Source organism: Apium graveolens, chromosome 7 (genome assembly GCF_009905375.1).
Source record: "Apium graveolens cultivar Ventura chromosome 7, ASM990537v1, whole genome shotgun sequence".
NCBI lineage: Eukaryota > Viridiplantae > Streptophyta > Magnoliopsida > Apiales > Apiaceae > Apium > Apium graveolens.
Window position 1 is genome coordinate 158061924 of NC_133653.1, and position 72089 is coordinate 158134012.

The 72089-nt window shown below is 35.6% G+C and overlaps 1 pseudogene; it reads right to left on the bottom strand.

Moving 5' to 3' along the window:
• Window positions 1–22699: 22699 nt before the first annotated feature.
• LOC141674156 (transcription factor bHLH76-like) lies at window positions 22700–49898 on the bottom strand (annotated as a pseudogene).
• Window positions 49899–72089: the final 22191 nt, after the last annotated feature.

The following is a 72089-nucleotide window of genomic DNA, read 5'->3' on the forward strand; positions in this document are numbered from 1 at the left end:
ATTTGGTATCACTTTAATGGAATTATAACAAGAGAATTCAAGTTCACTAATGAGGTTCACTTTAGGGAATTTGGTAGAGAGTTTAATATTCACGGTCTATTGGATAAGGAATGTTTTGAAGGTAAGGTACTAACAAGGTTAAGGGTTATTAACAGTAGTATTTGAATTGGTTAATGACATGGTGATTATCACAACTAAGAATTCATGAAAAAGTATGTATACTTGCAACAATTATAAGAATAAGGAGGTAAGTGACTTGCCTTCCAATAGTTCTAAGATTATTCGATCTTGACGGCATGAATCTTCCCCTTCGCTTCGAAACCTACACATTATATTAACTTCATTACTATTCACCTTTTAACACCTCATAAACCTATAACCTCCTAGACTCACTATTAGCTTTATCATAACTATTATTACACAAGAACTTATGATTATAAGAATACACATAACTTAATCATATGCAATTCAAGTAATCCACATAGTCACATAATCACATAATGGCATGGCATATAATACTAGTTATTTATACTATTATATCACCTAAATACCCAAGAACATAAACAAATAACACATAAGAACTATTATTGACCTTAACTTAGATAATGTGCAACACTCGGACTCTTCACCACAAATTCCCAATTACAATGAACACCACTAAGGTTTCCTAATGCCACTCAAAAGGGTGCTCTCGGGTTTCTTGATGGAAATGGGATGTCTCCACCTTGGGCCTTCACTCCAAACCACTTCCTAAAGGTTGATAAGACTCTAAAATAACTTCTAAAGTTGGTGAGACTCAGGGGCCTCACTCCTATAGGCTTACAATAATCAATACTCACACAAAGGTTTCCTGCTAGCACCAGTTTGCACTACCCGCGCTCATTAGCAGAAATCTTAACTTCTACATTGGGCCTTCTAACAAAACCAAATCCCATGGATTATTAAGACCTAAACCTAACTCTCAAACTTATTTTCAGGCCAAGGCCTCACCTGGGCCTCTCTAGGCCTCTTCTCAAAGTTGACATTGCCCAGCCTCCCTCGAATTCACTCTACTCTGTTTTAACTCACACTAAAATTCACTTTTATCACTCAATTTTTAATTCTAATGGTTTTTTAAGCTTCCTAAGAATGTATCACACTTATCTAAGCCAAGGCCCCGTGAAGGCCTAACCTATGGCATGGTTATAATCGACCAAAGTTCAAGTTTACGCAATCCTGCCCTATTCTGAGCTACTCTGGGATATGTGCGTGTGCACCTACCTAAATGCATGTTTTTCATTAAATCAAAGCCACTGGACTCAAGTACAACTCAAATCCTAACTTCAGTAAACTCAGGCCTAGGAAGGCCTTACCAAAACTCACCTAAAACAGCCAATACTTATGGTAAAAAAATCTGCTACAAAGTGCCTGGTGTACCTCCTTCCACCTTAACTCCCATTTCAACACCAAAACCAACATGCAAGCCAACAAATCTATCCTACAGTGTACACAACCCTATTAAATATCATTTTATGGAAAAATACGAGCATAAACCTAGCCATATGAGTCATTTACCGAAGCAAAATAGAAAGCATAGCAGAGCAGATTTTACTTATGCAAATTTAAGCAAATTTTCGAACCAAAAATACATGGTATCAACTTGATGGCTACTATATTTGATCATGACTTATCAAGGCACATAGCATACTAGCATTTCAGAGTAAAAAATCATGTCATGCATTGCACAAAAACTCAAATTTAAATCACATAACACATTTGTCCGAAATATCACTTATATCATGACATGCAAGTACTAATTCCTACTTTTATCATAAAAATCATAACATGCAAGGATAGAAACTTTGTAAAAATACATTTTAAAAGATCATAAGTTCTTTAAAAGCCACATGCAAAGTCTCTTTATTTTTTGAAAACAAACAAAACTATCACACAAATAACAAAATCCATTCGGCTCCTTGGGAGTCATTGCCGAATGCTTGAGGCCAAGATCATGGCTTGAAAATAGAAGCAAAACACTTCATCAAGACCATCTCTTCCTCAAGTTTTATGAGCCACATTAGGTTCAACTATAGATTCACAAGAATCAAACATAAACCCTTGGCTTTAGTGTCACATGTAACTAAGAAACTAACCTCAAATGAAGATGTAGCACTAAGTGTAAATGCCCCTTGCTTAGATGAGTTGAAAGGTGTTAAGAAAATGAAGAAATGAGGAAGAAAAATGATAGGGATGTTGAGGGTTTAAGTGCGGCCGAGAGGGGGTAGGAAGAAGAGAGAGTGGAGTGATGTGCTAGTGGAAAAGAAATTATTTGAGATGAGTGTTTTACTTAGTTTTTGTCTCACCAAATGGTAGTCGAGTTTGAGTTTACTATTTTATCCTTCATCCACTAATAGCAAGATTTTGCATGCAAGGTTTTATTGGTTATTTTTTTGGTCAAATGGAGTTAGTGAAGGGTGAAAGGACGGTCTTACCCTTGATCTCTATTTGGGTGGAATTTGCATGGAAAGGCACACTTGTAATTCAATAACTAATAAAAGTTTAATTAAAAAAATGGTTTTTAATAATTAAAATACAAATCCATAATACGATAAATACAATGAGATTTTAGAAGTTTAATAAAATTGTTTTCAAAAATTTCAAATAAATTAACACATTAAGTCATGTAAAATATAGTTAACACATTAAAAATCACACAAGCAATTGCAAATAAATTGACTCTACTCCACAATATTAGAATATAATTTATCGCATAATCGTAACTTATTCAAATATCACTAAATCGCGAGAATCCCAATTATTACTTAATCGAGTAGCCGCAACTATTCGAATAATATCAAATTACAATAATTATTTAATCGCGTAACAAAAATCTTACTCTTATACGAAAGCTATACAGTTAAAAATATTCCAGCAACATTCGCAATGCCATCCAACAAAATTATACACAATATATAACGAGTCCGCATAATTACCATTATATCACTGAATATTTATGAATATCTACATTGCACTTATAAAATAGTTCAAATATTTACTGGTTGTCACAAAACGAAAGCCCTCAGAAAAATGATCCGATTCCATTAAAAATAGTTATAAATATTAATTTCTTTCGGAAGTGAGTCGGGTTACGGTATTTATTTGATTACAGACCTAATTATTTGTAAATATGAGTCTAATAAATCACATAAAATTAGGAAACGAGTTAGATATTATTTGTTAATACGAATATAGATCTGATTTCAATTCTAAAAATATTTATAAGTCTAAATTAATTATGTGCCTTATGTACTATGTGATTTATGTGAGTACTTGAGTCCTAAATGCTAATTAATGTAGATACGAGTCATATAGAGTCGTATGGGTACACGATAAGGGCTACGTGGTCTCAGTCTGAGATACGATTACGATGTCAGTCAACTAAACGAGTATCTTTCTTTGATAGAGACAACACCAACAAGGCGGATCAAGCCAGAGATAGAGAACTGTGAACTACCCGGAGCAGAGCATGTACCAGGCAAGTTTTTCCCCTATTCTAAGTTCAGAATAATGAATTGCTTTCAACTTTCCATGACAGCTATACCCTAATAATTCTTGTTCACAAACACTGATACACAATTGTTGTTCCTTTATTCCTATTTCATTTCGATTCCTGATTTATCCTAATTAATTGAATGCTCTATCCATATTCCAATAGTTATATACACATATATACATATATACTGATATATTCCGATATTGGGATACATCGAAATTATACCGATTGTTCTGGATGCTAAGCTATGGACTGGATGGTTACGATACAGGCCGGGTATGAACCGGACCCTTGATTATTAGGCCATAGTGCCTGGGTACCCTATATGTTGGTGGGTCTATGCAGTTGGGTATAGATCTGCGCTATATCCTGATTGATCAGTAGATTATAGTGCATATGTTGGTTTTTGTGTCCAGTCTAATTCATTTGGTAATCGCTGATAGTGGCCTTTATTATTTCCCTGCAGAATCATGTGGTTACAGGAGCAAACAGATTACCGGTTCATTTATCTTTATTTCCTTACATTATATACACATATATGTTGCAGACTTGTTGAGAAATTATGGCTCACCCTTATTATTATTGTTATTCACCTTATTTTTAAGTTAAAGTCGAGAATGAAACCCATCCATAACCCGAGTAGTCAAGAAGCGGGTCAGACGACGGGACCCTCTGGCACCAAGGGTGCTAATTCCAATTCTAGAAGAGAGTTTTGAGATGCCCGAGCAGGTGTAGCTGGAGCAGTTATAGATATTGTTTAAATAAAAGAAACTTAGTTTAAAATTTATGTAGATGACTAGTTTGCAATAAAGAAGGTTTGTAAGATAGTTTATTTGGGTTGTTGTAATAAGTTGGTAAGTTGTTCTTGTTTTCACACCTTAACCTTTAAAGATCCTGAGTTGTAGTATCAATGGGTAATTATATATTTATATTATTATTATACATGTAATAACCCCAAAATTTTTGGACTTTTTATAACTCTTATGAATAGTGATTTTGCTGATTATGCTGATTAAGGAAATTTTCCATGCAACACTATGTATGAGTTCTTTTATTGATATTCTGAGATCTTATTAGTACTCCATAAAATATATGAGTGTATGTAAAGATCGTCAAAATCCAAATTCGAACACTTTGTTTTTTTCCCGAAAATTCACCATATACGGAAAGAATTGAGTATAAGGTAACATGGTTAAAAGGATTTAAATTCAAGGATTATAAGAGAGGATAATAAAAGAATATAAAATATTTAGAAAGGTTTAGGGGAACCCAAGTAATAAGATCCCGGGTATGATCCCTCAAACGATAAACGAGAACGAAAGTTAAGCGAACTGTATAACAGATAAGTGGTCATTAGCCAACTAATTAAGGGTTAATCAAAGAGGTTAGTGGATGATGATGTCATCACACCAAAAGGAGGAGACATGTGTTAAAAAGATGACACAACCATGGTGGCAAAAGCATGACAAGGAGTTTTGATTTGTTGGTTGATTTATAGCCAAGTAAAAGTTACCATGGTAAATCTAAAAAGTAGCCAAACCATAAAAAGAATTAATCAACTAATTCAGTTCACAAAAGCTCTCGCCCCCCCCCCATTTCAAGAAGAAGAAAATCCAAAATTCAAAATCCAATCCTTGTTATTTTGTAAGGTAATTATCCAAGGTCCCTTATGATTAGTTATGGCCATTCTAGTAGTTTAAGCTCCCAATTCCTTCACAATATTTTTCACTAAATCATTGAAGAAGAGAGTAAATAGTGTTTTCAAGAATTTTAAGTTGTTTGATCTTGTGTTTTTGGTTAGATTTAGCTTTGGTAAGGACTTTCAAGGGCTATTTCAAGGTTCTTAGTTAAATCTACTCACAAAGGAAGGTAAAACCTCATACCCTAAGCTTTACTTTGAGTATTTAGTAGTGGTTTTGATTAATGTAGTTCATGAGAAGCATGATTCTTGTATGTTTAGAGTTTGGTTGGATTTGTAATGATTTTGAGTTATAAATCTTGGTTATTGGTTAATGAACCTTAAGTATAGTTAGTAGCTCTTGTTTGTGATTGAATGATTTGCAAAAATCATGAGGTTATGGACTGATGTAGTAAGTTTTGGATGAAGTTTGGTTGTATTGGTGGTTATGAGTTGATTTGTGGTTGATTGGAGTAGTTTAAACTTTGGTAATCGCGTAAACATAGCCGTCGTAATGCCCGTTTTCATTCAACTGCTTGTTTCAATGTTCGGGACAGAAAGATAACTGACTAATCTGTAATTTTGCCATTTTTAGTTATATCGTATCGTAAGCTTCATTTTGATAAGTGGTTCGCTTGAATCCGATGTATATTTTAGGAGAAACGACCGTTTTAAGTAACAGCGTTTCGCGAACGAACCATTACCCCTCCCCTTACTTTGAAACCTTGATTAAAGCCCTTAAATGACTAATTGGAGTAAGAAACAATTATGTAAGGTTAATTGGTCGGTTGGTAGAGTATTTGCGAAAGAGTCGCCTTAAAATTCATAAAGGTTAATTTATTAAAAATGGTAGAGCCGATGGTAGTCGAGCGACTTATGTGAATCGTTAAGCTCAAAAGCGAACGTTAGGGTCCAATTGGTTAAAGTCTAGTTTCTTAAGCGACCTTGATTTAATTCCAACTTATATGTTGATTATAGGTTACCAGACTTGCCCCGGGCCTTTTACCACCCCAGTCGCTCACACAAGTTTTCTACCTGTATAACTGTTGTTGTGATGTATATATGTATATGCATTATCTTGTGATATATGCATGACTGTTATTAGCAAATCTTGCAATATATTGGAGCATGTTGATATGATATATATGCATGCCTGTTTCGTAATCTTGATATCTCATTGTTAATTCAAATGTTATAAGCTGCATAATACCTATGCTATAGATAAGCAGTAGTTGCGTATACCCTTAATATAGGGGATCCGAAGGTGAACATTTTTCTAAACCGGGATTTGATGTTCCCGAGTATAATATATATATATATATTTTTATATATATATATATAGTTTTCTATAACTATAAAGTGAATAAGGTATATTCGATGATTTTGAATAACAATTAAACTTATTTTCGATTATTCAAATAAGGATCGTACTTTCATATAAGTATATCTTTTGTTATTTATTATTCATTTCAAGTATGAGTTTTAAAACTTCTAGTTCAATTATTTTTATAAATATTATCCTTTATGTGAATATTATTTAAATAATAATATTCATATATTTTTTAATATACCAGGACGATTTATTTTATTAAATCGTCATTACTCTAAACATCCTTTAAAATGTTTTCGAGTCTTCAAAATGATTTTAAAAGTTAGAGCGGATCCCAAAACTCGTTTTTAAATTTAAGATCTCCCTTTCGAAGGGGACTGGAATAGTCGCTCAAAAATCTAAGGGATCCGGCTCTGTGGTGTATTTTATATTCGCAACGAGGTTGCTGTTTTGAGAAAACAATTTGATTACTTGCCCAATGTTCGGGAAGTATGTCCATCTAATTGAGTCGGCATAAGCGACAGGCCGGAGTACGGTCTATGAAGGTGTAAGAGGTTGGGCGACAGTCCATCCACGCATGAGTGGCTGGGTAACGGTTTAGCGCGAGGTCCTAATGCGGCCAGGGTGATGACCGGCGAGGAATTCATCCATCTATAGTAGAAAAGGTTACTTTTTGGTATCTTTGCCTGATCAGCAAGATATCAGGTTTATGCCAAAATTCTCTTCTTTCCAAATTCATTGGATGTTACAACTCTGTTTATACTTTTCATGATAGAGGTTTTTAGGGAAAGTATGAGAGATATATATAGGTATATATATATCGGGAAATAAATGAAGTATCTAGTAACTTTATTTCTTTTAAATGATATTTGAAAGTTTGAATCTATTCAAGTCTTATCTTGTAGTCTCATCTTTGTGACGAACTTCGAAAACTTATTATACTTTGAATAGTGGTAGTTCAAGTAGTTTTCTAAAATGATATAAGTATAGTGAAGTATTTGGTAACTTCATCTTCCTTTAAGCTTATATCCATTAATTAATTATCTTACACTTGATAAAGATTTCCAGTAATTATCTTGCGAGCTGTAATGCTCACTCTTGCTTCATTTCTTCATCACACAACAATAGTTAGGAAGGATGGCCAGACTCAAGCATATCCAGCGCAAGAGCGTGGGAAGCGTCCCACATCTTCCCGTTGATATCATAGCTGCTATAAATGCAGAGGTAGATCTATCTGTAGACCAGGCATTCTACTTCTGGGAATCAATTATGTATAATTATAACTTATGACAGATAATGGCAATTAACTGTAAACTTATTAAGTAATTATTTTAGGTTGTAATAACTTTTAATTTATGAATTCAAGGATTTGTACTTATTTCAATTTCATCTCTGAGACTATAACGTGTTGTGGTGTGTGTTATTGTGGGGTCGCGACATGTTTTAATTAAGTTAAGTGATATTTATGGAAAGAAACACCGTGACGACCCGGATTCCCGACCCCGGATGAGATCCCAATATCAGAGCTAAGCAATAAACCTCAGAGATGATGCGACGATATAATAGTAAAATCACAAAGATAATAAAAACTCTTGCCAAGTTCATAGTCGGACTACTTAAAGTAGCGCTGACAGTTAAAACCCTTACGGGAATTCTTAAAGTATCATGATAGTAACTTAGCTCGTTTAATTTGTAGGCGCATGAGATAGAGGACCCAGAGATATTCGAGCGTGAGCATGATGAGGCACTACTAGATGCCGAGGATCAGGAGGAGCCTGAGGAGGACCCCTACGAGGAGTCAGAGACAGAGGTTATTGCTATTTCAGATAAGGAGGACCCGAATGAGATCCCAATAGCTGAGGAGCATGCCGGAGCTATCGTGGAGTATACTGGTACCCCCTTACCCTCACTCCCCGTGGTCAGAGCTCCTACCCCTCCACCACTATCTTGGAGCCCCTATGATGACAGCTCTGAGACCCACACTTCCGAGCCCAGGCAGACCGATGAGGCATCCCTAGTGGATCCAGATTCACCACCTGTCGACCCTGCCCATAGGCAGTCTTTGTTAGCTCACGACTATGTTTAGGATGTTCAGAGGACTCGAGTGGCTGTTGCTGAGGCCCGACTGGATGAGGCCAGGAGAGAGTTAGATGCAGAGAGAGCTGGTAGGCGTGCATGGGCTCATGAGGCTAGAGCTGCCATACCCCCATCTCTGAGGAGAGAGCTGACTGGGATAGAGCTTATCGCCCGTGCGAGACTCTGATCACTTCATGGAGACATACATGGCAGGATATCCGGGAGGCAGGTTGATTACATTTTCCATCATGCGATGGAGAGAGTGTGGGTGTTGACCCGCTACGGTGATTGATTGAGGACCAGTGATGTGGTAGTCTAGTCGTCTAGTTAGTCGAGGCCATAGTAAGAGCCAGTTTTCCGGGATAGTTGACTTGTATATAGTATCCCTTTCTCTGACTAGACAGATAGACTCATGTATTTTACTTTTGGGCAGATGACTATAGCACTATTGTACTTTTGACCAGATTGAACTATGTATTTCTCGCATTATGTATATATTTGTTTCCTTTTAGTCCAGTTCCTTAGTGACGAGATCATTTCCTGTGATTAGAACTGTCATAATATAATAAAATTGCGAGATACGTTCTCCCCATTATAGAAACTGTGCAAGGCACAATCTTAAGTATGATTGTGACCTAACGTTGAATTTTCCAAAATATTATCAGTATCATGCCGCCAAGAAGGATTGAAACTAGGGCGAATCCTGGATTTGAGGACCAGGGAAACCATAACCAGGATGGTAGGAACCAAGAACACAGTAAAGGGGAAGATGAGGATTATGTTGAACAGGATGACTCCCAGTATAAAGAGGAGGAGGAAACATTTGATGTTGAAGGATTTGAAACAGAGGCTGAAGAAGGAGAAGCTGAGGTTGAGCAACGGGTACCAAACCCAGGCATGGATCTCATGGGGCAGTTCATGCAACTACTAAGGTAGAACCTGGAACGTCAACCAAACCCACCCCCACAAGGAAATAACAATGTTGTGGAAAACTCTTTCACGACTTTTAAGTCCCTTAAGCCCCCTGAGTTCCACGGGTCATCCGACCCAGTTGAGGCAAGGTCATGACTGAAGGAAATGGAGAAATCCTTTGAGATTCTGAGTACCGATGAGGCACAGAAGAAGGGAGAGGCCAACTACTGGTGGGAGGCCAAGAAAAACATCGAGACAGATGCTATCATAACCTGGGAGAGGTTCAGTCAATTGTTTTTGGGAAAATATTTCCCGAGGTTTATGGAGAACCAGATGGAGCTCAAGTTCTTGGAGCTAAAGTAGAATAACTTATATGTAGAAGAGTCTGAAGCAAAATTTACTGAGTTATCAAGGTTTGTGCCGGAGTTTGTGAATACTGAGGAAAAGAAGGCTAGGAGGTTTCAGCAGGGACTGAAACCTTGGATTCAGAATAGGGTGGCAATCCTTGAGCTTACAGACTATGCCACTCTGGTGCAAAAAGCAACAATTGCAGAAGCCGGAAGTGAACATATAGAGAAGGAAAGAGAGAAAAATGAATAAAGAGGAAAAACATGAGCATGGGCGGAGGTTCCACACGAGGGAGCTTCCCAACTAGATTTAATCGAGGAGCAGTGTCCCTACCGGGAAAAAGTAGTGGGTTTAAGCGGCCCATGAGTGTGAATGTGAGCCAGAACGGCCAGAAGTCAGGAATGTCCTATTCCAACCAGTCTCGACCCCCATTGTCAGCCTGTAACACTTGTGGAAGGATGCATTCCGGGGAGTGTAAAGGAAAGCCAGTAACCTACTTTAAGTGTGGTCGAGAGGGTCACTATTCTAACAAGTATACTTCGCAACCCCCTAGTGTCAACCCGACCATCCTCTGTTATCAGTGTGGAAGACCAGGCCACATGAGGAGGAAATGCCCAGGGAACAAACCAGCAGCCTCAGGAGCAAGCAGAGCTGCTTCTAATAAGAGATCTACTGCGAGGACTTTCAACATGACAGTTCAAAATGCTATGAAAGACTCAGATATGATAGCAGGTACCCTTTCTCTAAATTCAGTCAATGCAAATATTTTGTTTGATTTAGGAGCAACTAAATCTTTTATATCGAGGGACTTTGTGTTTAAATTAAGACTTAAGACTGAACCCTTGGTAGAACCCTTACTAAAAGAAATAGCCAACCATGAAGTTATCCCTGTTAACTAGATTCACCCCGCCTGTGAGTTAGGAAAATGGGAACAATCTTTTAGTATTGATCTAATTCCTTTTAAATTAGTGGAATTTGATGTACTTTTAGGAATGGACTGGCTATCTAGCAATGATGCTCAGATAGACTGTAAGGGGAAGAAAGTTATGTTGAATATCCCAGGGAAGAAAGGAGTCATATTTAGAGGGAAGAGGCAAACGCATAAATTTTTGACCATGGCCAAGGCCAATAAGATGCTACGAAAAGGAAATGAGGCTTACCTAGCCTATGTGGTGGACACACAGAAGGAGGTGCCCAACTTGCAAGACATTCCGGTAGTCAACGAATTTGAAGATGTATTCCCACAAGACCTTCCGGGATTACCACCCGATAGAGTGATTGATTTGCTATTGAGTTGGCCCCAGGGACGGCGCCAGTTTCAAAGGCACCATACCGGTTAGCCCCATTAGAAATGAAGGAATTGGCTACCCAATTATAGGAACTTTTGAATAAGGGTATAATAAGACCCAGTTTGTCTCCGTGGGGAGCACCGGTATTATTTGTTAAGAAGAAAGATGGGAGCATGAGGCTGTGCATCGACTACCGAGAGTTGAACAAGCTAACCATGAAGAAAAGGTACCCGTTACCCAGAATAGATGATCTGTTCGACCAGCTAAAGGATGTTGTTTACTTTTCCAAGATTTACCTGAGAACTGGATATCATCAACTAAAGATTAAACCCGAAGATATTCCAAAGACTGCGTTTCGTACCAAGTATGAGCATTATGAGTTCTTGGTAATGTCCTATGGATTAACCAACGCCCGAGTGGCTTTCATGGATTTAATGAATAGAGTATTCAAGAAGTACCTGGACAAGTGTGTGATAGTTTTTTTCGATGATATTTTAGTCAACTCAAGGACCGAGGCAGAACATGCAGAGCATTTGAGGATAACTCTAGGAATACTCAGAGAAGAATAGTTGTTTACCAAATTCTCGAAGTGTGAATTCTGGCAGAATGAAGTACAGTTTTTAGGACATGTGATCAATAAGGAAGAAGTATTGGTCGACCCCTCCAAGATAGAGGCGGTCTCAAATTGGGAAAGGTCAACCACACCCACAGAGGTAAGGAGTTTCATAGGATTGGTCGGCTACTATCGTAAATTTGTACAGGATTTTGCGAAGATCGCAGCCCCTTTGACACAACTTACTCGTAAGACAGAGAAGTTTGAATGCACAGAGAAATGCGAGAACAGTTTTCAAGAATTGAAGAAAAGATTGGTAACGGCCCCGGTGTTGGCGTTGCCAAACGGAAAAGGAGATTTTGTAATATATAGTGACGCGTCGCACAAAGGATTAGGGTGCGTGCTTATGAAGCATGGTAAAGTGATCACGTATGTGTTGAGACAACTGAAGGAATATAGGATTAGATATCCTACTCATGACCTTGAGCTCGCGGCTATAGTTTTTGCATTAAAGATTTGGAGGCACTACTTGTATGGAGAGAAGTGCGAGATTTTCACAGACCATAAGAGCCTCAAGTACATATTCACGCAAAAAGAGCTCAACATGCGTTAGATAAGATGGTTAGAGCTAATCAAGGTCTATGATTGTGAGATTCTCTATCATCCAGGGAAAGCCAATGTGGTGGCTGACGCCCTTAGTAGGAAGGAAAGATTCAAAATGATAATGTCTTCGGAGGAATTGATAAGGGGTTTCGAGAAAATGGAAATAGAAGTAAAGGTAACCGGAGCTGGAACCGAAAAGCTGTTTGAGATCGCGATGCAGCCCGAGTTATTGGAAAAGATTATATTGTGCCAAGAAAAAGTAATGAATGAAAGCAGAGAGTCAATGAGTGGAGAAGAGATCCATACTGAGAGAGATGATAAGGGGATACTGAGCTATTCCTACAGGTTTTGGGTTCCGAGTGTTCAAGAGCTTAAAGACGAGATTTTGGATAAAAGTCATAGTTCAAGGTATTCCATTCACCCGGGGAGCACCAAGGTGTATAGGGATTTGAAGGAATATTACTGGTGGCCCAACATGAAGAGGGATGTAGCAGAATGGGTAAGCAAATGTTTGACTTGCCAAGGAGTAAAGGCGGAGCACCAGAGACCCAGTGGACTCTTACGACCCCTGGAGATTCCCGAATGGAAATGGGAACAGATAGCCATGGATTTTGTTGTAGGCTTACCAAGGACGAAAGCCAATCACGATGCCATATGGGTAATCATAGACCGACTAACAAAGTCAGCTAACTTCATTCCTATCAATGAGAGATACACAGTCGATAGATTGGTGGACATTTACCTTAGGGAAATAGTGATGCGACACGGAGTCCCCGCGTCCATTGTCTCAAACCGAGACCCCGGATTCAACTCCAAATTTTGGAGGAGCTTTTAAGAATGTGTGGGAACCAAAGTAAACATGAGTACCGCTTACCATCCCCAAACGGACCGGCAAAGTGAAAGGATTATCCAGACACTAGAGGATATATTGAGAGTCTGTACAATAGACTTTAAAGGAAGTTGGATGATCATTTGCCGTTTATCGAGTTTTCTTATAAAAATAGCTTTCATGCCAGTATCGGAATGCCGCCTTACGGGGCCCTGTACGAAAGAAGGTGTCGATCTCCCTTATACTGGGATGAGGTGGGAGAGCGAAAGATGCTCAGATCCGAAGTGGTCCAAAGGACCAAAGACATAGTGGATCTAATCAGAGGACGTCTTGTAGCAGCCCAAGACCGACAGAAAAGGTATGCAGACTTAGCTCGAAAGGACAAGGAGTATGAAGTAGGGGACATAGTACTGCTAAAAGTATCCCCTTGGAAAGGATTGTTGAGGTTCGGAAAGAAAGGAAAACTAAGCCCAAGATACATTGGACCTTTTGAGATACTAAGACAGAATGGGAAGTTAGCTTACGAGCTAGCCCTACCCCCGAACCTACAACAAGTCATAATGTGTTCCATGTGTCAATGCTAAGGAAGTATCATCGGGATGCCAGGCACATAGTGGAATACGAGCATGTGGACATACAACCAGACCTGACTTACGTAGAGCAACCAGTGAAGATCATGGATAAAAAGGAGCAGGTGCTTCGGAACAAAGTGATCAAGCTAGTCAGAGTGCTATGGCATAATCATAATATGGAGGAGTCGACTTGGGAATTAGAGAGCGCAATGCTAGAAAGGTACCCCCATTTATTTTCTATCTGATTCCGGGACAGAATCCTTTTAAGAAGGGGAGACTGTAATAACCCCAAAAATTTTGGACTATTTGTAACCCTTATGAATATTGATTTTGCTGATTTTGCTGATTAAGGAAATTTTTTATGCCATACTATGTAGGAGTTCTTTAATTGATATTCTGAGATCTTTTTAGTACTTCATAAAGTATATGAGTGTATGTAAAGATCGTCAGAATCCAAATTCGAACACTTTGTTTTTTTCCCGAAAATTCACCAGATACCGAAAGAATTGACTATAAGGTAACATGGTTAAAAGGATTTATATTCAAGGATTATAAGAGTGGATAATAAATGGAATATAAAATATTGAGAAAGGTTTAGGGGAACCCAAATAATAAGATCCCGGGTATGATCCCTCAAACGATAAACGAGAACGAAGGTTAAGCGAACCGTATAAAAGATAAGCGGTCATTAGCCAAGTAATTAAGGGTTAATCAAAGAGGTTAGTTGATGATGATGTCATCACACCATAAGGAGGAGACATGTGTTAAAAATATGACACAAGAATGGTGATATAAGCATGACAAGGAGTTTTGATTTGTTGGTTGATTTATAGCCAAGTAAAAGTTACCATGGTAAATCTAAAAAGTAGCAAAGCCATAAAAAGAATTAATGTACTAATTCATTTCACAAAACAGCAAATTGACTTCTTGTTCTCAAGAACAAAGCTCTGCCCCCCCCCCCCATTTCAAGAAGAAGAAAATCCAAAACTCAAGATCCAAGCCTTGTTATTTTGTAAGGTAATTATCCAAGGTCCCTTATGATTAGTTATGGCTATCCTAGGAGTTTAAGCTCCCAATTCCTTCACAATATTTTTTAATAAATCATTGAAGAAGTGAGTGAATAGTGTTTTAAAGAATTTTAAATTGTTTGATCTTGTGTTTTTTGTTAGATTTAGCTTTGGTAAGGACTTTCAAGGGCTATTTCAAGCTTCTTAGTTACTTCTACTCACCAAGGAAGGTAAAACCTCATACCCTAGGCTTTACTTTGAGTATTTATGAGTGGTTTTGATTAATATTGTTCATGAGAAGCATGATTCTTGTATGTTTAGAGTTTGGTTGGATTTGTAATGATTTTGAGTTATAAATCTTGGTTATTGGTTAATGAACCTTAAGTATAGTTAGTAGCTCTTGTTTGTGATTGAATCAGTTGGAAAAATGATGAGGTTATGGACTTATGTAGTAAGGTTTGGATGAATTTTGGTTGTATTGGTGGTTATGAGTTGATTTGTGGTTGATTGGAGTAGTTTAAACTTTGGTAATCGCGTAAACATAGCCGTCATAATGCTCGTTTTTATTCAACTGCTTGTTTTAGTGTTTGGGACAGAAAGCTAACTGACTAATCCATAACTTTTCCATTTTTAGTTAGATAGTGTCGTAAGCTTCGTTTTGATATGTGGTTTGCTTGAATCCGATGTACGGTTTAGGAGAAATGACCGTTTTAAGTAACAGTGTTTCACGAACTAACCATTACCCCTCGCCTTACTTTGAAACCTTGATTAAAGCCCTTAAATGACTAATTGGAGTACGAAACAATTATGTAAGTTTAACTGGTCAGTTGGTAGAGTATTCGCGGAAGAGTCACCTAAAGATTCATAACGGTTAATTTATTAAAAATGGTGGAGCCGAGGGTACTCGATCGACTTATGTGAATCGTTAAGTGCAAAAGCGAACGTTAGGGTCCAATTGGTTAAAGTCTAGTTTCTTAAGCGACCGTGATTTAATTCCAACTTATATATTGTTTATAGGTTACCAGACTCGCCCCAGGCCTTTTACGACCCTCAGTCGTTCAAGCAAGTTTTCTACCCGTATAACTGTGGTTGTGATGTATATATGTATATGCATTATCTTGTGATAAGTGTATGACTGTTATTAGCAAATCTTGCGATATATTGGAGCATGTTGATATGATATTTATGCATGCGTGTTTCATAATCTTGATATCTCATTGTTAATTCAAATGCTTATAAGCTGCATAATACCTATGCTAGAGATAAGCAGTAGTTGCGTATACCCTTAGTATAGGGGACCCGAAGGTAAACATTTTTCTAAATCGGGAGTCGATGTTCCCGAGTAAAATATATATACATATATATATAGTTTTCTATAACTATTAATCGAATAAGGTATATTCGATGGTTTTGAATAATCATCAAACTTATTTTCGATTATTCAAATAAGGATCGTACTTTCGTATAAGTATATCTTTTGTTATTTATTATTCGTTTCAAGTATGAGTTTTAAAACTTCTACTTTAATTATTTTTATAAATATTATCCTTTATGAGAATATTATTTAAATAATAATATTCAGATATTTTCTAATATATCGGGACTGATTTATTTTATTAAATCGTCATTACTTTAAACATCCTTTAAAATGTTTTCGAGTCTTCAAAATGATTTTAAAAGTTAGAGTGGATCCCAAAACTCGTTTTCAAATTTAAGATCTCCCTTTCGAAGGGGACTTGAATACTCGCTCAAAAATCTAAGGGATCCGGCTCTGTGGTGTATTTTATATTCGCAACGAGGTTGCTGTTTTGAGAAAATAATTTGATTACTTGCCCAATATTTGGGAAGTAAGTCCATCTAATTGAGTCGGCATAAGCGACAGGCCGTGGTACGGTCTATGAAGGTGTAAGAGGCTGGGTGACAGTCCATCCACGTGTGAATGGCCGGATAACGGTCTAGCGCGAGGTCCTAATGCGACCAGGGTGATGACCGGCGAAGAATTTATCCATCTACAGTAGAAAAGGTTACTTATTGGTATCTTTGCCTGATCAGCAATATATCGGGTTTATGCCAAAATTCTCTTCTTTCCAAATTCATTGGATGTTACAACTCTGTTTATACTTTTCATGGCAGAGGTTTTCTGGGAAAGTATGAGAGATATATATAGGTATATATATATCGGGAAATAAATGAAGTATCTCATAAGTTCATTTCTTTTAAATGATATTTCAAAGATTGAATCTATTCAAGTCTTATCTTGTAGTCTCATCTATGTGAGGAACTTCGAAAACTTATTATACTTTGAACAATGGTAGTTCAAGTAGTTTTCTAAAATGATATAAGTATAGTGAAGTATTTGGTAACTTCATCTTCCTGTAAGCTTATATCCAGTAAGTAATTATCTTATACTTGATAAAGATTTGCAGTAAGTTATCTGTGACGGCCTCAACCCCGGGGTCAGGAGTTGACGTCACTAACAATAATAATAACAATCATAACTCAGTCCAACTCATTAATAATACATAACTACGACCCCTTTACCAAGACCTTTCCTAGGTTTAAGTATGACTTAGGTTACTCAATTAACATAACCCAAATTACCTTACACAATCCTGAACACTAAATTAATGCAGCAATTCAACAGACCTCATCTGGTCTGAACACAACTACCTCAGAGGAACCTGACACGAAAGGAGCTGGAACTCTGCCCTGACTACCGCGCAAGAATCTCCTAGGCATCTGCAATACATATAAAATATTCTGCAAGGGTGAGCAATTGTCTGCTTAGCAGCACCACTATATGAATAACAAGTAAAACAGTTTAAAGTAAAGCAGTTATAGGAATAGAATTCATAACTCGTTAGAAACATGTAAAACAGGTATAAACTAGATATCAAAACTAGCATGCTCTATCAAAACAACATAGTAGTGTGTTGTGTAAATACTAGAGTCCAATATTAGCATGCTAATCACTTTTATAAAACCGCTGTATCAACTACTTATACCCTTACAGGAATCACAAATCCAAATCAGATACGTAGAGGATATGTGAAGACAGCTGATCAAGCTATCAACACCAGACGGCTCTAACTGCCATCCCATTTACCTGTTCCGGAACTCAGAGACTAGCTAGGTCTCTGTCCTGCTGGACTAATCGGTTTTATATTGCGCGCAACTGAATTAGCCTCTTACGCCACCTCAATAGGCCTACTCTGGCCCCAATGTATCCCATATCTGACCGTTTTATCCAGTTTTTAAAACATTTGTAACTATCTCATTTCAAAATCATTTATTTTACCAGCACACATATAAAATCCAGTTCACAATTCATTTCATTCGAGATAGGTACCTTTCGAAGTTACTTTTCCCCAAAACAATTTGAAAACAGTGATTTTTAACTACAGGGGATACGTAACTTAAAACGTTTCTGTCCCATTACAAGAATAAAACATTTAGCTATTCATATGTACTGAACGATAAAAGAATGGTTAGGGGTACTTGCCTTGCAAAGCTTTACGACTATCACTGATTGATTTTGATAGACTTGAACGTTCGACTCTCATGGAAAAATAACTTTCTCACTAGAAGACATCTCTGCTTCGCAGCAATCTATCTCAAGATAGTATCCAAGACTCTCAGGGTTCTTCGCTTGGGAACCTCGAGGCACTTGCCGGATGATCACTAGATTATCTTAGTTCGATATCAATTCTTGAGTCCTTCGACTAGAACCTACAGGTCGAAATACCCTACGTTAGACGTCCAGGTATACTTGACATATCCTCGATACCAATTCTACCCAACGATATTCAAACCCGACTCGTAATTATGTATATTATAATAACACACGCAACAAGTAGGGTTCATAATCTCAAAAATCGGTTCGGTGTTCGTTTTCAGAAAATACATACACTAGTTATTTTGTGAAATTAGGGTTATTGGTTTGTCAAAACAATTTATCACTACATACAATCAGGTTCCGCACAAAGTATATGTATATACTTATTTATACTCGCTCGACGTTCCGATAATTACAGAGTATGTCCCGAATTTTTGAATTTATTTTCCAAAAATTCGGGCAGCACCTCCTCTGTTTATCGGCCTCCCCGTCGAACAACTCGACGTCAAATCAAAAACAAACAACCCACAATTAATCCAAATACAATTCCCAACCTCCGCTTCAACCCAATCATAACCATCAAAATTCCACACATTTCTAAGTGTCAACTTAATTACAATTATTAATTATTATTCATATTTTATATTTATTTATTTTAAAATATTAGGACTAAGATAACGATCATCACAGTCCACCGTCGGCTCACCGAGGCTCATCTCCGACGGTAGAGAAAATTCTCGGGTGCCCGTATTCGTCGGGTTCCATCACAAATTTTCACCGATAATTATTAATTTATCACACACATTTCAATTAATATCACTAAATATTCAATAAAATTTCTGCAGAGAATTTTTAAAATCCAACATAATACATGCACAACAGGGCAACAACACGCGCAAAACAAATAAATATGTAAACGCGGTCGCCTCGCCGGACGGAGCCGGCGGCAACCGGAAAGTAGGAAAATCAGGAAGCATGGACAAGGATCCCAGACAATCATGGAAGGAACAGAACCAACAACAAATTGTAACATGTCTATATACACGCATATATATAGATGCGATTCAACAAGAACCAAGAGCCACCAGAAAGAAAACGGCGATGGTGGCCGTAAAAGCAGAAACTGGCGGCACACTTACCGTGAACAAAGGCGATGGAGACGGAAGAACAGGAGATACAGGGAAACATAAAAGAAGAATGGAAGAGAAGAGGTTAGGGAGAAGAGAGAGACCGAGATAGAAGAGCAAAGAGATGAAAGATTTCAATGTTTATCCCAGAATTAAAACTAACACCATCTCTATTTCCAAACACGAGCCGCGTGTCTAATCATTAGGACACGTGTCTCGTTATCCTCGTTTACAAGCCCGATTACGAGCTATTATAGTCTTTCTAACGCGTAGGGTTACAAAATTTTTATTGATCGAAATAATATCGAAATATTATTAAAATTCTCTAAATATTCTGAAACTAATAAAACATAATTTCCATAATTTATAGAATGTTTTTGAATCACACGGCATACCCGAAATTTACGATTAACGAACAGAGTTGCACTTAACATAATTTCAAGAAATTACGAAAACATTCTTAAAATATTATAATTATCCCGAAGTTAATAAAAACATAAATTTTAAAATTATAAAAAAATAATTTCTAAAACGTAATTATACCCGCTTTTATCAATTAAACGAATCAATGCGTGGGTGAAATTAATCTCAAAAATCCCCAAAATAATTTTAAAATTCCCGGAATATTCCCAACTTGAATAAATATGAGTTCCATATTTTTTGAAGAATTCGGGAATTAAATACAGATTTTACAAATAATACAATCAGAAAATCATACAGGGTTAAATAATTGATGAAATATTGATTTCTAAATTTTATAAAATCCAAAAATAAATATTGAAATTATAAAGTCATAAAAACAATTTTAGAGACAGTCCACATATTTACAAAAATAAACTTGTATTAAATCCATTTTTAAAAGTGAAAACAATTCAATACAAGTCCATAATTAATTACACGAACCACCCTGGACACCATAATTCACACACATAGATAATAATAAAACAACACATAGTGGTCAAAGCCAAAACACATATTTTATTTATTTAATCACTCAATAATTACACATTTAGATATTAAAAATATACGATTAGTTATATCCTTCCCCCCTTAAAAAGATTTTGTCCTCAGAATCTGATCTAACCAAACAAGTGAGGATAATTGTCAAGCATATCTGACTCTATCTCTCAAGTAAACTCTTCGACTCAAGGATTTATTCAAAGCATACTCAATATGGATATAAACTCTTCCCTATGGACTCGCTCTTAACGATCCATGATTAGGATCGATCACTTCACGTAGAATAAATTTGGATAAGAGCCCATTGGCTCCCAATCAACGACTTGGTTCAAATCACAAAAACATATTACTTTAACATTGACGTATATAACATATTATATATATATATATATTACGACTGCGGCGGTGATACCAACTTATAGAGAACTTTACCTATATTTCTTTTTACCTCGAATGGTTCAATACAGTTAGGATTCTACTTGTCCCTTATATTCAAACTTAACCAATCTCTTTCAAGGTAAAAAATTTCCTACACTCCGATCCTCATTCCATATATTCATATCCTTTCGATGCAAATCCGCTTTCTCTCTTTGTATATCTCGAGTTATTTCAACTCTTTCCCGAGTACACCACCACACTCCTGATGTACTAAATTAATTCAGGACTTAACAATATCTCTACTCCCACTTTTTCTCAATAGAGGGAGGACTCACGCTTATGTCCACACATCACTTCGTAAAGCAGTATTCTCTTATTAACAGGGTAGCTATTATCATAGAAATCTCAATCCAGGGTAGGTGATTACCGCAGTTCACTTTTTAAACCCATCATATATGTACTCTCCATATATCTTATACTGTCCGAATCATCTTCTCACTTAGACCCTCTGTCTAAGGATGATAGGTAATACTGATTTTTAATTTAATTTCCAACATCCGATCGCTTCTTACTCATTTCCATCAATTAAGGCTGGGAAATAATCTTATATACTAACTTCTCATCACCTTCAGATACTCAACTTCAATTCCCACAGTTTCCAGTGACTTTACTAATTCCTTAGCAAACTTAACCACATTTAATCATTTTTCTCTTCACGAGACATAAAATACTACACAGGCTTTTCTTAGATGGTTGTTAGTGAAATACTCAAAATCTTTTATTATTTTCAACCAAAATTCATACTTTAAAACTTAGAGTATAATTGTTTCCCTTCTAATCTTCATAGAGAAATCCTGGGGGCGTTCTTCACAGACTTTCTTAATCCTTAGACAGCTGAGGATGTTATCAATAAATACAACTACACCATCCAAGTAGTCCTTATACATCATGTCCATAATTCCTTATAGTTAGCTGATACACTTATTATTCCACATATTATCACCATAACTTGCAACATTCATAACCCACTCTCATCGCAATCTTTGATGTGTCCTCAGGCTGGATCTTCAGTCAATCTCCGAGAAACAATACACTCCTTGCATTAAGTCACATAAATAATTAATTCTTAATAGGGGTTATTTATTCGTATTCGTCATTTTGTTAAACTCCCGATAATCAGTACACAATCTCATAATTTCATTCCTCTTTCCCAGCAACATCACTAGTGCACCCCAGAGAATTATATCTGGTATGCTCACTTTCCTTTCAAATAAATTTTACCGTTATTAAACTATTTATTTCGTTCCACTGGCCTCCAAAGACTCCATGGCATTTATTTATTACCCAAAATTCCTCCACCTTAAGTATTCTTCTCTTCGTATCTTTACAGATGGTGGATCTACCTTATATCCTTAGCTTATTACTTCTTTTCTCGCATGATTGGAAGAATTCCATATTTTGCTTCTGCATCCAGAAACATACCTTACTATTGGCTTCTGTACACTTTATACTTCGCTTTTTCTAAAACCACTCCTTGCCATAATACAGGACAACCAACTCAATCCTACAATCACAACAAACCCTTCTAGCTTGGAGGGTGTTAGATCAATTACAACTACGTCCAACTTCTAAACGCTTAATTTTTTGGTTCTTTTGAAAGTTCTATCTCTAACTGAGCTGGATGTTGGCCCTTGGGATGTAGTATCTTGAATAACCGTTTTACAACTCCTTGCAATATTGCCACTCTCTCCACAATTGCAATACATAACTCCTGGATTTTCTGGATTACATTCCGATGCATAATGACCCTTATGTCCACGCTTGAAACATCGCACATTTTTCTTGCACGCACCACTGCGTCTCCTTTCACAGGACTTGAAATCCACTGCTCACTTGACTAACTTGATTGGAGTAGAAGCAACTGAAGTAAAATTAGACCTAGCCTGAGAGAAACTCTGTCTCCGGAATCTCTTACTCCTACTTCGGCCAAACTGATTCTGCAATTCTTGACTAAATTCTTCTTGATCTGCCTTGTCCCTAGCACCACCAGACTTCCTTTTCTTAACATTCTCTTCCTTAACAGCCAACTTCTGGTCACCTTCTATTACCAGGGCGGCCTAAACCATAGAGGAGTATGTCTTGCGTTGTAATATCACAACTCCTATGTGAATTTCAGGCTTTAACCCTTGTTGAAACCTCCTTACTTTCTGAATCTCCGTACTTACATACTCAGGAACTAATCGGGCCAATTCTGTAAACTTGGCCTCAAATTCCAACACACTTCTTTCACCTTGTTTCAGTTCTAGAAACTCAATTTTCATTTAACTCCGCACACGATCTGGGAAATACCTTTCCATAAACAACTCAGTAAACCTAGCCCATGAAACAGGGCCTTCTGCTTCTAATGCTCTGGTTAACTCCCACCAGTAATTCGCTCCATTTTTAAGAAATAGCTTACATAATCCGTCTTAAGATTATCACTTATTGAACGAGGTTAAAAACTTCCTCCATTTCTTTTAACCATGTTCCAATGGCTCCTGGATTAGGTTCACCTTTAAACTCAGAGGGGTTATCATTCTAAAAAAATTTGAAATAAACACTTGGGTTCATTCCTTGCTGTTGCTGCTACAACAGTGGTTACCGCTGATGAACTTGTTAGATTAACCGCAACTGTTGTTGTTACTGCTGGCGCAAAAAATCTAGAATTTCATTTATAGCTGGACCCTTCGCAAAATTACTACTATTTTCTTTAGACTGGGTAGCTTTCTTAGGTGGTATCTTCCTGAGATATATAAATGAGTTTATTCAAAACATAACAAAATGTTTAACAAAAGACCACCGTTTAAACGATGCACCTGTATTAGGAAAATGCTACCCAATAAAATACCCATGTCCTTAATATCAGGGTCCATTTACCAAAAAAATCTAGATTAATAGCACTAGCAACCATAACAACATTGACAATAGCAGAATCAATAACAGTTCAGGGAACTAAAATACAAAGAAACTAAATACCATAACATAGCTCCTCGACACAACAGCAACTGACCAACTTCCCGCCACTACTTAATTACCACATTAACACCAATCTAATATACTACAAGACTTATCTGGCTATATCAACCACTAATTACATAGAACAAGCTGGTAAATCAGGTCAACTTAAGGAACGCTAAACTCTTCCAGGCACCCTAGTCCAAATTTCAATCGACCTTTTCTCCAGGGATGATTTCTTATCACCCTCAAGTGATTCATCAATCACTGAATTACCCTTCCTTCCCAAGGTGACTTCTTATCTCCTACCATTCACCTATCTTTCATAGGGTTAAATTTTCTAAAACTGCAACCTTCAATATCGAATCATGAATCCTCTCTACTATTATCATTTCTAGCCATCCGATGTAGATCTTCTATTTCCTCCAGACAGTCAACTCTCGTTTACTTTCAATGACCAGGACTGTCTACTTCCAAAAGCCATTGACAATTTGTTTCTTCGGGACTTCAAATGAAATTTCAAAATCAAAGAATAAATAATACAGGGAGGACAAGAGAAGAAAACATAGGTATGACTGAGAGCAACCATACAAGTACACAAGATGGCCAGTCTTAGTACCATACGGTCACAACACATAATTCAGTGGCATCCCACCAGACCCTTTTGCCACACAGACAAATGGTCAATTCATATGCATTGTTTTCCCCAATCAACCGATAGAATCAACGAGAAAAAAGGCAATGTTTAAATAGATAATTCACAAATAGGGAGGGAAAAAAATCCGATTTATAATAGGATCAACAGAATCCTAAATGGCTCACTTTACAGGAAAAGTGGCAACTTATAGAATAGGAAATAATTACCGTGGAAACAGAATAGGTCTCAAGAAAGAAGTATAAGGGTTCAAGATATACAGCACAGTACTGTTATGGATAAAAAACTAAGGTTATTATTTGCTGTATTTATTACTAAGATTCGAGAGCTCAAGGCCTTTAATGGCTGCTCTCGTGTTTCGTGGCTCGATCTGCCTTTACGAGATGCCTACGTATCTCTGTGAATTAGAGAATCAAGCCAAAAAATGTAGTTCTGATCTGTGGGGTGAGGCCCCTTATATAGATGTGGGAGTCCTTGAATTGGACTTGGTATAGGAGACTTGGTGGGCAAGTCTCATAATTAGAATGGACTTTGGAGTCCTAGATAGTAGGAAATTGATTCCTTATCCTTTTAGATCCCCTTGAGGATAATCTATAAGGATTTATATCCTTATCGGGACTCTTCTCAATAGCTGACTTTTACCTTATTAATTAATTACGAAATTAATTAATAATCAGGTCTTTTGGGCCTTCTTTATTCCACCAGACCTGATCTGGTCTATCAGGCTTAACCTTTCCGGTCTGAGTATCATATATCTTTTTATTGGGCCTAGCAGCCCACACCTTGTAGTATTTAATCATAATTTATTTATTCCTATCATTTGCCCCCCAACTTTTGGGAAACATTGATTAGGTTTCGCAGAAGTTAAGTCTGTTTATTCCCTTACAGGGTTTCGTTTTTGCGTAAAGTGTGGAGCGACCTACACATTTACAATGATTCTTCTTTTTACTCTGGAATTATCTTAATTCCAGGAAATTTTCCCTAATTTCCGGGATTTTCCCTAATTTTCTGGGATTTTTTCTTTAATTTCTGGATTTTTCCCTAATTTTCTGGGATTTTTCCTTTAATTTCTGGATTTTCCCTAATTTTCTGGGATTTATCCTTAATTTTCTGGATTTTTCCCTAATTTCCCGGGACTTATCCTTAATTTTCTGGATTTTTCCCTAATTTCCCGGGACTTATCCTTAATTTTCTGGCTTAAAATCGATCAGAATGCATTCAAAATCGATCAGGATGCAGAAAAAATCGATCAGGATGCAGCCAAAATCGATCAGGATGCAGCTAAAATCGATCAGGATCCTGATCGAATTAGCTCAGGATCTTACACTCTGGTCGACAGGATTCCTGATCGATTTCGATCAGGATTCTGACCGAATTGGCCTTCAAACTGACACCCTAGTCGATTGTTACACGGGCTTAATCGACCAGGATTCCTGATCGATTTCGATCAGGACTCTGATCGAATTAAGTGGCTCTCGACCATTCTGATCGAATGGAATATCGATCAGGACTCTCTTCTGTGTCGATCAGGACTCTGATCGATCTTAGGGGATTTCTTCCCTCCTGTTCGAATAAGATATCGATCAGGACTCTCTTCTGTGTCGATCAGGACTCTGATCGATCCTAGGGGATTTCTTCCCTCCTGTTCGAATAAGATATTGATCAGGATCCTCTTTTGCATCGATCAGGACTCTGATCGAACCATTTTAAGATTCTGGTCGATTTTTGACCTTTTAAATTCCACAGGAGCTTCTAGATTGTTCCTGATACTTCTTTTAGATGGGCCTCTAGGTTGGGCCTGGCTAAATGGGCCTAAAAATGCCTCGTATTCCGAGCTTTTCGCCTATATAAGTGTAGTGTGGAGTGAGAATCCTCACTTCACTTCCCACTTCTCATTTTCTCTCACAATTTTCTCTAGAGTTCTCCCTTTGAGAAGGCGATTTCCGGCGACCAAAGCCACCACAGCTCCACCATTCTCAAGTATTTCTGGGTTTCAAGCCTTCAGCCGAAGCATATCAATGGCGGACCATGACCTGGCTCGTTTGCAGAAGATGAATGTCTCTAAGAGAGATACAAACATTCAAATTCAATCTCCATATACTTCCCTCATTGATATGATTAACTCGAGAGGTGATGAATATCCTTCTCTATCTGAGTTAGATTCGTATAATCATGGTAACACTTTTCATGAGTTAGATGGTAGGATAGAGTCTATGAACACCCTGTATAGACTTCCACCCCACCTTAGGATCACTCCAGCCGCCCCTAGGGATAGGACTTGTAATTGGGAGGGGGATACCCTGTTCATTTATCGAGGAGCCCTGACCGCAGGTCTTAGGTTCCCATTCCACGAATTTATTCCTCGTTTACTAGCCGATGTACAAATCAACCCTTGTCAACTCCCTCCTAACTCCTGGAGGAACATTATCCGTTTCATGGTCCTTTATCTCAGGAATAGCTTCCCTCTTTCCGTAGCTGTCTTTAGGAAAGTTTTCCAATTCTATAATAGTTCCATGAGTCAGCCGGGCTGGGTTTTAATTCGCCAACGGCCCAAAATTCCCCATATCTTTGATAGTAACTCTATAGTCGAGAACAACCCTAAATGGAGGGATGAGTTTGTCAGGCTGACCTGGGCTGGGGGTGATTGGGCCACACTCTTCCGTAGGCCATTTTGCAAAGTATCAGATGGTAGTCCTGGTAGCATCAGATTAACTGATGAGGAGGAGGTGGCCTATCAAGCCTTAATTTCAGATGATGGGAAAACAGACACCTGGACTCTTTTAGAGGAGTTTTCCTTGAAGAAAGTTGGTCTCTCCCAGGCCAGTGATAAGGGTAAATTTATACCTGCGTAATTATTTTTCCTTCTCTTTAATCGCACTTTTTCTTTTTTTCTGGATTTTAATATTCCTTCTACTTTTCCTTTCAGCTTGTGAGGCTATTAATAATGTCAATAGGCCCAAGGAGGGGGAATCTGGCCGCCAGAAGAGGGCCAAGTTAAACAGGGACCCCAGGAGCAAACCTGACGGTCCTTCTTTCCTTAAGCCCCACGTCCCGGTGGTCGAGCTGGGGGACGATGTGGATCCTCCACTTAAGGCACATTCCTTCAGGCCTAACTGGGGCTTCAGGAGGAGCGATACGGTGGTTGGATCCACCAAACATGCCAAGGATTGGTCGTACCATTCCATCACTCCCCACGATTTCACTGACATTGTTACGGGGAGTGATATCGAGACTATTGAGCTTCTGGGTTCTCAAGCCCAAGCTGCGGTAATTTTCTTTTTTCTTCTCTTCCTTTTGTGAATTTCAACTTTTCTTGTATCCCAATGAATTTGTGCTAACTCATACATATTTCTTTGTAGAGTAATACCTATTTCTAGGCGGCCCTACATCAGGCTAGATCCTGGAAGGGTAACTCTGATGATTTCGAGAAGGAGATGAAGAAGTGGGAGGAGAGAGCCAAGGTCCTGGAGAAGAAGTTGGACACGAAGAAGGAGGAGCTGGATAAGGCTCATTCCGAGCTGGTGAAACTTAGGAGCGATAAGGAAACGCTCATTGATGACTACATGGGTTCTGACAAGTTTAAGAACCTCATGGAGATTCATGATGAGGGTCTTTATTCCCTACAGTTCACTCAGGGATGGGATGCGGCCGTGAAGGCGGTTTCTGAGAAGTACCCGGGCTTAGTCGACCCTAAGGACTTTATAAGTCCTTAGCAGGCTGAGTCAGAGGACAGCATAGACGCCCTCTTCAACTCCCCTCAGCCAGATGATCGCATCTTGGATCCTAACACTGCTTCTCCTCCCGCTTCTCCTGCGAAGGACGCTGAAGGCGCTGATAAGGAGAAAGAGAATGAAGGCTCCCGCATGGAGGAGTAGTTTTTCTATTATGTAATTTTATCCTTAACTTATGTCTGGACATTTGTTTGTATTAAAACTTATTACCCTCCGGGGCTATTTTATATGCTACTTTCCTTATTTGCATTCTCTCCTTCATTTTTCCGATACTTTAATATTCAAACTTGGCTTAATGGGCCACACAAGTATTATCACAACTCAAACATCCATAGGTTGAAATAATTTCGAACTCTTCAATTTCAAGTCTGGTTTTCCAAAACCTTACATAATGTGGGTTCGACCCTGATCTATAATAGCTAAAAAATAAAAATCCTATGCAAACAAAGCTTCAAGGTGCTTTTAAACCTACTTGTCATAATGACAAGTGAGAATCGTACTTCGACCATCTTACACGTAGTAAACCTTCAGGTTTTGTGCGTGCCAGGTTCTCGGGACTTCAAAACCATCCATAGTCTCCAGCTTGTAGGTTCCTCTACCCTGAACGCTCTTGACTCTATACGGCCCTTCCCAATTTGGGGCAAGCTTTCCTTTCTGTCCGACACCAGAAGCCTCTATTTTTCTCAAGACTAGGTCACCTTGTTTGAAAAACCTCTCTTTAACCCTTAGGTTGTAGTAGAATGAAGCCTTTTTCTGATATTCTACTATCTTTGCATGTGCTTTATCTCGCACTTCATCGATTAAATCCAGGGCTAACCTCTGCCCTTCCTCATTTTCTTCTGAATTGAAAGCTTGAATCCTTGGAGAGGAATGTGATATCTCTACTGGAACTACTGCTTCTGCCCCATATGCCAACATGAAGGGGGTTGCTCCTGTCGTGACTCTACAGGTAGTCCTATAGGCCCATAGTATTGGAAGTATTTCATCCACCCAATTATTTCTTGACTTCTCGATCCTCTTCTTGAGTCCATCCAGGATTATCCGATTTGCTACCTCTGCTTGCCCATTGGCTTGCGGGTGAGCCACAGAGGTGAATCGTAACTCAATTTCATTTTCTTCACAATACTTCTTGAATTCCTCACTGTTGAATTGTGCTCCATTGTCAGTGACGAGGATACGGGGAATTCCATATCGGCACATAATGTTTTCCCACAGGAATTGTGCAACCTGCTTAGTTGTGATTTTGGCCAAGGGTTTGGCTTCGATCCACTTGGTGAAATAATTAATGGCTACAATCAGAAATTTCTTTTGTGCCGTGGCCATAGGAAAAGGCCCTAGAATATCCATCCCCCACATAGCAAAGGGAATAGGCGAGTTGATAGATGTCAGCATCTCGGGAGGTTGTCTAACAACTGGTGCATGCTTCTGACAGCGATCACACTTCTTTACATATTGTTTGGCATCAGCCATCATTTCTGGCCAATAAAAGCCTAAACGGGTTATCTTATGAGCTAAGGCCCTGCCCCCCAAGTGTTGTCCACAAATACCTTCAAGCACTTCCTCAAGAGCCAAGTGTGCCTCATCGGGCCTGAGGCACCTCAAGTAAGGAACCACGAAAGATCTTTTATACAGAATTCCGTCTATCAAAGAGTACCTTAGTGCTCGAACAGTTAACTTTCGTGCTTCAGTTGCATCACTTGGCAACCATCCAGTTTGAATGTGAGCCTTAATGGGATCGATCCATAATGCCCCCAGGCCTACGGGAGCCACAAGCTTAACATCTATGCTTCGTGTCTTCAAAACACGGAAGTACACACTTCCTGAACTTTCTTCAATCTCAGATGAAGCAAACTTTGATAGAGCATCTGCTTTAGCATTTTCTTCCCTTGGAATGTGTTCAACATGGCATTCATTAAATTGGGTCATCACAGCCCTTACTAGGCGAACATATTTAGCCATCGTATCATCCCTTGCCTCAAATTCTCCCTTTACCTGGGATATGATCAACTTCAAGTCTCCACGGACCTTTAAGTTTTTGACTCTAAGTGTCCCAGCTAGACCAAGGCCAGTAATCAGGGCTTCATACTCTGCCTCATTGTTTGTGGTTGGGAAGTCTAGCTTCATAGCATACTCAATTAAGAATCCATCAAGGCTTTGCAAAACCAATCCTGCTCCATTGGAGTTTGTTTTTGATGCCCCATCAAAATAGAGAACCCAATATTCTTTATCATCCTTCTCTTTGTCCCCATTGTCGACTCCCTTGTCTTGAGGTATGATATCTTCCTGCCCCCCGACTTCTTGGTTGGGTATGGTACATTCCACCACGAAGTCAGCTAGTGCCTCGGCTTTGATAGCCGTGCGCGGCTTATACTTGAGATCGAACTCTCCCAACTCTATTGCCCACTTAATCAGTCTTCCACTTGCCTTGGGACTGTGAATGATGTTTCTCAGTGGCTGATTTGTTAGTACTTCAATCTGGTGAGCTTGAAAATAAGGACGCAGCTTTCTTGAAGCCATTACCAAGGCTAAAGCGAATTTTTCAATAGTTGAATAATTCAACTCAGCACCATGCAAGATTTTGCTGACATAGTATACGGGTTTCTGGACTTTCAGTTCCTCCTTAACCAACACCGCGCTCAAGGCGCTCTCTGAAACAGCCAAGTACAAGAATAAAACTTCACTCAGAACTGGCTTGGCCAACAACGGGGCCTGGCCCATATATTTCTTTAACTCTTCAAATGCCTTCTGATTTTCCTCACTCCATACGAAGTCTTTAATGTTCTTTAGTGACTTGAAGAATGACAAGCACTTGTCTCCTGACTTGGAGATGAATCGTCCTAGCGCAGCAACCCTTCCTGTGAGCTTCTGAACATCCTTGATAGTTTTTGGTGGTTCCATGTCCAGGATCGCCTTTATTTTATCGGGGTTAGCCTCAATTCCTCTTTTTGAGACCATCAATCCCAAGAATTTTCCAGATCCTACTCCGAAAGCACACTTCATAGGATTCAACATCATCTTGTGGTACCTCAGGACCTCAAAAGCTTCCCTTAAATGGGCTATATGATCAGTCTTTACTAGACTCTTGACTAACATGTCGTCAACATAGACTTCCATAGTCTTACCAATAAGATCCTTAAAAATTCTATTCACCAACCTTTGATAGGTGGCTCCTGCGTTCTTGAGACCAAATGCCATAACAAGATAACAATAAACACCAAAGTCAGTGATAAATGATACCTTTGGAATGTCATCCTTATGCATTTTGATCTGGTTATATCCGCTAAATCCATCCATGAAACTCAGCATCTCATGTCCAGCAGTGGCATCAATCAAAGTATCAATTCTAGGCAGCGGAAAACAGTCTTTGGGGCATGCATCATTCAGATCAGTGAAGTCTATACACATCCTCCACTTTCCATTAGCCTTCTTCACCATTACCGGGTTTGCTAACCATTCCGGAAATTGAATCTCCTCGATAAAACCAGCCTCTAAGAGTTTTTCTACCTCCTGTTTTATAGCTTCTTGTCTTTCTGGGGCAAAAATTCTTTTCTTTTGTTTCACGGTTTTCCGGCTTGGATCCACATTTAACTTGTGAGTAATCAGTTCCGGGTCTATACCTGGCATATCAGCTGCTGACCATGCAAACACATCACTATTTTCTTGCAAAAATTTCATCAACTTCCCTCTAAGGGGCTCCTCTAATGTGGCTCCAATGAAAGTCATCCTCTCAGGATTCTTGGGGTCTAAAGGAATCGAAACCAAATATTCTGCTGGCTTTCCTCTCTTCTCATCATTTTCTCTGACATCCATATCTTCAATAGGAAGAACCTGCCCCCCGACTCCATCTACCCTCAAAGAGGCAACATAACAGCTTCTAGCCATTTTTTGATCTCCTCTCTCTTCTCCAATCCCGTTTTGGGTGGGAAACTTCATGACTGAATGGTAGGAAGAGGGGACTGCCTTGAAGGCATGTATTCCTGTTCTCCCCATGATAGCATTATAAGTCGAACTAGCCTTTACCACCACGAAATCCAACATCTGCGTTGCTTGCCTTGGCTCCGTACCTATGGTGGTCGGTAATTTGATTATCCCTTCCACAGGACATTCTACTCCTGTAAATCCATATATCGGCATGTCGGTAGGTGTCAACTGGGAGTCGTTATACCCCATCCTTAGAAAGGTGTCGTAGAGCAAGATATCCACAGAAGCACCATTATCCACAAGGACCCTCTTAACCGGGCTATTTCCTATTATCGGTGTTATGACCAGCGGGTCGTCATGGGGAAACTTCACGCCCTCTAGGTCAGAATCATCAAAAGCCAATGTTACTTCTGTCCTGGCCCTCTTCGGGGCTTCTCCAACAATATGCATAACCTCCCTCGTATATGCCTTTCAGGAATTTTTGGACAATCCAGCAGCAGCTGGACCTCCAAAGATTGTGTTTATCACAGGCTCTCGAGGGCGTCGCGGTCCTCCAAAAATTGCATTTATAACCGGCCCTCTAGGTTGGGGATTCCGCCCCTGATCGTCTTGGTCCCTCCTACGATCTTCAAAGTTCTTCCTTCCATTATTGTTTCTGTCCCCTCCATCTCCAGTATACTTGTTCAACCTTCCTTTTCGAATCAAAAACTCAATTTCATCTTTCAATTGTCTACACTCATCGGTGTCATGGCCAACATCTTTGTGAAACCTGCAATACTTGCTCTTATCTAGCTTGGCGGGATCAGCCTTCAAGGGCTTAGGCCAGCGAATATCTCTATCTTTCTCAATCTCCATCAAAATCTGACTTCTAGGAGCACTCAGCTTAGCGTATTCAGTGAACTTTTGCCCAGGTCCTCCCTTCTTGGGGGTTGAATCAGGGTTTTGTTCGGTTCTAGGATATTTGTCCTTAGCGATATACTCCAGATCAGTTTTTCGCTTCTTGCCTCCAGTGGGCTCATTACTTACTACGGTCTTCCTCATGCCTTCTTCAACCTTGATATACTTCCCTGCCCTCTCTTGGAGTTGCAACATGTTCTCAGGGGGACGTTTGGCCAAGGACATCTTGAAAAACTCATCCCTGGTTCCTTGTTGCAGTGCTATCATGGCTACCTTATCATCAAGGTCTGGGACTTTTAAAGCCTCCTTTGTAAAACGATTCAGGTAATCTCTCAAGGATTCCTTAGCTCCCTGCACAAGACTCATAAGAGATGCTGAACTTTTCTCATGGACTCTTCCACTGATGAATTGCTTAATAAAAGCCTGGCTTAATTCTCTGAACGATCCAATAGAATTTGGGGGCAGGCGACTGTACCATCTTTGAGCCATACCCGACAGGGTTTGAGGGAAGGCCCGACACTTTATAGCATCATTCACGGGTTGCAGCAGCAGTGCATTAGAGAATGTCCTAACATGATTAGCGGGGTCTCCCGTGCCATCATAGGCTTTGATAGTGGGCATCTTGAATTTCCTTGAGATATGGGCATTCATTATCTCTTCTATGAAGGGTGGAGTTGGATCATCAGGATCTCCAAGGGGAAGGAGATTGCTTGGATCAGTTCTTGGGACAGCAGCCCTTCTTCTTACCGGACCATCCAGGTCTATGACAGGAGGAGGATTTCTCCCCCTAGGAGATATCTGGGGTCTGGTGGCCTGGTGAGCCTCCAAATCATGCCTCAGCCTTTGGATTTCAGCCTCATGAGCCCTGATCCTTTCCTGCACTTCTTGGGGATTCGCCCATGGGGTGCTTTGGGGGCGTTGCCTTCCATCGGCCATTGGCTCTTTTCCAGGATGCCTCCTTCTTGGGGCCACTTCTTCATCCGAAGATTCGGAGTCTCTCTCAGTGTAAGGACCAGAAAATTCCCGATCCTCAGGGATAGGACCCAGACCTCGTATATAGGGGGGCGACTGCCCTCGTGCTTCGCTTCGCCCAGCATATCCGCTTCCTCCAACCTCAGGGTGAAGGGGCATCCCATAAGGGGGGTTAGTGGTAACAACAGTTGAATATTCATACCCGACGGGTCGAGAATTCACAGGTATATGTACTTGTTGAACTCGAGGATTCGTACCTTGAATAGTCGGGGGAGTCGTTTCTTGTGGCTGAGATTGAGTTGCCCTTATCTGGGTCTCCGCTTGAGTAGATGCATAAGTTGAGTGGGGATGAATCTCCACTGTTGACGAAATCACTTGAGTTGTCCCTGATGGTGTTCCCTCCTCCAGAGTGCTGGTTGTTCTCCGTGTTCTCGCCATGGTTGTTGTTCCTTTTTTCCCACATACGGCGCCAAATGTTATGGATAAAAAACTAAGGTTATTATTTGCTGTATTTATTACTAAGATTCGAGAGCTCAAGGCCTTTAATGGCTGCTCTCGTGTTTCGTGGCTCGATCTGCCTTTACGAGATGCCTACGTATCTCTGTGAATTAGAGAATCAAGCCAAAAAATGTAGTTCTGATCTGTGGGGTGAGGCCCCTTATATAGATGTGGGAGTCCTTGAATTGGACTTGGTATAGGAGACTTGGTGGGCAAGTTTCATAATTAGAATGGACTTTGGAGTCCTAGATAGTAGGAAATTGATTCCTTATCCTTTTAGATCCCCTTGAGGATAATCTATAAGGATTTATATCCTTATCGGGACTCTTCTCAATAGCTGATTTTTACCTTATTAATTAATTACGAAATTAATTAATAATCAGGTCTTTTGGGCCTTCTTTATTCCATCAGACCTGATCTGGTCTATCAGGCTTAACCTTTCCGGTCTGAGTATCATATATCTTTTTATTGGGCCTAGCAGCCCACACCTTGCAGTATTTAATCATAATGTATTTATTCCTATCAAGTACTAATCCACATTCACCTTGAGACTGGACTGCATAGCAGCCACTAACGATTTTCATTCCATCCAAACTCACCGAGGTCAACACCAGGTCCAGTAACATTCCTTGACATGCGATATGTGGGAATAACGCTGGTGTCCCCTCAACTGACACATCAAGGGTCTGCTCAAACACTAAACTCTCGTGATCAAACTCGTTTTTCTCAAGAGAAAACTAGGAACCTCTATTGAATATTCTCAATGACACATAAACAAAGTAAACGTACTATAGGTTAGAGCAGTTCCGGTCAATCCCCAATAAACGTCAGGGTTACTCCTTCGAAACCCTTGACTGAACTCCTAGACTTGCTCCTCTGATTGAGTTGCTGACTTATATCTATTTATAAACCTTCCTTTACTCTTTTGTACTCCTAACCTAAATCAGGGACTCAAACCTGTAGCTCTGATACCAACTGTGACGGCCTCAACCCCGGAGTCAGGAGTTGACGTTACTAACAATAATAATAACAATCATAACTTAGTCCAACTCATTAATAATACATAACTACGACCCCTTTACCAAGACCTTTTCCATGTTTAATTATGACTTAGGTTACTCAATTAACACAACCCAAATTACCTTACATAATCTTGACCACTAATTTAATGAAGCAACTCAACAGACCTCATCTGGTCTAAACACAACTACCTCATAGGAACCTGACACGAAAGGAGCTGGAACTCTGCTCTGACTACCGCGCAAGAATCTCCTAGGCATATGCAATACATATAAAATATTCTGCAAGGGTGAGCAATTGCCTGCTCAGCAGCACCACTATATGAATAACAAGTAAAATAGTTTAAAGTAAAGCAGTTATAGGAACAGAATTCATAACTCGTTAGAAACATGTAAAACAGGTATAAACTGGATATCAAAACTAGCATGCTCTATCAAAACAACATAGTAGTGTGCTATGTAAATACCAGAGCCTAGGTACCTTTCGAACTTACTTTTCCCCAAAACAATTTGAAAATAGTGATTTATAACTACAAGGGATACGTAACTTAAAACATTTCTGTTCCATTACGAGAATAAAACATTTAGCTATTCATACATAATGAACCATAAAAGAATGGTCAGGGGTACTTGCCTTGCAGAGCTTTACGACTATCACTGGTTGATTTTGACAGACTTGAACGTTCGGCTCTCATGGAAAAATAACTTTCTCATTAGAAGACATCTCTATTTCGCAGCAATCTATCTCAAGATAGCATCCAAGACTCTCAGGGTTCTTCGCTTGGGAACATCGAGGCACTTACCGAATGATCACTAGATTATCTTAGTTCGATATCAATTCTTGAGTCCTTCGACTAGAACCTACAGGTCGAAATACCCTATGTTAGACATCCACGTATACTTGACATATCCTCGATACCAATTCCACCCAACGATATTCAAACCCGACTCGTAATTATGTATATTATAATAACACACGCAACAAGTAGGGTTCACAATCTCGAAAATTGGTTCGGTGTTCGTTTTCAGAAAATACATACACTAGCTATTTTGTGAAATTAGAGTTATTGGTTTGGCAAAACAATTTATCACTACATACAATCAGGTTCCGCACAAAGTATATGTATATACTTATTTATACTCGCTCGACATTCCGATAATTACAGAGTATGTCCCGAATTTTTGAATTTAATTTCCAAAAATTCGGGCAGCACCTCCTCTGTTTATCGGCCTCCCCGTCAAAAAACTCGACGTCAAATCAACAACAAACAACCCACAATTAATCCAAATACAGTTCCCAACCTCCGCTTCAACCCAATCATAACCATCAAAATTCCACACATTTCTAAATGTCTACTTAATTACAATTATTAATTATTATTCATATTTTATATTTATTTATTTTAAAATATTAGGACTCAGATAACGATCATCACAGTCCACCGTCGGCTCGCCGAGGTTCATCGCCGACGGTAGTGAAAATTCACGGGTGCCCGTATTCGTCGGGTTTCCATCACAAATTTTCACCGATAATTATTAATTTCTCACACACATTTCAATTAATATCACTAAAATATTCAATAAAATTTCTGCAGAGAATTTTTAAAATCCAACATAATACACGCACAACAGGGCAACAATACACGCACAAAACAAATAAATATGTACACGCGGTCGCCTCTCCGGATGGAGCCGGCGACAACCGGAAAGTAGGAAAATCAGGAAGCAACACTTCTAGAAAAATGTCAATAGACATCGGCTAAAAACCGATGTCTATGAATAAAAAAATCCGATGTCTTCGTGGGTGATGTTAAAGACCCCCATTTAACATCGGTTTTAAACTGATGTGAAAGGGGACATATAACATCGATTTTTAATATGAAACTGATATGTATATCTTCATGTTAAATTTATAATGCACATCTATCATTTATATATTACTATAATATGATATTTTAATCAATTTAAACATATGCTAAATAAGCAATAATTTTGCCTCTAACCAATATAATTTAGTTAAAACTGATGTTACTAATATCTTTGACATCAGTTTTTATAAAAAAATGATGTTACTAATATTTTTAACATCAGTTTTATTAAACAACTAATTTCAATAGTAGATGAAACTGATGTCTATCAATATAATTAACATCACTATATTGTATACAAACGTTGTCTAATGTATTATTTATCATCGGTTTTTTAATCTAAAGCCTTTGTGTGTTATGGTATTTAACAACAGTTTTTCTATATGAACTGATGTATATGTACTACTAAAACTGATGTTATTATGTTAAAATAACAACATTTTTCAGTGAAATAAACATTGCACATTTTATAAAATATAGATGCCAAAAAAATTATTAAAAAAAGAAACTATTAAAATCAAACTCCACTTATCATTATCAAATCAAGCCGATCAAATCCTATAACGATGAAAAAACCAAAAACTTATAATTCTCATACCTATGCCTATAATACCATTCATACATCTATGTAATAAATGACAACTGATTACACACATATCATTTTCCAACTAAACTAGTCAAAGGAAATGCTGGCCTCAAGCTGTACAGACCGTTGAACTGCAAAAGTCAAGCCTTCGGCTGGTCTATACTTGGTCTATAAGGGACTGGACCACCAAATTTTGTGTATAAGCCAAGTCTTCGGATCGGAAAAGGAACAGCACTGGATAGGTGATCACTGTTCTGCAAAAAAATCCAAACCAACAGATATCAAGAAGTGACTCAAACTTTGAAACATTCTTTTGATTTTTGATAATTATTGTTATTTTTGGCTTTTAAGTGTGTAAGTTTCTGGTAATTCTTAAAGAAGCATCACAATCAATCCCCATTCGTATAAAATAAATCATAAGTAAGATATAAGTTTATACTTTCGAGCAGATCATGTGATGGGCACACGGTTGCCATTCACCCCAAATGGATCTAAGTTGTCCCTGAATTTGTTTTAAAGAATCATCATCAGGTTAACTTATATTACCAAAAACATATATCTGAGAGTTGACAATTTAATCCCTAGATTTAAGCTCAATTATACATACTTCTTCAGAAAGTATGATAACAAGTAACACATAGTCATGTACCTTAAAGATCCTTCAAAAAGAAATGGAGGCTGTGGAACAACAGAGAAATGGGAATGAATGTCTCTAAATGAAATATTAGCAATATTTACTCCATCGACCAAAATATGACTTTCGTAGAATTGATTAAGGTGAAATAACACATTCTAAATGCTTGACTTTCCAGCACCTGTTCTGCCAACAATTCCATTCTGATCAATAACAAACAAATGAGATGTTATCTTTGAGAGAACTGATAATGGGAAGCTCAAATAAGGATTAGTTTAATTGTGTGTTTAGGAATTCATGGTAAAGAGTATTTTTACTGGGAACAGAGATAAGAAAAAAAGAATAATATAGATACATTCATGAACAGAGACAAGAAAAGAAGAATAATATAGATTTTGTTTGCAACCTGCTATCCAGGCCCTATGAAGTATGAAACTTGCTCAACCTACAACATATATTTTGATTCCAATGCAGTTTAGAAATTGAGAATTGGTGGATTACAAACATTATCAAAGTGTTGTAGTAGAGAGCTGTAAAAGATTTTGTTGCACACTACCAAATGGGCATAAATAATTTATGTGTGTGTGCAACAGAGAAGAATGTCAAACATGACTAGAAGTAACCTGAGAATGAGGCTCTTTATATCCTCCACTCATGGAGGTCAAATGGGAAGTAAGGCTTCTCCGAAGTTCATCTGGAGAAGGTCCCATGCCAGCAAGACCGGCTTGAATTAGTCCAGTTTGTGCCAGATGCACTGGAGCATAAGGCGTAGACATTATAGGATGAAATCCAAGTATAGAAGAAGGGTCGGCTCGTGATTGAAGGATCTGCGTCAAATTGCACATATTTTAAGAATAAGGTGTAGTTGAAATAAATTAATGCATCAATCAGGGCCTAAATGACTTAGGGTGTATCACGTGTGCTAGTGTTGTTGCTCTTACATCTTTTTCTAGAAGCCCTTCAATGTTAAAATCCAGCCGAGGATTAACTGTTGCAAGCTTCATGGAGAGAAACTGATGCAAATCAAGAATATAAAAAAAGCAGATATTAGTTTCTATTTTTGTAATCAAAGATTACCTGATGTGAAACAATAACCCGCACTATAACATATACGATTATTAGTGTAGATGTATGCAAACTTGAACAATTTCCAAGTAATTTTAGATGATCATATAACCTATAATGATTAGGTGAAATACTGCAGCTATCTTTATTCTGAAAAAATGTAATTAATGATTTCATCCAACATAAGGATTATAGTCATGAAAAATTTGACTAAATACCTCAACTTATCGTTGTAGTGATTGAACATAATTAATGATTTCATCCAACACAACTGCTTTACCAGTGACCTGAAAATATCAACAGTTATCTTGAGTTAACTTCAAAAGAAGCACTTTACATGTATAAGGAGCTATAGTTAACAGTTACCCAATTATTTTTTGAATAAACTAACCTTGCTGCAACCTAGTACAAGATCCTGAAGAAATTTCATTATTTCACTGATCTTCTCCCTTCTCACCTGTTATATCAATCAAACTAGATAACTTTTTCTTTTAATATTTTTAACATAGAATATTACTCTTTCTGCAAGACTATGGCTATTGGTAGCCTGCCCTCTTCTTGCTCGTACATGTATGTATTCTTCCTTGTTCAGATCGGAAGCCTGAGATCCCTGTTTACCATGTTTACCACCAGGCTTATTAATAGTCAGAGATGGATTTTGACTGCCCTTCAATTATTTTTCTGAGTTATCCATTCTAGCTTCAGGTGTATTTGAAGTGCCCCTTTCTTGGTCAAGCTCAGTATCCTGCTAAATACATGTAATGACAGTCAATTAAGAGGAAACTAAACCCAACTAAGCAGTTTATGTTAATTACAACATAAACTTGTTATTCATATTTTTAGGCCATCCATTACTTACACTATACTTGGGTAGTTCTCTTTGGAGTTTGAGGCCCCTTCTTTGAAAGATCCACTAAAATTATTAGGTAGAGACATAATGAAAAATAGCTTGCAAGGAGCACCTACTGTAAATTTGGCTAAATGGGATTTTTTTTTAAAATTTCTATATTTTTCTAGAAAAATTGTCACCATGAAAGACAACTCACTTTTTACATAGATGCAATGCTCAATGCAAATGTTTTTCAATATGTACTTATATATTTTTTTGTTATGAATATTTTTATATAATAAAATTTGAAAATAATTATACACATTAAAGTATTCAGAAGAAATACAACTTGAATATCAATTTCAAAATTTTATAGTACTACATACAATCTCGAAACCGAGTCAGAGTATCTAAAACTAAAAATCTTAGCAATAGTTTCAAATATATTTGTCTTTATATAAAGAGTCTTTTTGCAAAGAGTTTATTACTAGTATACCAAATGGGAGAATAAAGAAACAAAACAAATGTGTAAGAAAAATCTATATAGATAATTAATATATTTATATAAATAAAATAAATAAATATTCAATTTATGGAAGATTATAAGTTAGAAAGTATTAAACTAATAGCAGATAAAAACTTTACTTTTAAAAAGATATAAATCAACATATCGAAAGTTCTAAAATAAGTATGCAAATAATAAATGAAAAATTAGATATTATAGCTAGGTTACGAACAATGTTGGAAGAGAGAGATGAAAAAATTAGAAGACTGGAAGAAGAAAATCTTTTAATAAAACGAGAAAAATTTATTAAAAAAACTAATTTAGAAATTCAAATAAAAGATTTAAAAGAAGTATTAACTGAACAATATAAATTAATAAATGATTTAAGGCAAAAAATTAAAAAATGAATTGGATAGATCCAAATGCAATAACTATAAATAATAGAAAAATAAAAGAATTAATAAAAAATCAAGAAAAACTAGAAATAAAACTAGATAAATTGCAAGAAAGAAAAAATGAAATTGAATGGACAAGAGAAAATAGGGATGAAATAATAAGATGTTATCAACAACTTGGAAATATGATAATAACATTTAGAAATAATAAACTAAGAATACAAGGACTTAAAAAAATAATTTTATCAAGTAATATAACTCACAGTTTGAAAAAATGTCATTATAAAAATCAAGGGAAAAACAAGATGTATATTATCAAATGGATGAATATGAAGAAGGAACATCACAAACTCTAAGTTTTAAACCGGATATATATAATCAAATCCAAAGTGAAACTAAAGAACTAACAATAAAAAAGATATTCAAAACATCATATTTTGAAAGAAATAAAGAAGTTAGATATATAGCTCAAAAACATGAAAATGTAATAGACATAGATACGATAAATGGAAAAGCAAAAATAAATTTAATAACAGATGGTTTGATAAAAAGAGAACTATCTAAATTAAAACAAAAAGAAGCAAATAAACTAAAAAATATTTATTTTGGAGCAATAGAATTTACAATAAAACCATATTTTCTGAAAAATATTGATACTCCTATACAGATATATGTACTAGACGACATAATAATAGGAAATATACAAGATTCATTAATAGCAGTAGTAAAAGGAAACTTAATATATCAGAAATTAAAATTTATAATACAACCTGATTTTAGCATATCATTAAGAGATGAAAATAAAGAAAGATCTTTAACATTATATTATAAACTAGATGGAATAAAAATGCAAAAAGGAAGTAAAGTAATTAGTATAGAAACTAAAATAGTATATGCTATGACTGGAAACCATCATGTAAAGAAACAAACGGAATTAGGAATAATAGTACCAAAATTATATAATGATATATTAGAAAAAATTGAACCTAAAGAAGAATCTCAAATAACAATCCGAGAAGAATTTACAATAGACTTTAGTAATAGACAAATAATTCCAGCACAAAGAATTAAACCAATATTAGAAGGATCTAGATTAAGTTTTAGAAGAGAACACAACCCTATAAAATTAGTTAGATCAATGAGTATGACCAGTAGAAAATTAGATTTAATAAAATTACCGTGTTATAAATCAGATAAATTAGGAATAAAAACAATAATATTTAATGGAATATTTTCCAAAGAAGTCATAACAGAAATAAATACTGGAGCAACAAAAAGTCAAATACATATAACTGAATATGACTCAAACAAATGTGAGGAAATAGAACCTCAAATAATAACTGAACCAAATAGTTCGAGAGAAACAATAATAACAAAAGGTATAAAATTAAGATTAAAAATTTTAGACTTAGAATATAATATAAGCCTAGGAGTGATAGAAAATGACGTTAGTTATCAACTATTATTAGGAATGGATTTCTTAAATGAAATAAAATATAATATAACAAATGTAGGAATAGAAATAAATGATCAGAATAAATTAAGATTCATAGAAAAGAATATGAACCCTCAAAAGGAGATAAACAAGAAGAAAGATGAAATAGAAACTATTAATAAAATAATAAAAGAAACATTAATTATATCTCAAGAAAAAGAACTACAATACTTAAAAGAAAAAGAAAAACTAGAAGAAGAAGTAAAAGAATTAGAGAAAATAAAAGGTAAGAAAAGAAAAATATGGATAATTGAAGGAGAATGGAGAAAATGAGTTTATAAATATGAATAATACTGAAAACCAATTTGGAACGAAATATTTATAAAAGAAAATTTAAACGCTATATTAAAAAAGATGGTAGAAAATCAAGAAATTAATAGAAAAATAATTAAGGAAGAAATAACAGCGTTATGGAATATGTCAGAAATCCCAATCTTTAAACAAATATTAGATAAGTTAACCATTATACAAAATAGTTTAGAACAAAATAAAGAAAAGAAAATAATTAAAGACGAAACAGAAGAACCAGAAATAGTACCTATAACAGTAATAGGAAGAACTAAAGAACCTATATTAATGGATATAAGCAAATTAAAACCGAAAATGACTATAGGGGTTAAAAGAGCAATAAATGATTTAGCAGAACTTCATAAATCAGGAAAATTCTAGAAAAATGTCTATAACAGAACATAGTGCTATAACATTTCTTAAAAAACATGGAAAAGAGTTAATGGAAAAAGAAAGACAAAAATATGAGCCTATAAAACATGAAATAAGAAGAGATGAATTAGAAGAATTAAGAAAAGAAAATGCTAAATGAAAAACTAAAACCAATATAGAATGGTTAAATAAATATAAATTTTATAGAAAAAAATATAAAACCCAAAAGAAAGAATTAAAAAAAACAAAGTTAGAAGTAATAAATGTATTAAAAGAAATAAATAATTTAAAAAATGAGATTAATCAATTAAAAATAGAATTAAAAGGAAAGGAAATTATTAAGTCTGACGAGAGTAATCCAGAAACGAACAAAGAACAAGATGAGAGCAGTAATACAAGTGAATCAGATAGTAATTTAGGAGAAGAAGGATTAAATTACTTAGAGGAATCAGATAATGAGGAAAAGGAAATGATAATAAAAGAAAATAAAGAAATATTAGAAGTCCTTGGAAAAACCGTATATGCAATCATAATAAATGAAGAAAAAAGCGATGAAAGTAATATAGAAGAAAGAGAAACTTCGCATAAACAAACAAATTATGAAACCGAATCAGATAATATAATTGATGAAGATGCATACCCAGAAGAAGAAATAGAAGATCATATAATAACTAAAAATAATATTAAAATGCCAGGAAATATACCTATAGGACAACAAAATGAAGTACAAGATTTCATAGGATCAATAAACCAAGCAATAAATATAAATGGATATTTTCTAGATTTAGATAATGTCTACGAAGATCAAGAAATAAGTAGAAGAATAAAAGATTGGAATTTAGGGATGTATATAACCTTAATGAATTCAAAAAATATAGAAGATCTGGATTATGTTTTTGAACTAATATCAAAAACAATTGTAGGAAAAGCAGCATTCTGGTTAGAAAATATTATTTATGAATTAAAAGGACAAGTAAGAGCGTATGCTAGAAGCTGGAAAGATACGTTAAACGCATTTGATATATTATTAAAAAGAGAATTTCTAGGAGAAAGATGGTTTGTAGCTCAAGAAAATATAATAGTAGAAAGAAAATTAGAAATAACAATGTATCTAAATAATATGAAATGTTGTAGGATTAGTAAATTACCAGAATATACTATAAGTTTTACTAAATTCTTTTATGAAGCTAAGTTTTTACCTAATAAAAGCTTGGTATATCAACAACTGTATTATGATCATTTACCTTCACCTTATAATACCGAAATAACTAAAGAATATAATAATCTAGAACCTAAGGAAAATACATTAGGAGAAAGAATTAGATTATTAAGAGCATATTTAACTCGAAAATGTGAGGAATATAGAATTCAACAGAGAATTAAAAAGGATAAAAAACAAGGATTAAGAGAAATCTGTAATTTCACAGAGAAAAAATTAATATTTGGATGTGATAATCAAAATTATAAAACTAGAAAGAAATATAGGAAATAAAGAAAAATGAATTATAATAATCAAAATGAATATTATAAAAAACAAAATAAAACCTATAAACCTTATAGACCATTTAATCGAAAATTTAAAAGAAGAAAATTTAAAAAATATAGAAATACTCCTGAAAATAGAAAGAGATTTAGATATAAGAGAAAGTTTAGAAAAAGAAATAAAACGAAAATAGCAGATTGTAAATGTTGGAATTGTAATGAAAAAGGACATTATGCAAATAAGTGTCCTAAATTACAACAAAAAGGAGTAAAATACATAGATACTACCGAATTAATAATGAAATTAGAATATATAAGAGAAGATAATAATAACTGGTATGATGAAGAAGTATTTTATATAAGTGAGACAGAACCAGAGGAAATAAATTATATAAATGAAAATGATAGTGATGATAAAAGTTTAACTACTGAATAAAATAGAATGGTAGTGAAGCACATGTAGAATATAAACCTAATAAATATATAAAACAAAAGATATTTATAGATAGTGGAGCAGATATCTGTTTAGCTAAAGAAGAAGTATTTACTAAACACAAATGGAAACATACTAAAAATAGAATAATTGTAACAGGATTCAATAACCATAAAAAGAAATAGATATAATTGCAGAAAATGTAAGATTTATATTAGGAAAAACAAGGTTTAGGTTACCTATAATATACCAGGAAAATAATATGAAACAACAGATGTTACTAGGAAATAACTTTTTAGATTCTTTTAAAACTCAAATAATAAAACAAGACAGGATAAGTTTGTTAACACCTTGCGAAAAATGGATAGTATTAAAAAGAATAGTACGTGGAAAATCAATAGAAATAAGTAATATTAAAGCAGAAAGAAAAACTAATTTAGAACTATTAAAACAAAAATATTTAAAAGCCTTAGAAATAAATTTTGGAGAACATCCAATGAAGTTATGGGAAAAAGAAAAAATATATGCTGAAATAAAACTAATAAATCCTAACAAATAAAAGAATTATTAAACTTAGGACTAAAGTAAAAGTCCGCATAGTAGCCCCGCATTTTTAGTAAGAAATCATAATGAAGTAAAAAGAGGAAAAGCTTGAATGGTAATAGATTATCGAGAACTAAATAAAAAGACTATATTTGATGGATATTTCCTACCATATAAAAGAAATTTAATAAACCAAACAAGTAATAAAAAATGGTTTAGTAAATTTGATTGTAAAAGCGGATATTGGCAAATAAAATTAACTAAATAATCTAGATGTTTAACAGCATTTAGTGTACCACAAGGACATTATGAATGGATAGTACTACCATTTGGATTAAGAACAGCCCCACAAATATTCCAAAGAAGAATGGATAAAATATTTAAAGAAATGAATGATTTTATTCTAGTATATATTATTGATATATTAATATTTAGTGATAATTTAACAGATCATTTGAAACATCTAGATATATTTATTCAGATTATTAGAAAACATGAAATCCTATTATCGGAAAAGAAATCAGAAATATTTAAACATAAAATAGAATATTTAGGATATATTATAGATTCTGAAGGAATTCAACTACAAGAACATATTTCAACAAAAATAAAGAATTTTAAAGAAACTTTAGAAAATAAAAAAGAAGTACAACAATTTTTAGGAATAGAAAATTAAGCTTCAGATTATATAAAAGACTTACCAAAATTAAGGAAACCACTACAAGACTTAATAAAGAAAAATAAAACTTTTGAATGGAAAGAAGATCATACAAATGCAATAAGAATACTAAAAACAAAGGTAGAAAATTTACCTAAACTACGATTACCCAAAGATAGTGATCAATTAGAATTATTTATAGATGCTAGTGATATAGGATGGGGAGCAGTATTAGTAGCTTTTGAAAAAGATGATATTGATAAAGAAAACCCTTTAATATGTGGATATGCAGCTGGAACTTGGAAACCCAATGAAAAGAATTATCATATTAATGAAAAGGAATTATTAGCGGTAAAATTAGGAATTAAAAGATTTCATTATCATTTACTACCTGTAAAATTTGTTGTAAGAACAGATAATACTCAAGTAAGATCATTTATATTCAATAAAATTGACCCTTTACCAGAATTAAATAAAAGAAGAAATTGGCAAGCATTTTTTAGTTGTTATGATTTTATTATTAAAAATATATCAGGTCCTAAAAATGTCCTTGCAGATTTTCTTAGTAGAGAAAATGGACAGGGATAACAAGAATATTCAACCGATGGAAATGATACTAGAAGAAATCAAGAGGAAGAATGAACAAATTGCAACCTTGACCCAAGAAGTTAATAACCTCATAAAATATCTTGAAGGAGCTATAAAACTTACCAAAAATATTACACCCCAAACTTTTGTATCAAGACTAGCTACAACTCCTACAATATCAACCCTTACCCAAACAGAAATATCCAAACCAGAACAACCAAAACTTCAAGTTTCTATATCAGATAGAATTAAATACCCAAAAGAATATATAGAAGCCTTTGAAAAGATAACAAAATTTTATGACTACAAGTCCAATAATACCATCCTCAGAACTGGAAAGTTTAGTAAATATCCAAGGTATATCTGCAAAGAAGACGCTGATCCTAAAGTGGTAGAAAGCTTATTAATGTTGGGATTTATTGATAAAATCATGGTTGATGAAACATTAAGAAGCATATCAAAACTTCCACCACTAATAGTTGAAAGCGTTAGTGCAATGATGCAATCATATGGACCAGGAGGAATATATGGAGTACATGTATTTGATGCTTGTACCGACTTTGTAGGAAAACCAATAATAATATGTCAGATATTCAAGTATGGTAGAAATACTACTATAGAAGGTGATAATACTAGTCTCAAGTCTCCTATACCATGCACAATAGAAGGATTTCAAGAATGGATGTCAAATAAAAGAGCAATTGGACTATCAGTTCTAAAATCCAAACTTGAAGATCTTATAAAGGGAAGGAAGGCATGTGTATTAGGAACAAGTATGAAGGGAAATGTAGAAGAAATACTAACATTATATTATAATAATGATGTGTTGAAAACAGATACAAGTGACTTAGCAGGTATGCATAACAGGATAACTGGTGGAAATTACAATCATGCACCGTAAACCAAGGAGTTTTTCAAGGCTATTATTACAGGACAAAGAAAGAAGTCTTTAGTAGTTTTAAAACCCTTAGTAAAGGAAGAATCATGTTCTAATCCTTTCGAGTAAGATTGTAATAATTCCTGTTATTTCAACATATAATACTAAAGTAATTTTATGGCCCAAACAAAGTTTGGTGACCATAACATATTAGAAAATGATTCTACGGCCCAATGAAAATTGGTGACTGTAATATATGTTTCTACGGCCCAATGAAAATTGGTGACTGTAATATATATTTCTACGGCCCAATAAAAATTGGTGACTGTAATATATGTTTCTACGGCCCAATAAAAATTGGTGACTGTAATATATTAGCAAATAGAAACAGGCAAAAATTATGGAATCCTAGATAAAAGACAAAAGACATAAGGCATCAAAAAGAGTGAAAGAAATAAAAAGAAAAAGAAGACAGAAGAAAAAGAAAGAAGACGAAAGAAAAAGTTGCAAAAGAAGACAAAAGAAAAAGTTGCAAAAGTTAAAAAAGAGGACATATAGAAAAAAGAAGACAGAAGAAAAAGAAGACGGGAGAAAAAGTTGCAAAAGAAGACAGAAGAAAAAGAAGACGAAAGAAAAAATTGCAAAAGAAGACAGAAGAAAAAGTTGCAAAAGTTGAAAAAGAGGACATAAAGAAAAAAAAAGACAGAAGAAAAAGAAGACGGAAGAAAAAGTTACAAAAGAAGACAGAAGATGAAAGAAAAAATTGCAAAAGTTAAAAGAAAAAGAATATTATGTCGGAAAAGCATATCATGTAACAGAAATCTCTCCTTCTATAAAAGAGGAGAATTGTAACAAAAGAAGTATCAGTATTTTTATGAGTTTAAAAAATCCATCACTTGCTTAGTTGTTTTCTCTCTGAGTTTTCTTATACAAATTCCTTTTCTATACACATTAATGGCAAGCTAAAAACCTCACCTCTGCAATCTAAAACAAGATAACATACAGTTAATATATATATTTAAGCTGAAATTCATATAGATCAAGTACCTAATAAACATCTACTATTATAATAATTATAAAGATGAAGAAGCAAGGAACGGTAGATAGTCCGTTGAGACGCCTGAAGTTGCAGAGCCCAAGATGACGTGGAAGTCGAAATAGGGCATAACATTCACCAGGGACTCCGGTGAGCTATTCTTAATTCATCAACTTTATAATTGTTTAAATGGTTTTGCTTATTTGGTATGCGATTAATATGTTAAGATGCTCAAATATATAGAAATAATTGTTATGTGTAAATTGTTATGGATTGTAGAGAAATAATAAAATTATATTTCATGATTTATATTTGTGTGCCTTCCCTCTTTAGGGTTATCAGATATAGAAAACGATCCTCAACCAATCTGGAACTACCAAATCGGAACTACCAAGACAGACCCGTATACATAAAATATTCACAAATCCCAGTGGATTTGTATTGAAAACATCTAAAAAGTATTTTGTGCCACAGAAATTAGCATAAATGTTGTGCAACTATTACATAAATAAACAAGCAACAGAGAAAAGAGAGTCAAATACGAGATCAAAAGCCGAGGTTTGCACTTGAAACCAACGCACTATATTACTGAGATTGGATTGCTGAACCTGTCAAAACAAATTGTGAAAAATAAATCATAAAATCAAACACATAAGAATCACATAAAATATCAAACAACACTAATATATAACTTACAGCGCGAGAGAGCAGCTTGTTTAGTAGTGAAACACTCCGAAAGAACACCATTTTTGAAACCAAAACTACACCGTTTCATAAACACACATCGACACACAAATACAGATCCGATTTGTTCACATTAAAATTTAAGAGGGGAAAATGAAGAGAAATAAAAACAAGGTAATGAATTGCATATAACTAATTGGAAGGCCTTAAAAAAATTAGGGTTCCAAATCAACTATTTAAACTAATTAAAATTAACTGATTAAAAAATCAGGGTTTCAGATTAAACCCCCTAATTCAAAAATTGAATTTTAAAGATTACACAATTCAAGCTTTGGCCTCCTTAAGCTTTAACCTCCGATTTAAGCTTTAAATAAACTCCGATTCTAACCTTTCTAATACTTTTTCAACCTCCGAAGAAAAGAGAGCGGAGTTGGGGAGAATTGGGTTGGGGAGGGAGGTATTAGATCGATAGAGAGGAGAGAGTCGGCCACAAAGAGCATAGAGAGTCAGTTCTCTAGTCGATAGAAATCAGTGTAGAGAGTTCTTCGGTCAAGAGAGTAGAGAGAGAAGAGAGAGAAGAATCTAGATTGATTAGTATTTTTATTTTTGTTTTATGTTTTTAGATAAGGGAGGGGATATTTGGATACTTAGAAAATTTGAAGGAAAAATCGGGGGATTTTTAAGAGGGAACGAAATATTTGGTTACGGGGGAAATGGGGGAGGCGCGCTAAATCTTTTTTTTTTTAAAATAGACTTATAACATCGGTTGGGCTAAAAAATCGATGTCTATATTAACAAAAGACATCGGTTGATTAAAAACGGTCTAAAAAATCTTTTACATCGGCTCCAGGAGCAACCGATGTCTAAAAGGCGATGTCTATTCTACTTTTTCTAGTAGTGCAAGGACAAGGATCCCAGGCAACCATGGCAGGAACAGAACCAACAACAAATCGTAACATGTCTATATACACACATATATATAGATGCGATTCAACAAGAACCAAGAGCCACCAGAAAGAAAACGGCGATGGTGGCCGGAAAAGCAGAAACCGGTGGCACACTTACCGTGAACACAGGCGATGGAGAAGGAAGAACAGGAGATACATGGAAACAGAAAACAAGAACGGAAGAGAAGAGGTTAGGGAGAAGAGAGAGACCGAGATAGAAGAGCAAAGAGATGAAAGATTTCAATGTTTATCTCGGAATTAAAACTAACACCATCTCTGTTGCCAAACACGAGCCGCGTGTCCAATTATTAGGACACGTGTCTCGTTATCCTGGCTTATAATCCCGATTACGAGCTATTATAGTCATTCCAACGCATAGGGTTACAAAATTTTTATTGATCGAAATAATATCGAAATATTATTAAAATTCCCTAAATATTCTGAAAGTAATAAAACATAATTTCCATAATTTATAGAATGTTTTTGAATCACATGACATACCCGAAATTTACGATTAACGAACAGAGTTGCACTTAAAATAATTTCAAGAAATTACGAAAACATTCTTAAAATATTATAATTATCCCAAAGTTAATAAAAACATGAATTTTGAAATTTTAAAAAAATAATTTCTGAAACGTAATTTATACCCGCTTTTATCAATTAAACGAATCAACGCGCGGGTGAAATTAATCTCAAAAATCCCCAAAATAATTTTAAAATTCCCGGAATTTTCCCAACTTAAATAAATATGAGTTCCATAATTTTTGAAGAATTCGGGAATTAAATACATATTTTACAAATAAATACAATCAGAAAATCATACAAGGTTAAATAATTGATGAAACTTTGATTTCTAAATTTTATAAAATCCAAAAATAAATATTGAAATTATAAAGTCATAAAAACAATTTTAGAGACAATCCACATATTTACACAAATAAACTTGTATTAAATCTATTTTTAAAAGTGAAAACAATTCAATACAAGTCCAAAATTAATTACACGAACCACCCTGGACACCATAATTCACACACATAGATAATAATAAAACAACACATAGCGGTCAAAGCCAATACACACATTTTATTTATTTAATCACTCAATAATTACATATTTAGATATTAAAAATATACGAGTCGTTATATTATCTATTTAGATACTTGCATTATTGATTAAAACTATATATTATCTTGCGAGCTATAATGCTCACTCTTTCTTCATTTCTTCATCACACAAAAATAGTTAGGAAGGATGGCCAGACTCAAGCAAACCCAGCGCAAGAGCGTGGGAAGCGTCCCGCGTCTTCCCGTTGATATCATAGCTGCTATAGCTGCAGAGGTTGATCTATCTGTAGCCAGGCATTCTACTTTTGGGAATCAGTTATGTATAATTATAACTTATGACAGATAATGGCAATTAACTATAAACTTATTAAGTAATCATTTTGGGTTGTAATAACTTTTAATTTATGGATTCAAGGACTTGTACTTATTTCAATTTCATCTCTGAGACTATAACGTGTTGTGGTGTGTGTTATTGTGGGTTCACAGCATGAGATGATTTATTTTTAATTAAGTTAAGTGATATTTATGGAAAGAAATACCGTGACGACCCGGATTCCCGACTCCGGATCTGGGGGTGTTACAGAAATGGTATCAAAGCTAAACGTTACAAACCTCAGAGATGATGTGACGATATAATAATAAACTCACAAAGATAATAAGAACTCTTGCCAAGTTCATAGTCGGACTACTTAAAGTAGCGCTAACAGTTAAAACCCTTATGGGAATTCTTTTAAGTATCATGATAGTAACTTAGCTCGTTTAATGTGTAGGTGCATGAGATAGAGGACCTAGAGATGTTCGAGCGTGAGCATGATGAGGCAATGCTAGATGTCGAGGATCAGGAGGAGCCTGAGGAGGACCCCTCCGAGGAGTCAGAGACAGAGGTTATTGTTATTTCAGATGAGGAGGACCCGGATGAGGTCCCAGTAGCTGAGGAGCATGCCGGAGCTATCGTGGAGTATACTGGTACCCCTACCCTCACTCCCCGTGGTTAGAGCTCCTACCCCTCCACCACTATCTTGGAGCCCCTATGATGACAGCTCTGAGACCCATATTTCCGAGCCCAGGCAGACCAAGGAGGCACCCCCAGTGGATCTGGATTCACCACCTATCGGCCTTGCCCATAGGCAGTCTTTGTTAGCTCACACGGCTATGTTCAGGATGTTCTGAGGATCGAGTGGCTGTTGCTGAGGCCCGGCTGGATGAGGCCAGGATAGAGTTAGATGCAGAGAGAGCTGGTAGGCATGCACGGGCTCATGAGGCTAGAGCTACCATACCCCGATCTCTGAGGAGAGAGCTGACTGGGATAGAGCTTATAGCCCGTACGAGACTTCAATCACTTCATGGAGACAAACATGGCAGGATATCCAGGAGGCAGGTTGATTACATTTTCCGTCGTGTGATGGAGAGAGTGTGGGAGTTGACCCATTCCGGTGATTGATTCAGAACTAGTGATGTGGTAGTCTAGTCGTCTAGTTAGTCGAGGCCATAGTAAAAGCCAGTTTTCCGGGATAGTTGACTTGTATATAGTATCCCTTTCTCTGACTAGAGAGATAGACTCATGTATTTCACTTTTGGGCAGATGACTGTAGCACTGTTTTTCTTTTGACCAGATCGAACTATGTATTTCTCGCATTATGTATATATTTGTTTCCTTTCAGTCCAGTTCCTTAGTGACCAGATCACTGTTTTTTTTATCTTTATTATTACTGCACTTCTTGTGATTAGAACTGTCATTATATAATAAGATTGCGAGATACGTTCTCCCCATTATAAAAACTGTGCAAGGCACAATCTTATGTATGATTGTGACCTAACGTTGAATTTTCTAAAAAATTATCAGTATCATGCCGCCAAGAAGGATTGGAACTAGGGCGAATCCTGGATTTGAGGACTAGGGAAGCCATAACCAGGATGATAGGAACCAAGAACACAGTGAAGGGGAAGATGAGGATTATGTTGAACAGGATGACTCCCAGTATGAAGAGGAGGAGGAAACATTTAATGTTGAAGGATTTGAAACAGAGGCTAAAGAAGGAGAAGCTGAGGTTGAACAACAGGTACCAAACCCAAGCATGGATCGCATGGGGCAGTTCATGTAACTACTAAGGCAGAACTTGGAATGTCAACCAAACCCACCCCCTCAAGGAAATAACAATGTTGTGGCAAACTCTTTCAGGGATTTTAAGTCCCTTAAGCCTCCTGAGTTCCAGGGATCAGCCGACCCAGTTGAGGTAAGGGCATGGCTGAAGGAAATGGAGAAATCCTTTAAGATTCTGAGTACCGATGAGGCACAGAAGACAGTATTTGCTACCTACCTTCTGAAAGGAGAGGCCAACTACTGGTGGGAGGCCAAAGAAAACATCGAGACAAATGCTATCATAACCTGGGAGAGGTTTAGTCAATTGTTTTTGGAAAAATATTTCCCGAGGTTTATGGAGAACTAGATGGAGCTCAAGTTCTTGGAGCTAAAGCAGAATAACTTACCTGTAGAAGAGTACGAAGCAAAATTTACTGAGTTATCAAGGTTTGTGCTGGAGTTTGTTAATACTGAGGAAAAGAAAGCTAGGAGGTTTCAGCAGGGACTGAAACTGTGGATTCAGATTAGGGTGGTAATCCTTGAGCTAACAGACTACGTCATTCTGGTGCAAAAAGCAACAATTACAGAAGCCGAAAGTAAAAAGATGCAGAAGGAAAGAGTGAAGAAAGGAATAAAGAGGAAAAGCATGAGCATGGGCGGAGGTTCCGCAGGAGGGAGCTTCCCAACTAGATTTAATCTAGGAGCAGTGTAACGCCCCCAAATCCGGGGTCAAGGGATTTGGTCGTCACTATGAAACCTCAATCCAAATTAACCTGTTAAATCAATAAACAAATGCCAGCGGAAGATGTTTAGCATAAATGACCCTAAACTAATCCAAAATCTTTTAAGGTTACAATTCTAGAAACAAGATATCCAAATTCCACAAATAAATTTTTCACTTTCTTTTAAAACTCTTTTCAATAATTTCCAATTCACTACTAACCCGCTAGTATAACTTCGAAATGAAGTATACTAGGCCCAAATAAAATATACAACTATATATAATAAAATATAAAAACTTTATACAATAAAACTTATACTAGTCCACAAACCCTGGACCAACTACCTTCCAAAAGCTTCTTCTTTGCTTCCTCAAATTACGCAGCTAAACAGCGCAAGCTAATCCTCACCGGAGGTTAAATTTGAAAATAGGCAAGTATGAGCGAAAGAAATGCTCAGTAAGATCATTATAACATATATAGGGTCTTTTGATATAAAACCGACATCTGCATTAGAGCAGAACATTTAAAATCATAATTGTTGAATCATAAAATTTTAGTTAAGGAGTCCCATAAATTGATTCCTTAATTGTATTCAAAACCATTTTGATATTTTTGAGCGAAATGCTTCAGCAATACTTTGAATCTTGAAGAGAATAAAACTCGTAAATAGTGTGTTTACGGAAATATCGTAAACCCCAATAATGTGAAACAATGATTATGGATTGAATCATAAACTTTACTCAAAACTGAAATCTTGAAATTAATATTTAGTTTGTTGTCATATCAAATTAGACATCAATACGAACTTTGATGCTCACAACCTACCGCGCTAAAATAGGGAAGTCAATATTAATCATATGCATTAATACCACCTTTGATATTTAACAACAACTTAATATCAATATCAATCAACAACCGAATTAAAACTGTATTCCACCTTTATTCAAAACCAAAACAGTTGATAAATCATTCCTTATAAGATTATCAAAAACAATATAATAATTTAGATTAGAACCAATTATGCACTATATTGTTCCCGGTGATCAGTCACGAAACAGCACTAGTATCCCGCAGCCATAACGTAAATATAGGTACTACCCATATTCCGCAGCCATACGGTACCTATAGGGCACCATAAAAGGCATAACAAGCCTTGAAAGATATTACACTTCCGTATAATAGCTCACGCTGGACCGGTGCCTCGGCCTCTTACGCAACCAGTAACCATCAAATCTTAAAACATTTTATTGAAAAGGGGTCATAATACTCGACACCCGAAATAATTTTATTCCCCCAATTCTTGGGTAGGAATATTCGCAACCAAATTACTTTTCTCAAAATCCAAAACATTTATAAATCTGATAATTGGATAAGTAAAAACATTTTTCTATTCTGAATATAGAATAGCAGATGAGCATTTGCATAAACAGAATTATTTAATTCGGCGATATGTAAAACATTTATCTATTTTGAGCTGAGAATAGGGAAAACAATACTTGTATAATAAGCTTCAAACTAAATATCACTTGAACGATAAGTGATGATAGGGATATTTGTATAATATGATTTGAAATAAACATCACTTAAACGGTAAGTGAAGTCAGGGGTACTTACCTTTGGGTTTTTTTTAGCAGTTAGTCACACTCGCAATGACACATCTATTCTGACATTCTGTCTTAAAATATCACCGTCTTTCTTTTCAACACTTCATCGATATGCTGCTCCTGCGATTGCTAGAAGCCAGATATCCAATACCATTACATCTCATTCTTTATCCAACACCCTGTCCTGATCACTCGAACGATCCATATCTATAAATAAAAGATACAACTTTAATTTTCTAAATGATAATTACTCGACGAACTACGCGTCAAAAGCCTATCGTCTACCCATACGATAGCCCGCACATAAAGAAGACAGCTAAATACAAGTCTCTTGACCCACATACACACATAATTCACATAGCACATAAGCACATAACTCATATGTCACATAATTCATATAACACATGTCTCGGTTCTTCAAAAGGGTCGACTCAGTACGTTTAAAACGGAAATCGGGTCAATAATAGTATTTATCGATCAGATACCGTCTCTAAAGGATTCGAAAATCAAATGACCTTGCTATACAAAAGAAATTAGGTCTCAAAAATATTTTTATTGGAATCGGAATATTTTTCGGAGTCTAGACGCGTTCGTTTCGTATTAAACGGACGAACGGTTTATTTAATATGAATTTTAAACATTTTCGGAATTAAAACGGGTCTCTGAATCGTTTTATAATTAAATAATAGGCCTCGAACACCTGAATCTGACTCATAATTATTCATATTATATTAACACACACAACAATTAGGGTTCACGTTCCCGGAAATCGGGCAGCGTCTCCTTTGTTTATCGGACTACCCGTCGAAGCAAAGTCGACGTCAATCAACCAAGTCAAATACAACTAAACCAAATTTCATAGCCCAATCCTCCAAATGATTCTTAAAACAATTAACTCCTTTCAGATTCGAATAATAATTTATGAACTAAATTATTTATTTTAAAAATATTAGGACTCAGAATAAACATCACAGTCCACCGTCGGCTCGCCGAGGCTCATCACCGATGGCGATAAAATTCACGGGTTTTAGATTATATCGAACATCCTTCGTGAATTTCCTCAATTAAAAATAATTTATTCCCGCATAAAATATTTTATTTCACGAAACGCAATCAATGAATTTCTGCAGAGAATTAATAAAATAAATTAGTAAAATAAAAATTTCCACAACAGTCGAACCAAGACAATAATAGCAACATAAACGAGTACAACGCAGAAACACGCACAGAAGCGCGCAACTCACGCATACAGGACACAGCCGACCGCCATGCCGGAAAAACGCGGCGGCAACCGGAACAACACGGCACAAAATACAACCTCAATATTGGGTAGCACACATACATATACACGGATGTATATGTATATATATATTCAATAGAATCAATTCAGAAGCGATAATCGAAGATAGTAGCCGGAAAAATCAAAGAATCCGGTGGAAACTTACCAAAACCGGGAACAAGAACCTGAGAAATTAGAAAGGAAGGAGTAACGAAGGAGATAAAGAGAAAAAGAAGTATAGAGAGATTAAGGGGAGGAAGATTTCGAGAGAAAAACTGGAGAGAGGGGAGAAAGAGGTCGGCAAGAGAGAGACATGGATGAATTGAGGGAGAAAAGGATAAGCCCACTTGCCCTTATCCGATTTATTTACTCCCAAAATTCTGAATTCGCACCGACACATAACAATTTAACGAATAACTTATGAGTAGAAATAACTCGAAAACTCTCGAAAATAATTTGAAAAATCTCAGAATAATTAGGGATTAATAAAATAAAATTTCCAAAATTTCTAAATCATTTTTGAAACACAATTCAGACCCGCATTTTACAATTAACTAATCGAGTTGCACTTGAAACAAATTCAGAAAATCACGAAAATAGTCTTAAAATGTTACAAATATCCCGAAGTTTATAAAAACATAAATTTCAAAATTTTAAAATACTTTTTGAAATGCAATTTATACCCGCTTTTAACAATTAAACGATTCAACGCGCGGGTAAAATTAGTCCTAAAAATTTCCAAAATAATTTTAAAATGCTCAGAATAATCCAAACTTATATAAATATGGATTTCTTAATTTTTGAAGAATTTTGGAATTAAATACGGTTTTTACAAATAAATGAAATCAGAAAATCCTACAGGGCTAAATAATTGATGAAATATTGATTTCTAAATTTTATAAAATCCCAAAAATAATTATTGTAATTATAATCCTCAATCACAACTGAGTCCCACATAATTAATATTACATACAACACATAGCAGACATAATATCCACTCAATCAAAACGAACTCAATTTACCGATATTAATAAAATGATCGGCTTTCAAATAACTTTTGAAAATAATACATTTAAATAAATATTTTTGGAAATTAACAAGGATCGATATAACACTTAACAATTAACACATTACCCTTTAATAACACCAACTCGTCAAACAGGAATAAAATATCCACCATTTTATCCCTTATAAATCATAAAAGCACATATATATATTCAAATAGTATTTATAATAATTCTAAAAATACGGGATATTACAATCTACCCCCCTTATAAGGATTCCGTCCTCGGAATCAGCAGAAGAGAGCACTAGGGATCTTCTGGCCAACTTTCCAATCTTGCATATGTAACTTTTCTCAAAAATTTCAGATAAACTTGGATTCCTTGTATAACAAAATGATCACGGGAGCTTCACTCCGCACCATTGCTCCTTCCACATAGCATTTGACCAATTCCTTAATAGAATCACTTTTACTAATTGCGAGAAAGAAGAATAGAAAGAAAGATAGAGAGAAGAAAAGAAAAGAAAAATAGATAAAGAGAGAAATAAAGAAACAGATTAACTTCGGTATATGCCACTAATATTCTAATCGCATTGCAATCCACGGTCGTCCTTGGTAATTCCATCACACTACCTTACTTTGACTTGACCAGGATAACTCAGCTTAACAAGTGATGGTTGTCCCATCCAACTCCTATCACAATACACACAAGTGATGGCGTCCCATCCAACTCCTATCACACAGACAGGTATACTTTATGTCCCCTATAGTTAGGGTTGTTCATCTCAGTCAGAATAAGAGAATATCAAAGGAATTCAAAATCAAAGGAATAAAACTGAAAAGATTTCAAAGTTAATATTTCTGAAGGAAATGAAATCCAGAGAACAAAAATTCCGACATCAAATGAGCAAGTGGTGTCACATTACTAAGAAACCATCCACCAAATAAGAAAAGTGGAAGTCCAATTTCACAACTTGACAGAGCTATCAAAACCTGAAAATAGGTTTCATGACAGTCTCTGGCATATTTAAAACACATATATGATTGAAAATGAATGTTAGGGAATATATCCTCTAACAATTATTTCTTTTTGAAAGATATCAAAAGGAATTATAAGAATAGAAGGTATTGCCAAAGTCTTAATACTTATCTTCTATCTGAACTCTTCTGTTGACTCGTCATCCGATTCTAGATACTTCTTCACGTTCCAAGGATATCGATAATCTCCATCGTCATCGAATTATAGTCTCGGAAGATTCCACAATAGAATTTGCAAGCGCCAGGAGTTTTATCCAGCTAAACACAACCATCTCGAACGAATGCGCCTATCTTAACTTACTTGTTGGTACTATATCCAATAGTCCAACATGAACTCGATATGAGCTCAAACGTCCTCACATAGCTATACACACTCCTACACACTCTCGTTTCTAGTTTACTATAACCTCAGCTCTGATACCAACCTGTAACGCCCCCAAATTCGGGGTCAAGGGATTTGGTCATCACTATGAAACCTCAATCCAAATTAACCTGTTAAATCAATAATTTAATGCCAGCGGAAGATGTTTAGCATAAATGACCCCAAACTAATCCAAGATCTTTTAAGGTTACAGTTCTAGAAACAAGATATCCAAATTCCACAAATAAATTTTTCACTTTCTTTTAAAACTCTTTTCAATAATTTCTAATTCACTACTAACCCGCTAGTATAACTTCAAAATGAAGTATACTAGGCCCAAATAAAATATACAACTATATATAATATAATATAAAAACTTTATACAATAAAACCTACACTAGTCCGCAAACCCTGGACGAACCACCTTCCAAAAGCTTCTTCTTTGCTTCCTCGAACTACGCAGCTAAATAGCACAAGCTAATCCTCACTGGAGGTTAAATTTGAAAACAGGCAAGTATGAGCAAAAGAAATGCTCAGCAAGATCATTATGACATATATAGGTTCTTTTGATATAAAACCGACATCTGCATTAGAGCAAAATATTTAAAATCATAATTGTTGAATCATAAAATTTTAGTTAAGGAATCCCAGAAATTAATTCCTTAATTCTATTCAAAACCATTTTGATATTTTTGAGCGAAATACTTCAGAAATACTTTGAATCTTGACGAGACTAAAACTCGTAAATAGTGTGTTTACGGAAATATCGTAAACCTCAATAATGTGAAACAATGATTATGGATTGAATCATAAACTTTACTCAAAACTGAACTCTTGAAATTAATACTTAGTTTGCTGTCATATCAAATTAGATATTAATACGAACTTTGATGCTCACAACCTACCCGCGCTAAAATAGGGAAATCAACATCAATCATCTGCATTAATACCACCTTTGATATTTAACAACAACTTAATATCAATATCAATCAGCAACCGAATTAAAACTGTATTCCACCTTTATTCAAAACCAAAACAGTTGATAAACCATTCCTTATAAGATTATCAAAAATAATATAATAATTTAGATTGGAACCAATTATGCACTATGTTGTTCCCGATGATCAGTCACGAAACAGCACCGGTATCCCGCAGCCATACCGTAAATATAGGTACTACCCGTATTCCGCAGCCATACGGTACCTTTAGGGCGCCAGAAAAGGCATAACAAGCCTTGAAAGATATTACACTTCCGTATAATAGCTCACGCTGGACCGGTGCCTCGGCCTCTTACGCAACCAGTAACCATCCAATCTTAAAACATTTGATTGAAAAAGGGGTCATAATACTCGACACCCGAAATAATTTTATCCCCCCAATTCTTGGGTAGGAATATTCGCAACCAAATCACTTTTCTCAAAATCCAAAACATTTATAAATCCGATAATTGGATAAGTAAAAACATTTTTCTATTCTGAATATAGAATAGCAGATGAGCATTTGCATAAACAAAATTATTTAATTCAGCGATATGTAAAACATTTATCTATTTTGAGCTGAGAATAGGGAATACAATACTTGCATAATAAGCTTCAAACTAAATATCATTTGAATGATAAGTGATGATAGGGATACTTGCATAATATGATTTGAAATAAACATCACTTGAACGGTAAGTGAAGTCAAGGGTACATGCCTTTGGGTTTTTTTAGCAGTTAGTCACACTCGCAATGACGCATCTATTCTGACATTCTGTCTTAAAATATCACCGTCTTTCTTTTCAACCCTTCACCGATATGTTGCTCCTGCGATTGCTAGAAGCCAGATATCCAATGCCATTACATCTCATTCTTTATCCAACACCCTGTCCTGATCACTCGAACGATCCGTATCTATAAATAAAAGATACAACTTTAATCGTCTAAACGATAATTACTCGACGAACTACGCGTCAAAAGCCTATCGTCTACCCATATGATAGCCCGCACATAAAGAAGACAACTAAATACAAGACTCTTGACCCACATACACACATAATTCACATAGCACATAAGCACATAACTCATATGTCATATAATTCATATAACACATGTCTCGGTTCGTCAAAAGGTTCGACTCGGTACGTTTAAAATGGAAATCGGGTAAATAATAGTATTTATCGATCAGATACCGTCTCCGAAGGATTCATAAATCAAATGACCTTGCTATACAAAAGAAATTAGGTCTCAAAAATATTTTTATTGGAATCGGAATATTTTTCTGAGTCTAGACGCGTTCGTTTCGTATTAAACGGACGAACGGTTTATTTAATATGAATTTTAAACATTTTCGGAATTAAAACGGGTCTCTGAATCATTTTATAATTAAATAATAGGGATCGAACACCCGAATCCGACTCATAATTATTCATATTATAGTAACACACACAATAATTAGGGTTCACGTTCCCGGAAATCGGGCAGCGTCTCTTTTGTTTATCCGACTACCCGTCGAAGCAAAGTCGACGTCAATCAACCAAGTCAAATACAACTAAACCAAATTTCATAGCCCAATCTTCCCAATGATTCTTAAAACAATTAACTCCTTTCCGATTCGAATAATAATTTACGAACTAAATTATTTATTTTAAAAATATTAGGACTCATAATAAACTTCACAGTCCACCGTCGGCTCGCCGAGGCTCATCACCGACGACGATAAAATTCACGGGTTTTTGATTATATCGAACATCCTTCGTGAATTTCCTCGATTAAAAATAATTTATTCCCGCATAAAATATTTTATTTCACGAAACACAATCAATGAATTTCTGCAGAGAATTAATAAAATAAATTAGTAAAATAAAAATTTCCACAACAGTCGAACCAAGACAATAATAGCAACATAAATGAGTACAACGCAGAAACACGCACAAAAGCGCGCAACTCACGCATACAGGACACAGCCGACCGCCATGCCGGAAAAACGCGGCGGCAACCGGAACAACACGGCACAAAATACAACCTCAATATTGGGTAGCACATATATATACACGGATGTATATGTATATATATTCAATAGAATCAATTCAGAAGCGATAATCGAAGATAGCAGCCGGAAAAATCAAAGAATCCGGTGGAAACTTACCAAAACCGGGAACAAGAACCTGAGAAATTAGAAAGGAAGGAGAAACGAAGGAGATTGAGAGAAAAAGAAGTACAGAGAGATTAAGGGGAGGAAGATTTCGAGAGAAAAACTGGAGAGAGGGGAGAAAGAGGTCGGCAAGAGAGAGACATGGATGAATTGAGGGAGAAAAGGATAAGCCCACATGCCCTTATCTGATTTATTTACTCCCAAAATTCTGAATTCGCACCAACCCATAACAATTTAACGAATAACTTACGAGTAGAAATAACTCGAAAACTCTCGAAAATAATTTTAAAAATCTCAGAATAATTAGGGATTAATAAAATAAAATTTCCAAAATTTTTAAATCATTTTTCAAACACAATTGTGACCCGCATTTGACAATTAACGAAACGAGTTGTACTTGAAACAAATTCAGAAAATCACGAAAATAGTCTTAAAATGTTACAAATATCCCGAAGTTTATAAAAACATAAATTTTGAAATTTTAAAATACTTTTTGAAACGCAATTTATACCCGCTTTTAACAATGAAACGATTCAACGCGTGGGTAAAATTAATCCTAAAAATTTTCAATATAATTTTAAAATGCTCAGAATAATCCAAAATTATATAAATATGGATTTCGTAATTTTTGAAGAATTTTGGAATTAAATATGGTTTTTACAAATAAATGAAATCAGAAAATCATATTAGGGTTAAATAATTGATGGAATATTGATTTCTAAATTTTATAAAATCCCAAAAATAATTATTGTAATTATAATCCTCAATCACAACTGAGTCCCACATAATTAATATTACATACAACACATAGCAGATAGAATATCCACTCAATTTACCGATATTAATAAAATGATCGGCTTTCAAATAACTTTTGAAAATAATACATTTAAATAAATATTTTTAGAAATTAACAAGGATCGATATAACACTTAACAATTAACACATTACCCTTTAATAACACCAACTCGTCAAACAGGAATAAAATATCCACCATTATATCCCTTATAAATCATAAAAGCACATATATATATATTCAAATAGTATTTATAATAATTCTAAAAATATGGGATATTACAAGCAGTGTCCCTTCCGGGAAAAGTACTAGGTTTATGCGGCCCGTGAGTGTATATGTGATATTTATGGAAAGAAAGACCGTGACGGTCTGGATTCCCAACCCCGGATCTGTGGGTGTTACAGTACAGGTTGAGTAAGGTAGTTAGTGATAGTAATACCCCGGATTTGGAGGGTGTTACAATTGTACTGTGAAGATTGTTTTAATGTCTTTCGTAGAAATGTCATGTTTGTCAAGTTAGTAAAATACTAGTTTTTGTATATCGATAATGATTGAGTTTACGATGCACAATCATAGATTATTTTTACTCTATTGAATAACGCGATGTATAAGTTATAAGACCGAGGGTCGGTCAGCTTTTATAAAGTATAAACCCGGGAATCATCCCGGAGATGTTTTGGATAATTAACGGTCCGTAACTTTTATTCCAAGGGACTCGATGTCCTCTTGCGAAATATGAAATTACCTCAAATTTATTTAAAAAGATTTCCAAAGAGCGTATGCCCTCAACTATATTTAATTACTCGAACAATGAATATTATTTCAGAAATTCATTTAAATAGAAGAAGTATTCTTCAACGATTATTTTATTTTATATTAAATTATTTAATATTATTTTAAATCAATTTAAAGTCTTGAATATACAATTAGTTGAGGAATATTATTTCATTTTTTTTATAGAACAATTCCAAATTTAATTATTTAATAATTATTATTTAATTATTAAATACTTATTAAATGATTCAATATGATTTAATAATCCAAAAATCTATATTTAAAATCTTTTCTAAATTCCAGAAAATTATTCTACTACTTTTGGATCGTTAAAAAAGATTATCTCGACGTATTCTAAATATTTAACTATAGTGTTAAAAGTGTTGAGAATTGGCTGAGTTGAGAATCAGGATCTGCCTAACAATCAGGATATGATCAATTATTGTGATATGATTATCCGTGGGAAGCTTCATTATCATCCGTTGACAATCTTCAGTCATCCGTTGATACACACAAATGATTATCCGTTGAAGCTACAACATATATCCGTTGAAGCTACAACATATATCCGTTGATCAGTCTATCCGTTGAGAATGACTTGGATGATAAGTCAAGAGTGCAAGATAAATCAGAAGGTGCTGATTTATAGGATCGTAGTTGATTGAGATATGTATAGAAAGTGTTAGAATTATATTGTAACATATCTTGTATTTCATAGAGGATTGATTGTAGTTGTGTAGTATATAAACAAAGAATAAGTTAGCACATAATGTGTGGAACTCGAGTATTCGCATAACCTAGAAGCTCTTAAGAATATTGTTCTTGAGAAAGTTTTGTAACAGTTTATTAAAGATCAATATAAATTGTTATTTGATTCATTTATTCTTACTTTACTTTCATAATACATCAATTTATTTAGTAATTGTATCCAACCCCATTAAACAATTACTTTACTGGGCAACAAGTGGTATCAGTGCGGTCAAATTAACTGTTAATTTGCAAAGGTTAAGATGTCTGGAAGTAAGTATGAAAGCATGAAAATTCCCATCCTGAAGAAAGCTGATTACTCTAGATGGAGAGTAAAGATGTTGATGTTCCTCAAAACTATTGATGATTCATATGTTGATATAATCAAAACAGGTTCTCTATGCCCTATTGAAATAGTGGCTAGAACTGCAGATGCTCCTGAACACTATGTCAGGAAGGAAATATCAAAGTGATCATATCCGGAAATAACTGTAATGCTTAAGGATGCTAAAGTCAGGAATATTATGCATAATAGTTTGGACAAAGTGATATCAAACAGAGTGATTGCCTGCAAGACTACAAAGGAGATATATGATGCCTTGGAGACATAGTGCCAAGGTACAATGGCAATAAAAAAGAACATAAGAGATGTTATTGTGCAAGAATATAAGCAATTTGATGCCAAGGATGATGAGTCAATTACTAATATATATGATAGATTTTTGACACTATTGAATAGTATATCATTGGTTGGAAAAAAATATGAAAGAGAAGAATCAAACACCAAGTTTCTGAGAGCTCTTTCGGAAGATTGGGATACTCAGTCCTCAATAATCAGGCATCAATATGATCTTGATTCTCTAACTCTGGATGAAGTGTATAGAATGCTGAAAACTCATAACTGGGATATCTAGAAAAGGAAAAATAGAAAGGGTCAGAAGATGAAAAATGTGGCTCTTAATGTTGAGACTCATAAGGGAAAAGAAAAGATGAGTGAGAGGTCGAGGAGAAGGAACATTGTGGAAGAGTGAGATACTGATGATGTATTAGATCTTGACACATATACTGAAGAGGATTCTGAGATTGATCTGGATGATCCTCAAGTTGTTGAAATGGCTACAATGCTTGTGAAAGGCTTCATAAGGATGAGGTTTTCAAAACCATAGAGAAAAGGTGGTTTCAACAGATGGTTTTCTAGTGATGGCAAAGGCAGGTTCAGAAAGGGTGATGTTCAGTGCACCAAGGGAATGAAGTTTGACAAGACAAAGGTAACATGTTACAACAGTAATGAAAGGGGACATCTGGCTACTGAGTGTCCCAAAACAACTGGAAATGCTTTGGTCACAACAAAATCTAATAGAGACTGGATGGATTCATCAGTAACTGACAATAATGATGAATGTTATGCACTCATGGCAACTCATGGAGAGGATTCCTCAGGAAATGATAAGGTGCCTTTAGTTATATTCCCTGTTGATACTGCTAATTTATCTGAACTGCACACTTTCTTATACTCTTCGCATGTTACTTTTAAAAGTAAGACTATTGAATGTGATAGTTTGATTGATGATAATAAGAGACTTTGAGAAAGAAATGATTTTTTGGAAGCTGAGTTAGTTTGCATGCATGAGAATGAAAAAGCATGTAAGAAGGCACAACATAATGAAACTCGGATAAACATCAAGTATGCCAGACTAGAGAAAGTTCTAGAGGAAGAAATAGGGGGGTTTAAAACATGGATGACTTCAGGATAGAAAGTTCATAATTTCATCAGTGATAAAAACTAGAAAGAATGTCTAGGTTATAATAAATTTACTGATATGAATATCAATAAAGCCATTAATAACACTACTCCAGTTAAGTTTGTTAGAACTTATGAAAGAGGAGTAGAGTCAGTCTATGAAGTTGGTTCTACCTCTAAGAATAATGCTGAAAAGAAAGCTGAACCTAGAGTCCTTGCTAAAAAGAAAGAAGATCCTAAAATGCACGAAAAAAGCAAAAATATAGTACTTCTCTCTAAGAGTCAGTTAAACAAGAAAATTTGTGAGGTAACTGCTATGACTCCCAAACCTAGGTCTAAGAGAGGTAGAAATGGAAAACAAGGTATAAACAAGGCAAACAACTATAAATACATTCCTGATGCTCCTAGGAAAACTTGTTTTAACTGTGGTAATATTAATAATATTGCTATTGATTGTAGGAAGCCTAAAAAGAAAGTGTCGAAGATCCCTGAGTCTGATTTTAGTGGTAGATCAGTACTATACAAACCACAAAATCCTTGTTCTCATTATGGTTGTATTTGGCATTCTATTTACACTTGTAAAGATTATCATAGTTTGTATCACAGCAATTATGATCCAGTATCCAAATTCAATAAAATTGTTGTTTTAAATAGAACTGCTAAACTGAATGTGCATACATCTTATAGAGTCAAAAATGTCAAGAGAAATCCTGATGGATCAAATCTTGACAAGAAGTCTGATAATGCAAAAATACATAATATGTCTAAAAGGACCCAACAAGTGTTGGTTCATAAAAATAGTGACTGATTTCCATATTTCTTGTTACAGGGAAATAAGAAGAATGTGATTGTCTTGGATAGTGGATGTTCAACACATATGACTTAAACTAAATCCCTGTTGTCAGAATATGAGGAGAAGGCTGACTCAATGGTTTTCTATGGAGATGGCAATGTATGAAAAACACTGGGATATGGCGATATATTCATTGGAAATGTCATGATCTCAAACGTAGCTCTGGTAGATGGACTGAAGCACAACTTGTTGAGCATTAGTCAAATTACTGACAGAGAATTCTATATCGTGTTCTATGATACGCATTGTGAAGTAGTTCATAAAATCACAAAGAAAACTATTTTCAAAGCTTACATACATGGAAATTATATTCACGGAGCCAAACTTTCTTCAAATACTGATAGTCCTGAAACTTGTCTGGTAATCAAGGCATTAGTAGATGAAAGTTGGAAATTGGCAGAAGAAGCTTTCTCATTTCAACTTCAATAATCTCAATGACTTGGTGAGAGAAGAATGCAATCATGAAAATGTTGTACTTGTGGACAAAAATCTTAAATCAGGATGAAGGCAAATCTTGATTATAATGCACAAGTTAAGGGGGAGAAATGTAAAACTATCAGGAACTGACAGCACAGTTATATGAGGAGCTTCGCATGGAACTAATCCTGTAATTCACATTACTAATGATTTGTCAATTTCTGATAGATTTGTCAGTGGAGAAGAGATTCTTGATTTTGCTAATGCAAATGTCGAGGGGGAGCAATCATGATTAAATTCTTGATTTTGCATTACAAATTTTATCTCAACAAGTGATGGATAAGACATGATTTTTCTTAAAAAGGACGGCAACATTATTTCTTTCGTGATTTTAATTATTACAATTATTCTCTTTGAGTAATCATGATAAACTTGTCATCAGTATTTGTTTTATATTGGGAATAAAAGCATATAAAGAGAATTTGCTTTATTTTCCTAGATACGCGTGAGATCATGCATGTAGTATTTATTATTACACGGTTAATGAAAGGTGTCTCTTTAGATTCCCAGTAGGATTTAGCTATAAAATCACTCTTCCTATCTCTTAGAACCCTAACACATCACTCAAACGTCTCACTCTCTCTTACCTCGACTTTCTAAATCTTCTCTCTTCACACACATAGCTCAAAATCAATATTACACTCGCAGCAATAGAGTTTTCTAGTATGTCCACAACCTGGTTGAGGAACACTTATACTTCAACCCGCTTGGACTTCAGGTTCAAGTAAACCATAAGGTTTACCATCCCACTGATATTCACGAGTCAGTGGTTGATCATCTCTCTTGGAATGATCAAATGGAACTTCAGTTCTTCACTATGGAAGTTCTACTTGAAGAAGAGCACCGAGCTGAATTGGCAGAGCAACAATGCCTAGTAGATCTAGAGTTGCAAGAGAATATCATTTCTCTTGCAGTCTCTATGTCTTGTCTCTTCCACCACCGGGCGGTGAAGAAGGAGCAGGAGAACAACAAGGTGAAGAAGGAATAGTTCTAGTTCTTAGAAATTAGGATTAATTTCTTTTGTAGTCATTCTTGTACTTAAATATTTTTATTAATGAAAATCTCTTGTTGCTTCTTATTTTGATCAAGCAAAAATGGCTGTTCATATTCTCTTGATGTTTGCATGTGTGAATATTGTTGATTTCATAGTTGTCTGCTTAACATTCATATTTCACATGTGTACAACTAACTATTCTCAAGCTATTTCAATATTAATGAACAGATCAAGCACACAGGTTTTTGACAGGATTCATATGATATTACACAATATTTCCTGATGACAACAAAAAGGTGTTGGTTACACTAGGTTTTTAAAATTGATTTTTACTTATCTTTTACCTGGTGAAAGTTTTCAAAAAGACGAACTTCTGATTATCTTTCAATTCAATTTTAAATCTCTGACTGATTTAGCAAAAAAGGAAAGATACTTTCAGGAGAGGAACAATTTTACCACAAGAATTGTGGGTGTTTTGTCTAACAAAATGCCTCACAAGTATAGTTTTCCAAATCCTGACACTGTGGAATAGGGCATATCCAACCTTATTCCTGACCAAAGTGTCTATTTTTCTTCCCTTAAATCGAAACACTCTATCACCTCTGGTTCTTATAAAAAAGAATCAGTTGTAAAATCAAAGATAATAGATAAGACTGATGTGTCTAAGAGACAATCAGGTCTAACAGTTGTTTCAGATTCACCAAAATCAGTGGAGCAAAAAGGTGGAGCAAGGAAGAAAAGTGTTTCATCAGTAACAAAAATCAAGGAGAATGTAGCTAGAACGAGAAGGAAAAGTAGAGTTGGTGTTAAACTCGTTAATGAATCATCAAACACTGAGAGTAATAGTGATGATCCAATTATATTCAAGAAGCCTGCTAGACCAGTGGAGGTTATTGGTGCTAATGTAGAACAAGAAAAAAGTTTAATTGCAGCTGCTAAGCCTAAAAAAAGGAGAATGATGAAGGCAGCATAAAATGTTCAAAAGAAATCAAATGGTTTTACAGTATTAGCTGATATTGCTCTGGATCAGGAATCTACACATCCTAACAAGTTATTGTCAAATCCTGACAGGTCTCATTCAATTCCTGACAAGATAGTGACAATTTCTGATCAGACAGTTACTAAATCTCAAACAACCAAGATAGTTAAAATTGCTAAGGAGGTTAGTCTGCAGAAATCTATCAAGAGAAAAGCACAAACTCCCACATTTTATCAAGGTAAAAAGATCAAACTTTAATCACCATAGAAGTGGTACAGTACACAAGAACCATCTTCTCAAAATGAAGATACACCTATTAATGCCCCAGCTACACAAGAACTACCTACTCAAAGTGTGGGTGCAAGCATTACATCATCTCTGGCTATTCTTGACATTACTCAAGGAAGTCATATTTCTGTGGTTGATGATATACTGAAGATAGTATATGACAGAGAAGCTCATCAAAAGCACATTGTTATATTTGATGTTGTTATCCTATCTTTGAGGGAAGCACGCAAGAACCTTCACTTCAAAAGAATGAAGAAGCTTCTACACCTCAAGTCACAGAAGAACCAATAGTTCAAAGTACGGTTGCAGACTTAGTATCAAATTCTGTTACGGGGTCAATTCCTGACAATAGCACATTCTTTAAAAAAAGGACAATTTCATATGAAGTTGTTCCTGATACTATAAATCCAGATGTACCGATCACTTCTCAAGATAAGATTGAAGCCATCTTGGTACAACCACTCACAGCTATACCAATGGTTTATGCTACTCAAGGTACAAATCCTTTACACTATATTTTATCTGATGACATGAATATGATTAGACCTTTACAAAGGAATACCTCTAGTCATATGATCACAGACAACTCTTCTCAGCCACCTCTTATTTCTGTAGAACAAACTTATCTGAACTTTTCATGTGAGAATGAGAGAATAGATTTTTTAAAAAACAGAATTAAAGAGAGGCAAGATCCCTACATGGCAAAAGGAGAGGTAGATGAGTGTCATGATTTAGTTAATCCTTGTGAAGAAGCTCTGACTATTAAAAGTCATGAGATGAGTGGTGTGAGAAGTGATGAGATCACTTTAAAAGAACAGAGAGATTTAGATACCGATGTTTCTTTTCTTACAGGATCTACACAGATAACTAAGCCTTCTAAGCCAAATCCTGATTTAAATCTCAAAGGCATAGTTCCTGATTCTGATTTTGATTATGATATTCCTGAGAAATCTTCTAGTGATCAAGATGATTCTGATGATTCTGATGATGATAATCCTGATGATGCTACTCTGAAAGCTGGTATTGAAGCATCTAAATTGTTTAATTTTGATTCATCATCTGGTCATGTTGTTATTCTACATCCTTATAGGGCTCATGAATAAAATCATTCTTGGAGATTACCTAGTGAGAAGATCTCTATGGAATCTGCTCAGACTTTAGGTGATCATGCTGTTCAATTGGTTTTAAATTCTGATATGAAAGCATCTATCAAGTCCACTACAGTGTTAGTCAAAGGACTGCATTTTTTTGTCTCTGCACTCAAGAAAAATAATGTTGATCTTAGAGAAGAGATTGCTGATCTTTCTGTGACTATAAAAGGTACAAACAAACACAGTGGTTTGATAAAGAGAATGTTTTTCCTGGAAGAAAAACA